At 24.4% G+C, this 60948-nt stretch overlaps 1 protein-coding gene across 1 annotated transcript; it reads right to left on the reverse strand.

Annotated features, from left to right (window-relative positions):
- Nucleotides 1–28788: 28788 nt before the first annotated feature.
- On the reverse strand, nt 28789–41333 carry LOC145833770 (eukaryotic translation initiation factor 3 subunit I-like). Its single transcript, XM_082940947.1, has 9 exons — nt 41272–41333; nt 39448–39575; nt 38329–38456; nt 36990–37133; nt 35282–35421; nt 32061–32171; nt 30851–30940; nt 29611–29777; nt 28789–29089 (listed from the first exon to the last, which is right to left on the reverse strand). The coding sequence occupies exons 1-9, from the start codon at nt 41272–41274 to the stop codon at nt 29008–29010; spliced, it is 993 nt and encodes a 330-aa protein (XP_082797073.1). The 5' UTR covers nt 41275–41333; the 3' UTR covers nt 28789–29007.
- Nucleotides 41334–60948: the final 19615 nt, after the last annotated feature.

The following is a 60948-nucleotide window of genomic DNA, read 5'->3' on the forward strand; positions in this document are numbered from 1 at the left end:
CTTAATTTTAAATAAATTAAAATAAATTTATGGTAGAATAAACATTCTCAACATACTTTTTTAAAAACTTAAGATTTTTTTTAATTCATTTAAAATGTATAAAATGTTAAACTGTTTGCTTTAATTATTGATAGATTTTAAATCTAAAAGCATTTCAAATTATAACTTTACCTTTTATTGTAGATTTTAATATATATTTTATGATTGTTTAATGTTAGACACTGTAAATCAAAAAAAAATTGTTTAAGAAAATATTTATTGTCGAAAGTTTAATAGTCTCATTTTCATAAACATTTACGTTTTAAAAATTAATTTAAACTGTAAATTTTTTGTTGAGTTTTAGATCAATTTAATTGTGATTAAAGTTAGGTACGCAACTTAATGACCGAGAGGTTTTTTTGTGTACTTAAGTCCTTGTACCTAACATTTTCGAGCAAATTTTCGTTTTTTTTTTTGTTTGTTAAATAAACTTTAATTTAATTGGCCAGTCTTTATACAATTTGTGTACATCAAACTTAAGAAATTTAAATTCTGTCCACACTAGACTACAAAAAGTATAAATGATTATAAAACTATTTATTATATTCATGATTTAAGTGTCTTAATATACAAAAAATATGTTAAGATGTAGGTAAGTTAAATTATAGTATGCTTTTAATAATAGATAAAAACAAAACAAATGTCTTTTTGAAAATACTTTTCATTTACAAAATTTTCAGTGCATAGTAAAATAATTTATAAGTAAACTAATTGGCACAACTGCACACCGTAAAAATTATTTTTTTTTGTAGCACAGTAAATCAACTGTACAGTGATTGCTTAAAATTGCAACTGAAGTATTTTGAGTACAATATTATTTCAAGTTAATCTGCAATATTTCTTAAACTTTCGCATTTGTTCAGTTAACTTCAATGTTTTAAACCTTTTTTTAATACTTTTACTAAGATATTATAATGACTAAGTTTAACTAACTAGCATTTGATTTATTTCTTCTAACACATATATTTTTCTTGACTTTACAAAAACGTCAAAACTATTTATTTTTTATCAATAAAGATATGCTTACATTGTTATATTATAGTAAGCTAGCTAAGTAAACTTTTTAAATTTAGATAAAATCTTAGTTTAATTATTTATATATTTTTTTTATTTAAAAACCTTTATAAAGTTTAATAATTTAAATACTTGGTAATAAAAAGTTTGTAATAAAAAACAAATTAGCTTCTGAAGCAGATTATAAAGTAATTTATTTGTTTTTTTAAACCGTTTTTCGTCACTATAGTGTTCTTCAATATTTACAGCGCTAAAGAGTCACAACTTTTGTGATTAGAGTTCGTTAAATTTAAATAAATTTACAATTTATTACAAAAATACGGAAAGTATAGATCAGGGGTCGGCAAACTGCAGCCCGCGGTCAAAATGCGGCCTACAAGGAATTTTTTAGCTATTGTTTTTTATTTTAACATAAAAAAAGTTTTGGAACAAAAATTTACATTTAGGCTCTTAGTTTAATATTCACTCTTAACTAGTGCTACTTTAATGCTTATTTTGTGATGTTTTTGTTTAAAATATTAATTTTGTAATAATACTTAAGTTTTTTTCGAATAATTGCGGCCTTGAAAACTATTTTTTAGATAGTTCGGCCCTCGAGTAACTTTTTCCAAAATTAAGCCTGCTAATTACAAAAGGCTGCCGACCTTTAGTATAATTAAAGGTTATTCTGATTTGCTGAATCAGCTAACTTTACAAATACATTTTTCTATTTATATCCTTGTCCCTAACTTACTATACCTGAGTTTTATTTTTAATTATTTAAATCTTGACTTAAAAAAATTAATATTAAAAATAACATAAAAAAAATCTCTTTCTTCACTTAGCAAATTATGGATTTAAAAAAATTAAGATTTCAAATTGAGCTAAAAATACATTTGAAGTTCATAGTGACGTCATGTAGTAATTTCCAACAGAAAAAATTACTCGACGATGCATATAAAGCTGTTTGCTATCTACAGTAGTACGTACAAAAACTTTATAATTTTTTTTTAATTTGAAGCTGATAAGCATCGGCTAAACTAAAACTCATTATTTTAATAAAACAAATTAATTTTTTACCATATATTGCTAATGTTAATCCTTACTAATTAAAGTTTGACAGTAGATATATTTTAATTGAAAAATTTTATTTTTAGTTTCTAAAGTAACAGCATAGCTTGATAGTCTATCTTTATGGATATGTACTTTTTTCTACCTTCAATTTTTTAATGACTTAAAAGTTCATATGTTTTAAAATATTTAAACCAGTACCACAAATGAGCTAGATTTAACTTTTAGTAGTATAAAAATAGTTCAAGAATTGTGAAAAAGTGCTAAAAAGTTCACTAAAACTCTAAAATGTATTTATGCATTAATCAAAAATGATTCAAGTTTTATACGAATTCATATAAGAAATAAGTCACATCTTTCGAGACCATTTATTGATCTATTGCTTTATATTAAAATTAGGTGTATATTAGTTGTCTAATCGCCATACAAACATGCAAGAATGACGTTTTAAATCGAAACAAAAATGTTTACGTATTTGCTATAATTGTTATGCTTGTGAGAGTTCTTAAACTATGACAACCTTGGTTAGCATTACATACAACTAGTTTCTTTTTCTAAAAATCAACTGTGTATTGGTTAGTTAAGACTTTAATTTTTATATCTGAGTACAACACTAACTTATATTAATTAGTAATACTGCTATAACTTGAAAACTTTTGGGTAACATCAATTTTTCAAATTCAAAAGTTTTTTAAATACTCCTAATAGATATATTGTATTTACAAATCTTAAATATCTAGCATTAAAATAATTTTTTATAACACAATATACTTTTATTAGCGTTAAAAAACGTTGGAAACATTTATGTTACAGCAATAACATGTATATTTACCTTATTATGTTTAAAAAACTAGTTGTGGCTTACATTAAGTATTAAAGTCTTTTTGTTTATTTTAACTAACAAATATGCTCATTTATACATTTATATAACGAAAAACTTAAGTTTTATTTCACTTCAAACTAGCTAACAACTTTATACAAAGCTCTAAATCTCAAATTATTAGAAATTTTGCAGATAACTACAAATTTGTATCTTAACTGACTATGAAACATTGTTCAATCCTTTAAATAGAATAGAGTTTTAGTAGTATTTTACGTCACCTATGACGCTAAAGAATAACTAATTATGTGTTCAGAGTTCAATTTCTAGCTTTAGTTAATCATTAATTGTTAAAAATAAAAACAAATATAATAAAAATTTGTACTTTTTTTGAAAATTAGAAAACAAAAGTCAAAGTTTAATATATCAAAAATATCTTTTTTGTAGAGATATAAATACAAAACAAATAAAATTAACTTTTGTAACACAGCGTTTTTCCTCTAATACAGAAGAAAACATTTTCAAAGTGTAATGCTAGGTAGTGAGCAAAAATTTTTTGTAACTGTTTTTCTTTGAATATACATAACATTTACTAAGTTAGACTAAATAATTAAATAGCAATTGTCTTTTAAAAATAACTAGTTATCCACAGTAACCATTCATGATTAAAAAACTGAAAAATATTTAAAAGTTTACTATAATTGCTTTGCATATAGTAACTAAAAATAAAGTGGTATTAATAAACCTAATAATTAGTTGTTACACGCATTAGAATACAAAAAAAAAATTCGTTGAATAGTTTTTATTGTTGTCAAAAATGTTTTCTAACAAATCTATTAAAACTTTTATAAGATGTTTCGAAATTTGAATAATTTAAAAGCTAGTATGATCTTGAACTACTTTAAGTAGAAAAATTTAACATCAAAGTTTTTAGTTAAAATACTTCTTAAAATCTTTAATAGTATTTGTTGTAATAGAAAACTTTTTTATTCAAAAATAAAAATAATAAAAACACATTATGTTTTGTTTTAGTTAACTTAGGAATATAATCATTTATACACGCATAAAATAGTATTCTAATATTAAAAAATAACACTTGAAGTTATTGCCAATCAATAATTAACTTCTTGAAAGTTTATCACCTTAAATACTTTGTCTTTATTTTTTTTAGGTAAATAGAATACAGTATCTGATACAGATTACAAAGTCATTTCTTTTTATTTTGTAAATATAGACCTTTTTTGTTGTTATAGTAATTTACGTCACTTTTAGCACTAAGAAGTATTTTTTTGATCAAGTTCGGCCATTACCACAAGTCAACAATGAATAATTAAAATTTATTTATTTTACATCTTGAATTATACTTTTTAAATTAAAAATTTAAATTCCGAATTAAAAATATTAAAACGACAGTATTGTTTTAATGTGAAAATAACTTTTTTTCGAACACAAATTTTTTGTTCTTTAATTTGTAATAAAAGATATAAATGCCGTAATAATTTTCTTTATTGTTTTTACTTGACTATCGATAAAATTTAACGAGCTCAACTAAATGTTTTAGAAGTACTTATTTATCTAAAATATAAATAGAGTCTCCCACAGCTATTCATTCTTTCTTATAACCATAATTTTAAGTTGTTTTAGTAGTTTACTTTTTTGTTTAAAGTATATTGTAACAAAAATTGATATGAAATTTGATTAAATAAAAATACTTATTGAAACACTATTTATTGTAAATTTGAAGTATTTACTAAAAAAAATCTTTGAAAACTTGTTTATGTTGTTCATAAATTTGATTTTTTTTTTTGAAATACAAAAACAAAATATGAGAAAATAGATTTAATAATTTTAATACTATACTGTAAATGCTTTGTATTATAACTTTTTATCCTAATTTTTCTCAACTAATAATTATAATGATGACATAAAATGTAATACAATTTAATTTGAAGTTTAAATACGTATCAAACTTTGCCTTTCAAACAAATAAACTTTTTTTAAGATAAACGAATAAATTAAAAGTGTTTTGATCTATAATTTATTAATAAATTAAAACCAAAAAGTAACCTTAGTTTAGTACTTAATAGTATAAAAAACCCTCCTCAGTCGTTAATTGCCTAAGTCTTCTGTTTATTCTGTCGTATATCGTATCACGAGTAGCATTCGATTTTAATTTATAACGCGTACTTTTAAAGCAATTGTAATCACCTTATGGAAGAGTTAATAGTTCTAGGCTGTATAATAAAGACTCTGAACTTTGTTTTATAGCTTTTTATTTCTATTTAAAGTAACAGGCTTACTTTTTCCAATTTCATATTTTTTCTTATAACTTTTTGCTACTATGTTGTCTTTTTCAGGTTTTTTCGATAAGAGGTTGTTAAACTGTTTTGCTACTTTAGTTGATTTAAAATTTAATTCTTTGCATATTTTTTGTTTTTACTTGGTTTAGTTTCCTCACCTTTTTCTGAAGTATTTATTTAATTTTGCTTATATCACTAAAAACTATTGGTGATAACTTATAGTTTGTAATTTTAGTTTTAATTGTGTCTTTTGTACCTGACATAATTCGTTTTCCTTCAGAAGTATTGTTCAAACATATTTTATTTCCAATCTTGTTCGTTACATCATTAGTGACTGAGTCTGACTTTGTGTTTGCTATATGTGTCAACAGGGGATCTAGATATACAATAAGTGATAGCAAAAATAAATAACAAAAGTATTAAAATTAGTTAAAAAACTAACAAAAAAAACTGAAATAAAAAGACTCCGTGCGAAAATTTGCCCTCGTGCAATTTTATCCCCTCGTGCAATTTTTACGCTCGCGCAAATTTGACAGTTACCCAGTTTATATTGCTGTGTTCCCGCTAGGACGTTATCACGCGTAATTTTAGATGTTTTAATTTTTTGCAGATTCGTAACTTTTTTGAGCTATCTACGTCCCTGGTTCATATTAATTGTTAGACGAAATTGAAAAATTACATTATAATTTAAATATGCAGTATTTATTGAAAATATTTTATTTAATGTTCTGTAACGTAGACAGCACTTCTTTTATAGTATGTGTAATTTCTGTATAAACTTAAAAACATTTAGAAATAGATATATCTTGTTTAATGTTTAACGTAACAAATGCTAGCAAAACTTCAAGTATATAGAGTGCTTTTGTAATAACCTATTGTTAATTGACTGTTTTTTTAGTTTGGCATATCACTACAATAATTGTTTTTTTATTGAATAAACTATAGTTTTGTTCATGTGTATTTAGTTTTATTTTAGTTTTTGTTTTCAGACTGTTTTTTTTTTGCTAAATGTCTATGATGCAAGAAAAAGACAACTCAATTCCTATTCGAGTACCAAAAGTTTTGTACGAAAACAGATATTGTAACCAAGAAGGCTTCAGTATTTTGGTTTGTGGAGGAAAAGACAGGAATCAAAAAGCAACAAAAAAAGTTTTAGAATTGAAAATACCTAGTTTTAAAGTTAACAAATTTCCATCAATGGTTAAATCGCATCACTTAATAAATTTAGCTACTATCAAATCTGATATATTTGCTGTTGGAAATAGTGTAGAACTAATTGAAGGTTTAGATGATTCAGTTGTATTTCTTGGAATTTATTCAGATAAAAATAAAACATGGACTCATCAGTATATAAAGACTGAGGAAAAATCGTGCTATTGTGTTGGCTCATTCATGAGTAAACTGTATTTGATTGGAGGATATATCGAAATCAGTGATACAAGTATTAGTTCTTGTTATACCTATGATATAAACAGTAATACATGGAATGAAATAGCAAATTTGAATTTAGCAAGAGAATGTGCTGAATTTACAGTCTTTGAAAGCAAAATTGTTGTTACTGGAGGTGAAAATAATTGGTCTCCATTGAAATCAGTAGAAGCATATGATTTTTATGAAAACAAATGGAGTTATTTACCTGATATGATTGAAGAAAGAATTGATCATTCTGCAGTTAGTATGGGTAACAAAATGTTTGTTATTGGTGGATACAAAATTACAAATTGTGAAGTATTTGACAAATGTTCGAGAAAGTTCACAAAATTTTGTTCAAAAATTAGTCCTGCATTAAAAAAATGGTATTTCAATGCATTCAGCATTGGCAATAATATTGTGGTGTTTCAAGATTTTGAAGAAAGTCTTACAGAAGCAATTGTTTACTTATATGCGGTTGAAAAAGAAAAGTGGTTCAATATTCAGTGTGATTTTACTAAAAACAAATTTGATTCAAGATATGTGAAGTACTACACCTAACTGTTAGAAAACAGTTCGTGTAATACAGAAACAAAAAATTTATCAAGCTAACTACACTTTGAGTTATACTTTTAAACTATTTCAATATTCAGTTACAAGTTTTTGTTTTGATAGGTTTGCTTCGCTTTTGTTTATTAAACTTTGTTAAAAAATAATCAGTTTTTTGTTTTCCAAAGAATAATAACAAGCAAAACAACTAAGTTTTTCAAAGATTTTCTGAAAACTAACTTTGAAGTAAAATATTTTTAATCTTAATTCATTTAAACCAAGTGAGTTTATTCCTAATGGATAAATACTTTAATCTTTGCTTTACAGCCTGAAACACTAAAAAATGATAAAAGTTATGAACATCCTATAGAAAGAAAATGAACTACCTAAAAAATGATACAACTAAACTCGTGTCATAAGATCAGTTGTTAAACAAAGTTATAAAATTTTAACTAGAAAAAATTATTAAACTTAAATTTTTTGATTAGAAAATTTTAGCTGAAAACTACTTAGTGAGTTGATAATTCTTTTGAGGGCTACGTTTAGCTCGCATTACAAAAATTACTATATCTTGGGTTTATTAACTTGAAGCACAGCGGTTTTTACCAAGTTTGCTAGGTAATTTATGCAGAAATAATAATTAAATATTTACACTTGTATTTGTTAAAATACGTAACTTAGGTGTATAATTTTAACCAAACTATTTTTATTTTGTTTATATCTTTTAGTTATAGATAACATTATTATAAAAGTTATATTTTATTTTTGTAAATCGTGCAGTCGAATTAATGTAACGATGTCAATTTTGTTTTACGGTAACAGTTAAAGTTTAATGTTTTAATTATTTCTAATTATTTTTATTTATAATAACTGCATACGTACATTTTTTTGTCTAATTATTTCAGTCATGAAGTGGAGTTTTGTAAATTAATATTAGTCTTGTTTTATATTATTTTTAATATTGTAAATTCAACTAACAGCGGGGGTCGGCAAATTGAGGCCCTAAAAGCTTCTTAGAAAATTCAGAATATAATTGAAGAAAACTTAATGACTAATATAAATTCTAAGTATAAATTTATTTATAATTTAAACGCATGTACTTGTGGGTGCCGTCTTTAATATATTTATAATCTCAAAAAACATTTGAGCGGGATTTAAAATTTTCATAGCGATTAAAAGCACAAGATTGTTTAAATTTTTTAAAATTACGTCACGATTAAAAAAAGCTACATTAAATTCAATTCAATTCTAAGCTTACTTTATTCATTACATTTTTGCTTAAGCAATGTTTACTCTGTAAATTAACTAAAAGAAAAAAGAAAGCTGCATACAGCTTTTATTATTATTAATATTATTGTTATATTGATTTTAAAACTTAGCTAAAATTTAAACTTCACCTAAAACTCATTCTTAATATTAAAATTTAATTTGTTTAGTTTCTTAAGTAAAAATATTTTGAGTAAAAATTTGGTTCTTTTTCTAATTTAATTGTTTAAATGCTGTTTTCCATGACTGTCACATATCTTTTAAAGATTTATTTAAGCACTGACGAGGTCTTTGACCGAAACTTAGTTTGTAAAATAAAATTTTTGAAAGAATAAATCCATAAGAAATATTTAAATTTATTGGTTAATTGATTAACTGAAATATGTCTTATAAAATACTACCTTTTTTTCCTTTTCATTTTATTATTTCTTGTAAATCTTTAATTAAAATTCTGTTATGAAGCAGTATCAAATTAATATTCTTAATGCTTTCTCATGTGACAATATTTATCAAACATTTATTTTAATTAGAAATGATACCTGTAATCAAGTCAAAATTCAAATTAGCATATTCAGTTTTTAGTTTTAAAACTCAAGTCGTTTAAAAACTATGTAAATTCTTAAAGCATTTTTTTATCACAATTAATTAGGTCAAAATCTTAGTCAATTTTTTCTTGACAGTAAAAACCTATATATAGATATATATCTAAATAGAAAATATTGCGGTTAAATAAACTTAAAAACTTTCCACGGAGCTCACTTAAAGGGATTTTTAAATAATTTGGGAATTAATAAAAAGAGCACAGCCAATAGTAGATGGTAATAACCCTGTTTGTAGGCTGTGCGTAAAACAATCAACGGCCGTTGTGTATTCGTTGAAAAAAGAGGGTTGCTTAAATAAGAAAAGTGAATTTATATCGTCTTGTCGACATATGAAAAAGCTTCTTTTAAAGTTCAATAAAATTAAAATAATTTCATAGTCACTTAATTCTAGTTTTGTGAATTTTAGTTGTTAGTTCGGATTGAAGATTAAATATTGCACTAAATATTTGTACCATACAACTTTTAATAATTACGTCATAGTGTTTTTTGTATCATTGTTTAGCAAAGTACAATTTATTTCAGACCGTACCAGCTAAAGATTAAAAACTTTGTTTTTAAATGAAACGTATTAAATGAAATGATTTTTTTGAAATGGACTTTTCTAATTAAATTATACATAAGATGTAACGTTAAAAGGCGTAAATCTGTTCTTAAATTTACTTGAGAGCAGTGAAACGCCGTTAGTCGGAATAAAGTTTTGACACAAAAACATATGTGGTAAATTATATATGTACATATATATATATATATATATATATAAAACAATTAGGAATTATTTTTGCCTTTAAATTTAAAGTACCAGGAACCTAGGTATGCTGATGATCATTATTAGTTAATATTTAAACCTGAAATTTGGTATTTTTTGGGTGACGTCGTTAACTTAATAATAATTAATAACTTTATAAAAATTGAACTCATGTAAACTTTTTTTTGTTGACTTATTCGAATATGCAATTAACATTAATAAATTGTTAGTTTTACCATTATTTTTTGCGCTATTAAAACTAAAATTCTATATTTATTTTTGTAAAATTAGTCATTTTTATCGAAACCACCCTATTATAAAAAATGTTTCATAAAATTCACGTTTTCATCTAGTTGCATAATATGACCTTGAAATTGTTACTTAATTTTAAAGTGTTTACAGTAAATATATTGTTACGTTTAATCTGACCCATGAACTAACCTACGCTATGAATTTTTGAGTTCATAGAAAATTCTAATTGATTTTAGTTTTATGAGAGTTTACCATTTACCTAAAACTATTTGTTGCTTACGTATTTTGTATTATCAGCTTTTAAAACAGTTTACAAATTGTAGTTGTACCGGTATAGGTATTTTTGCTAAATGGTAGTTAAGATATTGTAAAATATTTTAGTTTATACTAGGCTAGAATGTTTTAAAGTTATTTGTTTTTAGGTATTAAATATTTTGTTTGTAAAAGCTTTATTTTAAATCGTGAAAGGTACGCTTTGAAATAAGTTAATCGATAAAAATTAATTTTATTCTAAATTTATGATAGCCTAAATAGCTTCTTTGGTTTTAACAGTTTTATGTTTTTCAAACTTTGTCTTTTAAAAATGTTTTAAGGATTTAATTAATAAAAAAATTATTCACTTGAAGCAAAGTTAAATTCTAGAGTTAAATACATTGTTCTAAAATAAATATTTCTTGTTTACCGTGTTTTTTTTTAATTAGTATTACATAACAGTTGAAAATTTTAACAAGTTTAGCATTTTCGATAGACGTGCACTTACGCTTAAGTAGCAAAATAAGCGAACAAGCTTTACTTGCGTTAATATTTTTTGTTTTGGTAGCATTTTTTTCAGTTTTTTATTAAAGTACTACAGTTTTCTTTACTTGTAACATTTATATTATATATAACTTCTAGCATAACATGTTTTGTTGAGTTTTAGTTCAAAGCGTACGAATATAATTTTAATATGTTTTTTAAACTTGGTAACAGTATCATGAGAAAGCTTTTATTTTTTTCTTAACAATTAACCAAAGTAACAATAAATTATGTTTTTTAGTTTTTTTAAGTAAAGTTAACTATAATTTAAGTTAATGATATAAACAAAACAAACAAAAAAATCTTAAGTGTGGAAAAAAAGTTAATAGTTTTAAATATCTTTTTTTTTTTTAAGATGAAAACTTTTCACATAAAAATATTTGTTATAGATTGAATCTTAAAACTCGTTAACAAAACTGTTTAAAGTTGTCATATTCAAAATTACATAAGATTCTTGTATGTAGACAGTCATTAAAACATTTAAAACTGTTATGTCAGCTCGATAACAAAATTTTAGTGATGTAGATTTGAAAAACATCCACATGGTTTATATTTAGTAAACGTATTAAAATCAACCACTAGTTTGAATTCATCTTAAAAGTTGCTGATTTGAAACAGTAACACTTTTTGTAAACTCAAGTCACTTCACTAAAAACAACCTGTATTGCCTGTGCGAATCTAAAAATAATGTTTTGTTTCAACTGATCGAAAATAATAATACGTCAGTAATTTTTGTTTATTATTATTATTACGTCAGTATTATACGCCGCTTGTTTGAATTCGCATTAAAATTCTTGGCACTTTATAGACAAAGTAGAGCATCATACACTTGATAAAAATCGAACATACCTTCAATAAAAATATTTTTTCGTACATTTGTTTGTAACATATGTAAACTAGCGTTTATTTTATAACATCAAACAATAACTTTAAACAGTTAACTTACAAAGTATCGATACAAAGATGAAGCTATTAATTTACAAGAAACTTTTGAAAGTAATTATTGCTTGATTAAGTGTAACACTTAACAAGTTTTCGAAAAATATTAGTAAAATTGTTTAAAACAAATATTTCTAAATAACTAATTTACAACTTCAAATTTTTACTTTTAGTTTAAGTTTTTTTTTCTGCCATAACTAATAGAAAAAAAATATTAAACATTAAAAAATCAAGAAAAACAAAAACTAGTAATTTATTTTGTAAACTATTTTATATTGTCTATCAAAAAAACAATTACAAAACAATATGCTGTTTTAATTTAAAACTGACTTAAATTCAAAAGATAAAGGTTAATCAAATCTAAAAACTTATAGATTATATTTTTCTATTGATGTAGTAAATTAAAGAAGAAATAATAATTTATTAAACAAGTTTTTCACATAAAACGTATATTGAATACAACTTTTATTCCAAAACGTGTTTTGTATATTAATCATAGTTTAAATTTTACCTGGAAATACGTACTTGACAGTTTTTTAGCAAGTTTAAATAAATAAAGCTGCTAAATACGGTTTTTAAACCGGTTATACCTTATTTGTACAGTGTATTGAGATAGGTTATAAGTTTAAATTTTGTTAAAACTTAATACACACTAATACAAAATGTATAAGTTTATTCAAAACTTTCCCCGAAATTAAGCTCTACTTACAATTTTAAAGAGATACTTTATACATTTTTAACGAAAATCATTCTATATTAGTTTCTTTAGTTTTTTAAACATTTGTTATTTCTAGTCTTATTTGAAAGATCAAAGTATAGTTCAAATAATTCTTAGTTCAAAGCAGTAATAATTTACTATCTAACATTTTTTGGTTTTACTAACACATATTACAAATATGTTCTAAATCAGTGTATCAAACAGAACAGCAATAAATCATTTTAATTGGTTTAAGACATATAATATCTTTGTTACGTATGAACCTTTGAAATATAAGTTTTGAAAGTATTAACTTTGCAATAATTTTTTAGTTATGGTTAGGGAAAACTGCTTTTAATCAACATACAAAGTCATGTTTTAAATTTCTGTTTAACACAACCGTTTGTATGAATGTAAAGTTGCAGTTAAATTTAAAAGTAAACTAAAACCAAGTATTGAATTATTATTTTTAAGCAATCTTAATAATTTATTCGATAAATTTCAACTTGATTTTAGTTACATATTTTTATGTTATAATTAAATAAAAAACGTCTGTAGCTGCTCCTATAATACTAAGTATTAAACTACGCATTTTAATATACTTATAGGTTTTAAGGTAACAATTTAATAAAACTTCATTAACTAAATAAACAAGCATTTTGGTTTAAAATAGCATTAAAAAGTTTCACAAAAATTAAATAGACTTTTATATTGAGTGAACAGTAAAATATTATTAAGATATTCAAAATATTTTTGTTTTTAAACCTTCTAAAAACAGTACACTTTTATTATTTCTACCTACTAAATGTCGTTAAGGAATCATATATCTTTGAATTACATGAAAACGTATTTTTAACTGTTAAAGACCCTCATCTTTTCAGAATCACCTAACAAAATGTTTAAAACAATTCTACTTCCCATTTTGTTCGTTTCCAGTCTAATTTCGATAGGTCAGGCCTCAGGGCTTTGTAGGAAGTTCAACGGCATTGTTAAAAGAAACAATTGCGATTGCACTGATTATCTGGTAAACGTCAGAAACATCTTGGACTTTTCTAAAGCAGATTATGAAGATTATTGCTACCAAAGTTTTCCGTACGTTTAAATTTTGTAATTGTTTTTTAAATTTTAGTTTCAATTTATTTCTGTTTAAAATCAGTTATAAGTTTCATTATTATTTACTTAAGGTGATTTTAAATTATTTCTTTAAATTTAAGTTGTTCATTTTGTTTTATTATATTAAATTTTAAAAACTACAAATGTATATTAACAAGGTTACCATTACTGAACAAAGTAAACGTTAATGTTTCAACCTAGCTTGAAATTAAAACTTACTTATATTTTTTATAAGTTTTTATAGTCGAATAACAGTCTAAAATATAATTACTTATATTATTAATTACTTTAGTATATTACAAAATTATACTTTGAAATTAAGTATTTAGAAAACAACTGTTTTTTATTTGTGTTTTTTAGTCTAATATTTTATCTAGTTAATTTGATTTACGAATAATAGTAATACTCATGTATTTTAAGATTATACTTCTACTTTACAGTTAATTTATGTTAGTCTTGCTAAAACTTAAAGCTAAAAAACCTTTAAATAAAACAAAATTTTGTTTTGTTTTAAACACTTCAAGGTTTTACACAAAATATTTTAAGCTAATAAGTTAAATGATTTTTTTATTTTACTAAAACATACAAAAAAATAAATTTTGGTATAAGTTTTAATTTACAAAAAGTTTAAAGACAACTGAGACTTTTAAGAAAACGTTTTCTACAAATTTTAAATATAGAAAAAAAAAATTAAACATAAAAAAAAAACTCTCAACTTTCTCTTTGTTATGCTGTAGTTATAAATTGTATTTTAAACTTAAAAACAAAAAATATGAACGATACATAAGTGAAAAAAGTAATAAACTCATTTTTTTGTTGTTTATTCTGACTTTTTTTCTCAAAAGAACATTTTTATCGATGTATTAATATGGTTTACTTTTAATGTTGCAACAGTTTAGTTTTTTATTGAATTTCACAACACGAAGTTTTTTTATGGTATTCGTTTCATGCTATGATCTTGAAAACAATCTTTGTTAAATGCATTATCTATGCTAAAACAGTAAATAGAAAGTAGAAATAGAAACAGCTAATAAAACAGAAAAGCTGATACAAAAAACTTACAAAAACAAAAGACTTTAATTGCAACTTTAAATTTTCTTTGTTCAAGTTTTAAACCAAATTACTTTACCTGTAAGTATATGTGTTCAAACTTTGTATTTTTTCCAAATATTTTTTTATTTTTGTGAAAATACATCTGAAAACAAATTTTCAAAATACAATGTTTTGCATAAAACGCAAAACAGTATATTATTCTAATACAAGATATTTTTTATAGTTCATAAAATGTTTCTTCCTAAGAAAATTATAGGTTGGAAACTTTTTCAAATTATTTTTTTTTGCTTGTGTTTTTAACTTTAGTTTTAAAATTGTTGTTTAAGTATACATAAAAACTATCACTTATAAAAAAAATAATGTTAATTTTTTAACTTTCTGTAATATATTTATAGTTATTTTATGCTTTTAATAGCTAACTACTACCTATAAAAATATTTAAATCAGGTTCAATTTAACTTCAAGCAAATGTCACTATTTTTTGTTCTTTTTTACATTCAAGTTTGACTTTATAAAAGTTATTTTTATTAGTTGTTTTATTTATATTATTTGTTTCAGAGGATACAATTACAGTATTTATGACGTAACAGCAGAAAGATGTGAATTTCAAGTTGATTCGGAACCTTCTCCATACTACTGTAATAAATCTGTTGGATTGAAAGGTGTGAAATATTTTATAAATTTTAAACATAAAATTTTATATTCTTAAACTCCTAGATTAAATTTATTTTCTTTTCATTTTCGTAATGGTTTTGGAACGGTTTTATTATTTCTAAAAATACATACATTAACCACTTAAAGTTAGTACTTAAGCTTAAATCATAAAGAGTATTTATTTTCTTATATTAAAGTTTTGTACACTTGATATAAATTATTAAAAAAAATATGTAATATTGAAATTTCTTAAGTCATTAATTTTTGTTTTACAGAAACTGTCGTAAAATAAAATATCTTATTATGATATAAACTTAATTAAACTTAAAGCTTTTTCTTGGTATAAACTCACGTATAAGGTTTTTGATATTATTATTACATACTATAACAGTTCATACTTTAGTTTTACTTAATGAAAACTTATCTACTGCAATATACAATTTCGTGTTTCGCAATTTTTAAATCATTAGTATAACACAAAACTTACGTCTCGACGGTTGAGGTTTTTTATTTAAATTTTACTTGTCATTGTGTATTTTTACTGTAATAACATATATTTAATAAAAAACACAACAAACAATAAGGCAAAAAAATTGTGTATAATTTTAAAAGTTAGACAACACACTTTTGAAATTTGGTCAGAAATAAAATTTATAAGTACTTGAGTAAAACGCATAAAGTAAAAAATTATTATGCTTAATTCATAATTTATTCTCAGTTTTTTTAAACAGTGCACAAGAAAGTGTTGAATTCTTTATATAGAAACAGTAAAATAAAAACTAACAATTTTTTGTTACTCTCCAACTATTCTCAATTTATTTATAACTATATTAATCATATTTTTTACAACAGTGCACAAGAAAATAGTAAAGTGTTGGCGTAGGAACCATTACCTCGGTCAAAATGGTGTTTACATGGTCAAAAATGGTGTCTGCACTTTGTTCTGCGCAAATGGTTTTTACGGGTCCAAATGTGGCGACAGAAGATACTGAAGTTTTTTAAATACTTTGGTACTGAAAGTATCCAAAAGATACTGAAAGCTTCCCAAAATGAAGCATGTTACAATTTATCAGTTTTTTTTGGATTATAGTTTTTATTTACTGAAAAACAGAGTTTAAAAATATTTTTTGTTTGGTTTTTTCAAAATAGAGCCGTTGTCAATGTAGCTGCCTCAAAAGTCTACTTTATTTTTGTAAAAACTTTAAAATAATTTTAGAAGCTTTTCTAGAAAATGTTAAATATGAATTTGCGATGTAGAAAATTTGTCATGCTTCGTTATTTAGTTTAACTTATTCAAAATTGCTTTTTTATTTTTAGCATAAAATGCACATTTAGAAAATTACTAATTGAATTACGTTCAAGCTTGTTTTATTCAAATACTTTTATCACATCATAAAGTAACAACAGTTTTTGAAGATTTTTTTACAACTGCAAATAATATTTTAATTAAAGTATTATTTTTATATCGTTTTATTCAGGATTATTTTGGTAGACTTTAAAATATAGTTTGACTTTAATAAAGTTTATTTGAAATTTAGTTTATTTAAGTTCGCTTAAGGCATTTTAGATTACTTAAGTAATCTATGTGAATTTAACAATCAAAAGGTTTTATTTACAAGGATGTAGATATTTTTGTATATACTATACTTTATGTAACTATCATATGTATTTCAAAAAAAATGTGAAATTTAGTATTAAACAAGTTTATAATTAACTTTAGAAGCTATCACTTACATTAGATAAATTTAAGTAAGAGAAATGTGGTTTAAAAAAAGTGTGTTTTTATTTTGTATTGTTTTACATGTGAAAATTGTTATTTTAAAAATAATATTTTTAATCTTTTTATTCAGTAACCAAGGAAATAAGTAATCAAATCAAGTTATTTTTGATCTTAAATGATAGAGTTTTTTAAATTATATATTGATTGCACAGCTGAAAGCACCATTATCAATATTTTATTTTAAATAAAATTTATGGCATGGTTCAATTTAAAAATGTTAAAATTTACAGTGTATTGATTACAATTGTTCGAAACAATTTAATTTTTGCTAATTTAGAAGTTAAAGTTTAATAGTTTCCTAAACACAAACTCAAGAATACATATTTGGGGGAACGGGTCTAAATTGCACGAGGTTACCAGTTTGCGCAAGGGGACAAAAGTGCACGATAACAAAATTGCACGAATGCACAAAATTGCACAAAGCCAAATTTGCACGAATGCACAAAATTGCACCAGGGATCAAAATTGCACAAACATGATATTCTGCACCAAAAGTCAATTTTGCACGAGAATAAAAAAAATATAGATCAAAAATTAAAGTATAAAATAAACAGAAAAGAAAAAAAAACTAAAAATTTGTTTAATTAAAAAAAAAAGTTACTAACCGAGAGTAAGGGTTAAAGGTAAAAGTAATAGTAAAATTAAAAACAAAACAAGAAATAAGAAAAACTAAAAAAAAATATATTAATTAAAATTAGTGAAAAAAAAAGTATAAAAAAAAACAAACAAATAAAGCTACCGACCGAGGGTAAGGGTTAGAGGTAACAGTGATAGTAAAAAAAACTTTAAAAAAATTAATAAAATAATTAAAAAAAATAAAACTAAAATAAAAAAATTTAACCTGTGCAAAATTGTCTTCGTGCAAAATCGTCTGCTCGTGCAAAAGTGACTCCGTGCAAAAGTCACCCCTCGTACAAAAGTATTTTCTTGCAATTTTTTGAACTAGTGCAATTTTGTACGCTCGTGCAATTTAGACAGCTACTCCTTATTAGGTATTTTGTCAGACTAATCTAAATACTAATTGCTTGCCTAAGTCTTTTTGCTATGTGATTAAAATTATTATTATAAAACTTATTTTTTGCTTAAAATTCTTTGTTACTCTATATATTTTTTAACCGCAGCAAAGTGCTTTAAACAGAACAAGCTAACTAAAAAGTTTTAAATGCTATAAATTTTACTTAAAAACAAAAACATTCATTATAACTGCTAGTTCGATTAAAGTCTGTGTAAACACAAATAATTTTCATTATTTATAACTTTAAAATAATAATAGGAAAGATAATTGTAAAACAAAATAAAACAGCTTACTAAGGTAAAATGCTTTGTTGAGGAAGTTTTAGTATAATGAGGCTTTAGATAAATAAATCGACAATATTTTTTGACTAAAATGCTCTACGATTTTAATACTTAAGTCAAACTTTTGTTATTAATTTTTCTTTAATTTTTTTCTAGATAAGTAATACAAACTTTAACAATAAGGTTATCTTTTGTTTTGAACGATAAAGCACAAGTACTGGAATATAGATTTTACCTTAACCGGTGAGCATTGTTTCAAAATTATTTTACAAGATTTTATTGTGCAAAGCTGTTGAATCAAACTGTGTGTATGTGTTTTAAGCCTTAGCGCTTTTATAATTTTAATTTTGTGTATAACACTCCTAACAATTGTTGTACTTATTAAACTTTAATTTAAATTCTTTTATTTTACTGTGAATCATGCATCTTACTTTGTAACTTTCAAACAAGCAACTTATTAGGTTTAAGTTTAAAGTAGTAAAATGTTATCGAAACTTAACTTAAACATAGTGTTTAAACATTTAATTCTTAAACTTCGAAAAAAATATAGTACTTTTTTATTGCACGCTGTATTTAAAAAAGAGATTTTTACGTAACTTTTTTTGAATTGAAAAACACTTAATTAATATAGTTGTATTTTATTGAACGACAAAAAAGCGCTTTAAGTATTAAGTCGTAGGACCTGGTGCACGAAGAACCTTACGGTTATCGAGTCGCTCACCACGGATACATTTATTTTAGAGTTTTGTCCAGGACAAACACATTTAATACTTGTTCAGGACGGATACCTTTAATAGTGTGGTTTTTCTACTAGTTCACTAACTTTTTGTTTTAAAGTATTTGTGCTTTAAAATATTAAAGTTTAATTTTGTATTGTTTAAGTATTTTAAAATTCACTAACCTTATTATAAAATTTCATATTTTTTACAGATTATTAAAATTTCCTTTTTAAGTATTATCTAATAATTTGTAGAGTATTTTTATGAAAGCAATTATTTTGCGAACTAGTTAAGTTTTATTTTATACTTTGTGTTTGATCTATTTAAAATTTATATTCTTTATAAGTTTTAATATAATTAAATCATTGTTGTTTTTAAAAATTTGTCTGTGTTGAATGTTAAGTAAAATGTTGTAAAGTTTTTTAGTTTGGCAACATAATTTTAAGTACATACTAAGTTTTTTATTTAAGATAAACTTTATAAATTAAAAGTTTTTTTTTTTACTAATTTTGTTAAGCTTACTAAAACAAACTTAACACTTAACGTGTAATTTTATAAAGTTTATATTAATTTAAATATATATTGTTTATTAAACGATAAAAAAGCGCTCAAAAGGTTTGGTCTAAAGACCTGGTGTACAAAGGAACCTTTCGGTTATCGAGTCGTACACCACATAGTTGTAAAGTTTCTTACGAGGTATGATACATAGTTTTTTATCATTTAAATATTTAAATCTTTAGCAATAAAACAGTCAGTTAAACGAAACACAATTTCAAGTAATAAATTCAATTTCAATTTCAAGTAATAAATTTAATTTCAAGTAAAATAAGTATAAAAAGTTATTATTCAGCGTATTATTTAACATTAACAGTTATATCAATCTGATACACTGAATTGTGACTAGTCAGTTTTCAATTTAATAGACATCAAACTCTCAGTTTGTTTTTGATGAAATGATACCATAACTGATACTTTCCCAGAAAAATTATCAAATTATACGAATACTGCGTAACCAAACTATTAATTTTGAACATAATGAACTTAGAAATTAAAAGTAAGTTCAAAAGTTTCAAATTAAATATGTAAATCAAATCAATTATCTCTTTTTTTTTTATTGAAACTAAAGATTTAATTTTTTAAACTTTAAAGTACAATTTGTTAAAAGTAAAACGCTTAGTACTTGTTCGGATTATTATTTTTTGTTTACTTAAAAACTGTGATTTAAAATTCAACAGATTAAATTTTTGTGAAGTAATTGACATTTTTTATAAACCAGCTAAATAAACTCTTTTTACAAATATTCTAAAAAAATGAAAAGCATACAGTTAAAAAAAGGTTTTTGGAGGATTCTAAAACATGAAAATAGATAAAAATGTAAGTAGTTTTATTGGGAACGGGTATAAATTGCACGAAGACAAAAATGCACGAGTTTACTAAATTGCACGAGAACAAAATTGCACCAAGGCGGATTTGCACAAAGCCAAAATTGCACCTAGGCACAAAGTGGAACAAAATTGCACGAAAACAGTTTTGCACGTGAGTAAAAAATACAAAAAGAAATAAAAATACAAAGAAAAAGAAAAAAACAACTAAATAACAATTTTTTTTTTAAGTAGAAAAAAAGCTACAGATTGAGGGTAAGGGTTAGGGATAACAGTGGTAGTAAAAAAAACTAATAAACAAACAAAATTAATCAATAATATAAAATAATAATCCGTGCAAAATTGTCTTCGTGCAAAATCGTCTGCTCGTAGAAAAGTGTCTTCGCGCAAAAATGACCCTTCGTGCAATTTTATCCCCTTGTGCAAAAGTAACTTCGTGCAATTTTGTGCAATTTTGTGCACTTGTGCAACCTTGTCCCCTCGTGCAGTTTTGTACGCTCGTACAATTTAGACAGCTACCCAGTTTTATTATACAAAAAACTTTTTTAGAAAAAAAGAACATTTTGAACAAAATAACAAAGACAAAAATTTAGTACTAATAACTAAACTTTTAGTGATTAATGTGTTTACTTAACATTTACTATTTTTTATCTTTATAACTTTTGCTTAAAATACATGTTTAACACTATTAGCAAAAATTATTAGTACCTATTTTTGTCTTTGTTATTTATATATCATCGTTATTATTTATCATTTTTTGCAGTTTTATTTTGTCAGATGAACTGATTTTCCAGTAAACATCGTTACTAAAGTAGAATTTTTTTAAATTGTTGCATTTTCTAATATTTACATGTCCAACTAATCTTTTCACAAACTTAATCACTAATCCGGCAAACTCTATAAACAAGCATAAAAACTTTTCTAATTAAAATTACTTGTGCGTTTACTTTAAAAACTAGTTTATTGCTAGAATTTTTTGAGAATTTACCCATATTTACTTGTTGAAGTCTTTTTTTAATGCTTTTTTACCTGTTTTAACACATGGTGTTCTTTTAAATCGCTTCAGTATTTATTTTATTTTTGTAATATTCAAAAGTAGCAGTAATTCTTAAGAAATTAATGTACTTATAAATTCAAGCTGTGGTTTTATATTAGAAGTTGGCAAATTTTTAGTAAGTTCAAAGACAAGTTTTTTAAGAGTCCTGATTATAGTTTATTTAAAAGATCTTTTTTCCCTGATTTAAATTTATGTCTACATTTTGATTATTTGCTATGCACACTAGTTCTAGAATTTCAGATTTCAAATATAGTTTCTACTGTATGATAAGTTATGCAACTTCTATTAAATTAAATTGTTCAGTTTTATACTGTGTTAATGAATATTATTATAAAACACTTCATTATTTTATAACGGTAACAACATTTAAATACAGTTTATTTATATCTAAGATTTAAAAAAAGACTTACTTTTTTACTCATAAAAGCTTTACTTTCACATAGAAATAATTACAAAAGAACAAAAACTTTTCATTAAAGTCATTAATCTTTGTTTTATAAAACAAACTAAAACTAAACTAAAATAAAACCTGTAAAGTTAAAAATAGCGATTTTATTATCAAATTTACTGTGTTAATAAGCTTTTTTACAAAATATTTATAAATTTAAGTTAAGATATTTGATTAGAAATTTTCCTCTTTAAAACTTTCTTATATTATACCTGGAAATAATGACTTTGCAAGTTACATTTTTATAGTGTAGTTTATTTTTAAAAACTCGGAAAAATCTAGACAACTATAAACTATAGTATACTCATTTTTATCAATTAGAATGTTAACCACTACCACTAATTTTTTGAAGTACTTAATCTTTTTAACAAAAACATTAAACTTTAAAGTTTTTTTTTTGTAACTTTTACAAGAATTTATAAATCAACTTATGAATAGCTTAGGAAAAATATACATTTTTACACAAAATTTTGAATTTTAAACTTTGCAAGTTATATGATTTATCGCAGGCAGATATTTGTACATCACAAATAAATTTCGAATGTAAATCATTTCAGTTGTAGTTTTAGTTTCTAATCTTGATCACAGACCCAAAAAGTTTAGTGTACTTCCCTTATTTATTATTTCCCTTAAATTATTATTTTATCATTTCCCTTAAAATGTACCTAAGACATTTTTTTGATGTTCAACTTAACTTTTTAAATATCTAATGTAGTTTTTGAAATTTTATTTCGCTGGCCGCAGTTTTACCCATAATGGCTACAATTTGCCAATACTTGATTTATAAGTATAATTTAAATTTATAAAAACTAATAATAAAAATTTGGTTTGTTAAAGAGTTGTTAATAGTTAAACAACAAACTGTAAACTATAAAACCGATAGAACAAAATAGAAATAAATAAATAGAATAAACAGCCATTTTTGCTACAGCTGGTTACAATTATTTTGCAATCAAACTAGCTTACTTCTGTCTAGAAAGTGTCAAACTTGATAAATCAAAAACATTATCTAACAATAATTTTTTGTTTAATCATACCTTATGTAAACTTTCCCAAGAAAGCTGCAATAGTGTAAAATTAGTAATTCTGTAACGATTACAATGGAAATTAAGTTTAAAAGCTTCAAATTTAGTAAAGTTATATAGTTTATTTTTCAGGTAAGTGTTAAATTTAAGAAGTTGCTTATACTATATTTATACATTTGTCTAGAAAACCTTGAAGTTTTATACACTTATAGATGTTGAATTAACTTTGATATATACTTTGTAATGTAAAACTTCTGTAAACTTACTTAAACTAGTTTGTACGAAATTGTAGTACTAATATAGTTTTTGTTAAGCAACAGTTATAATTTTAATTTAAAAAATTTTTAGTTATAAAAAAATTACAACAAGAAACTTTTTCAAAAGCTTTTAAGAATAAAATCCTAAATAGATAACATTTAAACGTATAAAAAACTATTTAGAAAATAAGTATATGTATATATTTTTACCTTTTTTTATTTAAAGTTAAATATTTCTTTAACTTATACAAACAAAGCAAAATGTATTTAAACAAAAATAAGATATATTTTATTCGTTTTGGACTTCGAAAGTTGTTATACAAATAGAAATAATTAAGACTTAATTAAAATGACTACTCTTTGAGTAATTCATGTATGAAAACTTAATATATTTAAAACGTTTTGCTTCATATCCTAATTTAGGTTTATATTTTGTTAAATTATCGTACAAACAATATTATATATTGTCTTACAACCAACATTTTGGAGGTTTTATTTATAAAGACATGATTTTTTAATTAAGTTGTTTTGAATATTATTATGAGCTGTTTTTTTATTTTAACTTGAAAGTAATTTCTTTTAAGTATGTAGATGTATTAAACCAGACGCTAGTCTTATTAAATTATCTTCACTCATTTCAATAGTCAATTTAGAATAAGATTTTTGTATTTAATCAAACAGATAAAAGTTTACTAAACTAGCTTGTAAAAGTTTTCAAAGAGTAAAAACATTTTTTTTTAATATGTTTAAACATAGTCAAAAATTTTTTACCAATAAGCTTTATAATAGCTTGCTAAAGGTTGAAGTCTAATTTTATGAGTTTACAACTGAAACTTCTATTGTTTAACGAAAGACAAAAAATAAAGGCTCAAAAATATTGGTCTTAAAACCTGGTGCATAAAAATATCTTTCGGTTGTCGAGTCGTACACCACTGATACAGTTTAATGTTTTTTCCAGAACAAGATTTTATTTACAAAAAAAACAAGTCTTTTAACTTTTACCATAATAAGCATATTTTTTTAATGTCCTAGTATGTTTTAAAACCAAATAGACAAAACTAAAGAAGATTTTTAAAATTAAGGTTTAATTATTAATAGTCAAAAGATAAAAAAGTTACTGAAGATTGTACTAAGATTAATTATATCTATTTTTAATTATTAAGATAACTATATTTTTCAAAAACGACAATAAATTTTCTGAGTCTAGCATAGTAAAAGTTACTCCAAAAAAATTGTAAGCCTCTATCTTAAAATCACTAATTTTTAAATTTTTAAAAACTAGAACAGTACATGAATAATTACAAAAAAATATACAAACTTAGTCATAATCTATATTTGAAAATTTATTAACCGAATATACATTTGTAAATACTCATTGAGAAGAAAAAAACTTGACTTTTTCTTGTACTAAGTACTACATTTCTTTTTTTTTTTTCTGAATCTCTAAAACTTTCTGAGCAAAAAATGAAGAAACATTGACTTTAAGAAAACAAGAAAAACTAATAAAATATTTTTCACATGTTCATACAGTTCAACCTAAAGAACTATGTTTCTTGGTAATGAGACATATTTTAGTTTGTTTACCATTTATTGCTTTTGCTAACAAAAAGAATTTTTTAAATGAAGAAAAATATTTTTATGTAAATTTTACGCTTTTAGTTAGCTGTATTTATTTTAGAAAATTTTACTACAATTAGATAAAAATAGTTAACTGGGGTTTTCAAATTTAGCTCTTGTGCTTAATGAGTATTTTAGTAGCTATAACTGCTGATTTAAGTACTGATAAAAATATGAAACAGCTTTTTTTTTAGCTTAAACTGTCTTTATTTACTTGATACTGAATCTGCCTGCATCTAAACAAATTCAATATCCTTCGTCTAAATAATAAGTACTTTAAGATGAAACTAAAATTGGAATAGCTAAGTAAGTTTTTAATAAAAATTTCAAAGAAAACGTTGGCGAGAGTCTATCAGGCTAAAGCCTGGACTTTCGTGAGACAAGCTCATGTTAACATAAAGGTTTAGTCGAAGTTTTATGATAAAACTTATATTATAAATAAAAACTTCAAAGCAAAAAATTAACAAATTTGCTTAGTCGTTGGTTTATTAAGTACATCATCATTGTAAAAACTTTTTTCACATGAAGGAGTTCAGAATTTTTTTAAAAATAAATAAACGAAACGGATATACTTTAAATTAGTTCTTTTAAATGCTTTTGATGTAGGCAGAAAAAAAATAAATAACCAAACCAAGATAAGTTTTGTATACAAAAGCTTTTTCTTATACACATATTTTGATTAACCTATGACTGCGCTTTCAATTAATAAAAACATTAAGATTTGTTTTATTAAAACCTGGTAGGCTGCTCTAGAACCAAGATACTTTCTTTTATAATTTGGTGTTTTGTTCTTTAACTTAGTTTTTGTAAAATTAGAATGTATAACTCAATGCAATCAGATTATCTGAGTAAACAACAGTCTTTTTTTTACAAAAACATTTTTGCATATATTTTGATCAACTTAAGACTGCACTTTTAATCAATAAAAATAATAAGATTGTTGTCAAAGTTTACTAAAACCTATAATACAGAGGCTACTTTGGAACAAAAAAAAAACAAATTTGATATTTTACGCTTTAAACTAAGTTTTAATATGACTTAAACGTAAAATTAATTACAATCAGGTGTTTCAGTAAAAAAATTAAGGATGTTTTTAATTACTTAACCATATTAAGCTGTACAAAAACGTTTAGATTTGGTGAATTTATTGCATACTCTGTTATTTTATACCAACATAAAATTTACTGATTTAAAAACTGATTTTCTTTTAATTTGAAGATCAAGCACATTTTGTAAATGATTGTTGCTCCTGGTAGGCAAAAAGCTCAAAGTCAATCTTTTGTTTACAGAAAAAACTTTTCAGATGTAAATATTTGTAGTGTGCACGCTTGAAAAATTCTCTCCATTTTTAGAAGTGAAAGTATCACAAATTAAAACTTCTGCACGGCATAATTGTTGTATACAAAAGACTGTTCACCAAATTACTTATTTATTAACAAGATTTAAGCTTTCAACATTTGTTACTACAAAGTTGAGATACTATTTGGCTACAAGTACAAACATAATTTAATTGTAATTCTGCGGACTGTCATTTATAGCAGTGATCTTCAAAGTGTGCACCAGTACACACTTGTCTACACGAAATATATTTTGGGGTGCATGAATCGTAACTTGAAAAATTGTATTAATTGTTGAAGCGTGTACTAGATATTCTAGAGTTGGTGATGAAGGGCTAAAAAAAGTTTAAGACAGTTTTTAATGGTAGGTTTGAAACTTATACAAGATATTATGGAAAAATTTAAAATTTATGGGGCCACAAGCCGTAAAAGCGGGAGCCCACAAGGCCATACTTTGAAACTTACACTTGATATCCTGAAGTTGATAATGAAAAGCAAAAAAAGGGAGTTTTTGAGAAAATTTGTTGAAGGGTGAAAAAAGTTTAGGAAACCCTGCACTATATACAGGGTTGCCACTCCTTTTTTTAAATTTTTTTTCAGGTTTTTCAAATTTCTTCCAGGTTGTTAAAAGTACACATTTTTGGGTCTGTTTTTAGATTTAAGTTAATTTCTATATAAAAAACTGTGTTATGTAGTATAGAAACATTGAAAAGATACTGTAAAGTTTCTTTAAATGTGTTTTTTAATAAAAAGAAAAATTGTAATGACAAAAAATCTTAAATTTATAAGATAGATTTTTTGTGTTAAACCGAAATTTTACTAATGAAAATGCTATTATTATTAAAATTTCTAGGTTTTTCCAGACTTTTTGATCAAAATTCTAGGTTTTTTCAAAATTTCTCAAATTCCAGGTTATTTTTGCTTAGATTGCCAAATTTCAGGTTTTTCAAGGTTTCCAGGTAAAGTGGCAACCCTGTATATATTACGATATATTTAAAACTTATACCAGATATTCGCACATTGGGGCACACAGAATTTTAATTTTGTATTTTAGGGTGCACAGATTTTGCTTAGCTCGTTGACCAGTGATTTAGAGCTAAACGCTTTCAAAAGAGAATTATGAATTTGTCGGCCATGCCTGGACTGACTTCAACAAGTTCTTTTTTACGAAAGTTTTCTTGTTGTCCTCGACTGGACGTTAAAATGGATCCGTGGTGTGCGACTCGATAACCGTAAGGTTCTTCGTGCACCAAGTCCTGGGACCAAACACTTTGAGCGTTCAATAAACTATTAAGCTATATTGTCAACTTAAATGAGGCGTTTGATTTGCAAGTTTGAAAATCTAAATACATTGTTGGAAGACCTTAGATTGATCACAGTTGCTTCAAACAAGTTAATTAAGCTCATTCACACTCTACAAGATTTTTAAATAAAATTAACTGTTTTTAACAGAAAAGGCTGGGCTAAAATTATTTTTAAGTATTCATAACCTAAATTATGATTATTTGATTATAATGATTATTTTTGGTTAACTGTTTGGAGTTCATGAGAAAAAATCGTGCATTTTGATTAATATATTGCAACTAATTTTAGTTACTGTACTTAAATGTATGTTAATTTATTTATTTGTTGTTTAAATTACGTTAGTTATTTAAATTCACATGGATATTTTTTTCAAATTTTATGTTTTTATAATATAGATTTTACAATACTGCTATATGTACTGTCTAGTTGTGGGTTAACTTAGATGGTAGTAATGAATTAGCACATACTTTCTTACTAAGAGCATGTTTATATCAAATTACCTGAGGCCGAAAACTCCTATTAATTCCTGACTTTGTCTTAAATATTTCGTTTTTTCTGACTTTTTATTAACCCTTATTAACTGTCATTAAGAGAAAAAACAGTTTTACCAAAATAATGTTTGAATATTGACTGTAAACTTTTAATTATAAAGAAGAACGCTATCATTTATACACAAACTGTTTTTTTTACAAACTCTTAAACCGATATTCTGGTAAGAGAATTAATGATTAAACTGCATGTGATGCGACCAAACTAACAACTTTTATGAAGGGCTTTGAGGAACAGTTTTCGACATCACTTTTAGGACACCGTACACAACCAAGTCACTTATCAAAATATTAAATCTTAGGTATAAAATAACAAAAGTTTGGTTAGACAAATGCTTTCATTAAGTCTGCATAGAAATTATTTTGTAAATGTCCCTGAAAAGCTTAAATGTTTAAACTAGTGTTCAATACGATTTAACGTAATCAAGAGACTTATGCTGATGATGTGTTTATTTTTATTAAAACGCATTGAATTATATAATTAATCCTTAGTAATCTAACTAATAATAAAAAACACGTTTTAATTTCATTTTATAATTTTAAAAGTTAAAAAACATATTTTAATTTCAAGTTATTATGTTTTTCCAGTGTTTGGCTTACTTTTAACTAGCTAGAGGAAACCTAATTGGTTAGCTTTCAAATAACTTTCAGTATCTATACTTTACAACATTACATATAAATGACAAACTTAAATATTTTTTTGGAAAACATACAAACTCTTCAACTTCACCTATAATTTATTCACAACAAAAAAATATATTTATTATAAATAACTTATATATAAAAACCCGAATAGAAAAGAAATTGTCCTAAGCGCACAAAAAATAAAACCTCCTACTAAGTAATCTCTTAAGGGGGGTAGTAGTGATATTCTTTATATACTCGAGACATTTGCGTTGGAAATTAATTAATTTTGCGTTGGAAATTAATTAATTTAGTTAACACTCCATCTGGAATTTGAAGTATTCATTGTCGAATTTGTGCATTCTGATGAAACCGTCTTCACCACCGCTGGAAAATCTGTTTAAATGATTAATAATTAACAATAACTTGAGTTTTATTAAATAAGTTTCTACACATCATTATACATTTTTATGGATCTTAGTAATGCTGGAAAATCAGAGGAAATAATTTCCAACTTTGTAGTAACAATTCCATAGTAAATATATTATTTTTTAGTTTAAATTAGATATATATCCTTACAGAGGAATTTAAGATGTTATAATCACAATCTATACTTGGGTTAAAAAAAAAGAGTAGTTGTAACCCTAAAATTCATGAAAAAATATTATCACAAATACCTAATTTATATCCCTTACTCAGTTTTTCCTACATTTACCTTAAACAAAATTTTCTTAAAATGATTCGAAAAATATTTTTTACTTTTTTAGAACTCTATATCCATAAAAAGTTATAAAGTTTCCTAAAATAAAATAGAATTATTTTAAAATATCTTTTTAAAATTGTCTTTTATATAAAAAAATCCACTAAAACAAAGAAAAGCCAACCCTATAAAAATCCCCTAAAATTAAAACATTAACCCTTGTCCGTTGGGGTGGAACTGAATTGAGTTGATTGGACCGAAATGTCCCTTGACCCTGGCGAATTCGTCCTCGAAGACCATGTGGAAGAACCTGGCGTCGAATTTTCCGTCTTTTGAGGAGGTTGTGGTCACGTCCCTGGCTTCCTGACCTCCTCCGAGGACTACCTGTTTGGGGGAAATTACCGAGTGAAAGAATTAGCAAGACTACTTTAGCGCACCAGCTAGGTTTGTTTGAAGGTAACTTTCTGACAAAAACTGAATTGTAAGTAACAAAGTACATGTTGCTTTACAGTTTAAGATTATAAAATCTATTACAAACAAACAATCAGCTCATATTTAATTTTAAGTTTCAACTAGTTCGACCTTCCCATATATGCAACACATAAAAGAGGAAAATGAGTTATTTTTGATTATCTCACAAAATACATTATTGTTGTAAATTTTTTTAGACAAAATTTAAATTAGGTAACTTCAAAAGACTTTTTAAATAAAAAATAAACAGATTATTAATTTTTAGAGATCATGTAGGAGCTATTTGAACAATAATAATTCTAATTTTAAGTTAAATTTAGAGAAGTTTTCCTTTACAAGAGTTTAGAAAAAATATAATTATGTTTTTTGTAAAATAGTTCTTTAGACCTTCGAAAAAAACTGGTTTGGAAAAGCTATTATTTTAATAACTGAAATTAGCAAAATACTAAAAATTGCTTGTATACGCGAAATAAAGATTTTGTATAAATCTTTGTTCAAAAAGCGTATTAGTGAAATTAAAATATCTAACATAGTTAGTAGCCAAAATTCATATTAAGTAAACTATTAAGGTAGATATTTTATATTTAAACGTTGACAGGTTTTTTTTTAATGAACAAAAAATTTAAAAAAATATACTTTATATTTTTCTTAATTCGTAAATACGTAATACAAAAAACACTGCAGAAGAAACACAGTATTGCAAAATGTAAAATATTTAGAAATTTTAACTGTATAATTGATTATACTTATACTATTAACCCAAAAACAAAATGTAAACATTTTTATTTTATTTTTTCAGCCATGCAAAAAATTTTTGATTTTTCTTTTCTTCTATAAAATCAAACTCTTATATGTTAAATTGATAAAAACTAATAAAAGTTACTTGAAGCAATCCGAAAAAGGTTATTGATGTTTTATATTCTTTTCAAAGTAAATAAAAAAGTAAAATTAATTATATTTAAAAACTTGGTAAAATTTTAACTTACGTATTTGTGAGTGGGTGACAAAGCAGCAGAATTGACAGGCCTTTCAGTTTTGTAACATTTCAATTCTCCCAAAGTAAGTGGGTTAGAAAGCTGTAAAAAAATATTAATATTTCAGTTTCATAACACTAGAGTTCGCCCAAAGTAAGTGGGTTAGAAAGCTGTAAAAAAATATTAATATTTCAGTTTTGTAACACTTAGGTTCTCCCAAAGTAAGTGGGTTTGAAAGCTGTAAAAAAAATTAATATTTCAGTTTTGTAACACTTAAGTTCGCCCAAAGTGAGTGGGTTTGAAAGCTGTAAAAAATATGAAATTTCAGTTTTGAATTTCAAGTTTGCCCTATGTTTAAGGGTTTGAAAGCTGTAAATTTAAATTAATTTCACTTTTAATATTTCAGTTTTGAACGTTTAATTCATTATTGTACAAAAAATTTAAATGTAACAGCTCTTGTAACTATCTTAACAGTTAAATCCTAAAAGGAAATAATAGCAGTTTTAAATATCATAAATATTTTACAATAAATTTCACCGTAGAATTTTTTTCCTTAATAATACTAATTAACATTTTGACCTATAATAAACTATAAGTAATTAACTAGATAACATCAACAATAAAAAGCAAATATGTATTAACCTTAGCATACTTATCCTTGGAGGAGGTAATACAACATCAACCAAATAATCAATTACATATTTACCTTAGAATACTTGTCTCTTATATATTGAAAAACTAGTAAACATCAATATTCACTTTGAATTTATATATATATTTATTAAAAATATAAATTCTCACCTTAGCATACTTATCCTTTGAGCAAGCAATATAATAGATTAACAAAATGCAAACATGTATCAACCTTAGCATACTTATCCTTTGAGGAAGCGATATAATAGATTAATAAAAAACAAATATGTACTAACCTTAGCATACTTATCTCTTATAAATTAAAAACTAGTAAACAACTTTACTCACTTTCAAAAATTAAAAATCTAATAAAAAACAAAAATATATATATATATACCTTAGCATACTTATCCTTGGAGGAAGAAATATTATAGATTAGTAAAAAGTAAATATGTTTTAACCTTAGCATACTTATCCTTGGAGGAAGCAATATAATAGATTAATAAAAAGCAAATATGTATCAACCTTAGCATACTTATCCTTTGAGCAAGTAATATAATATATTAATAAAAAACAAATATGTATTAACCTTAGCATACTTATCCTTGGAGGAAGTGATCAACTTCATTCCGTCTTTGCTCAACTCCATGTGAGTGATCTGTCCTTGGTGGAGGCGCTGCCTGTGAAGAAGGGAACCGGCCTGGAGAAAAAGTTCTAATTTATAAAAAATGTGTAAATGTAATCAATATAATTATAAAATTAATCCTTGATGGAGGTATGGTCTGTTAAGAAGGGTACCTACCTTAAGAAAGAATTTTTTACTGAAAAACATTTATAATACATGTGTAATTGATATACTACAAAATAATTAATAGAGTTATAGCCAGTACAAAGATGTTTGAATAAAAAATATATATAATAGATAAACAACACTTGAAAAAGTCGCCATTTGTATGTATAAAGAGTAGAATAGTTGAATTTCAAATATTTGAAACAATTTTATGAGTTTCAAAAAACTTCAGCAAAATAGTGATACCTTAAACAACTTTGTTAGTATGAGTAAATAAAAAAAGAAAATCCTATCTAAAATAGAAAATGATATAATTGTATTATAAAAAAATATTCTCAAGTTCATAAAAAACCTATTTACAGTTTACTTTTATGTGAGTATTAGAAAGGCTACTAATTTAAATTTCTATTTTTTACTGTTTATAAAAGTTGCTACATTTATATTAGAACATAAAACAAATATTTATAAAAAACCCAGAAAAATTGTTTACAAATTCTATTTGAACATGTGTCATTGAATGTACTGCTTGTGAAATGTTTAAAATACTTTTATATTAATATTAAAACTATATACTCAAAAAATTATCAGTTTTTTATTTTATATTGAATTATGAAGTACAGAGAGTAAATTATTAAACAATAATACAATTATAACTTAACTTATATAATTAATTAACTTTTAATATAAATTAAAAGTAAATAAAATTGAAATAAGTTTTAACAATACTTCAAAAAACATTTAAAACTAACTTTTTTTCAACAATAAGTATTATGAAACAATAAATACTTTATTTATTTTATTTAAGAAAAGTTACAGAATATGTAACATAAATTTTATTTTTTATTTAATTTAAAACAGTCATTTGAAACTGACGATTTAGTTTTGGATATTAAAAGCATGGGGGGTCCGACATTTCTTTTTACTAAAAATTACATTGGATCTATATGAAAACTTGAAGTACAAACTATAAGCCAGTTTTTCTAGAATTAAAAAGTTTTATTTAACTTTTGAGATAATATAATTTTTCTAAAAATTTTCCGATACAAACATATGGACTGCAAATTTTTAAGGGTCAATTTTCTCGGAATTTTAAAAAATCACTAAAAATCTATCTTCTCCTTCATGTTTTGAGCTAGACACTTAACTTTCAAGAAACGTTCCTTTTATAATTTAACGACTTTGAATGTTGGAGTTTTAAAAATATTAAAAACTAAATACTTTAGATAATAAGACAAAAAAAAAGGTGGTTTTTCTTTAGAAAAATTATGTTTTTAAAATTAAAAAAATTCATGCGTTTAATCTTTTTAAAATTTAATAATACAACTATCTGATAAAATTTAAAGAAGATTGCTTAAAAAATGAAGGAGATAGAATTTTTAGTGAAATGGTCATTTTCATGTTTTTACTTTGCGCCTTACATTAAGAACCTATTGTGGTCACCGACTTTGATCGCTCATATCTCAAAAATTACTTTGAATATTTTCAAATGGTTAAAAATGTCTGATAGCTCAGGTAAAACTTTATAAAATAAGATCAACTTGTAAAAATTAAGGTGGACCCCCACTCTCTATACCCTTAAGTAACAGAAAATTAAATTGTCTTCCTCATAAATATCAAAATAGCTACTTGTTTATTATTACTATGAAAACTTATAACATATTTTAACATAAAGCATGGAAACTTATTTTTTAAATATAAAAACTTTCATAGCAATTATAGGGTTTGCTTAAAATTTGTAAATTTTAAGGTTCACTCCTCAGTACACCTTAAACTGAGGTTACAACTTAGTACATCTAGTAATTAACAAAAAATAGCAACTAATGATTACAAGGTATACAATAGTTATTCAAAATTTACAAAAATAAATCACACTAACAGTATATCACTGACAGAGAGTACCATTATCGTGACCAATGATCAAATAATCAAAATAACAAAAATATAATAATTATACAAAAATGTAAACATACAACTAAATATGCAATTAGCAATAGTTTTAATATATAAATCAAACTAACAGTGTCCCAGTGACAGAGAGTACCGTCATCGTGGCCAGTGATCAAATTAAACAAAAATAGTTTAAATATAATAAAATATGTAAATAACTAATATTTTAATCCTCAAATTCACACTAACAGTGTCCCACTGACAGAGAGTATCATCATCGTGACCAGTGATCAAATGAAATAAAATAAAAAAAAGATATAATAACTATACAAGAAACTAATTAAGGCCATAGGGGGGTAGAAGTCATTTTTTTGACCAAAAATAACATATAGACTTATATTATAGTAAATTTCACAATATTTCAGATGTTTTTTTTAGATTTTAAAAATATTAAGTAACTTTTTTTTATGACCGGTTATATAAAGTGTTGTCTTTATAAAGGGTATATAAAGGGTAACTTTAAAGCCGTTTTTCTCGAGTTTTTAAAAACGGGTTTTAAAATCTATCTTCTCCTTCATTTTTCAAGCAATCTTCTTCAAATTTTCAGGAAATGTTCCTTACATTATGAGATAAAAACGTTATTTGTGAATTTTAATAATTTTAAAAATAAAAATTTTATGACAAAAATTAAAAAAAAAAGTTACTTTTTATCAAAAAAAAATTTTTTTTAAAAAAAAAGGTATTTTTACTTGAAATTTTTTAAAGTCACAAATAACGTTTTTTTGTTATTGTATAAAGAATAGACTGTGAAAGTTTGAAGAAGATTGCTTAAAAAATGAAGGAGGAGATAGATTTTGAATGCATTAGTCTTTTTTTGCCGTTTTAGTTTTTCCTTCCCCATAAGGAACCTGTTATGCGGCCCGACTTTGGCCGGTCATATCTCAAAAACTAATTCGAATTTTTAAAAACGGTAAAAAGCAACTTGAAGCTTAGTAAAAACTCTATAAAATAAGATCAACTTGTAAAAAACATGGCCTACCCCCCTATGGCCTTAAAATAGACAAACAACTAACAACGATTAATGTTAAACAAATAACTAAATGAGCGATAATTAATCATTAAACAAAACTAACAGTGTCCCACTGACAGAGAGTACCGTCATCGTGACCAGTGATCAAATGTTGGTCCAAATTGCTCCACAATACACACATCGGTTTGGACAATGCTCCGTGCTTTTCCCTGGTGATCTCAAGATCCAAAATTGCTTCCATGTCTAAAATATAAATATCTTTATTTTTATGTAAGATGCTATTTTTCTAGTTATTTCGAGATCCAAAATTGCTCCATATCTAAATAAGTATAACATATTGTATTTTTATATAAAATAATGTTCTTTGGTTATCTCAAGGACCAATACAATGTTTACATACCTAAAAAATGTAAAGGTTTTCAAAATTTCCTCCAGATTTTTAAAAGTACATATTTTTGGGTTTGTCTTTAGTTTAAAGTTAAGTTGTTAAGAGTCTAAAGCTACTTTTTTTAGTTTTCTTTTTTGTTTGATGATGATGACAAAAATTTATACCTATAAGATAGATTTTTTGAGTCAAATTGAAATTTTATTACTTAATCTGTTCAAATTGTTAAAAATTCTAAGTTTTTCGAGTTTTTTTTTTTTTCAAACCGTAGCAGCCAAAAAAAATTAGTTTAAATAACCAAAATATTTTAACAAGTATAAAAATATAAATTGTTTTAATGGGTTCAGACCTTAAAATTTAGTGTTTTTTAGACACATTCCATTCAACGACAAAAACATTAATAACTTTTAAGTGCATAAAGGCTAACAATATTTTTTGTTATATACGTTTGCCTTCTACACGCATCACGTCTTGACAAATCAAATCCAAAAATTTATGAATTTAATGAAATCTATAACTAAAAAGGTTCATTTATAACAACTTAAAAGCAAAAACAAACTCGCAGCAAGCATCTATTTTAAGGTCATGTTAGCAAGTATGATTCTTGGATTTATTAAATAGTTAGAAACACCGTAAAAACTGAATAAGTAAAAAGTGACACATTTAAATTGGCAAAAACATTATCAAATTAAACTGCTAAACAGTCCAAACTAAAATAAATACACCACAAAAACTTTTTAACAAACCAGGGTCGTATCTGATATATAGTGCTTATATAATTTTATTGCATGTCATTTATTTAAAACACTATTCTTTGGGTATTTCCAATACTGCTTCCATTTCTGATTGAAACTATTATTTTATTAGAGGTTTCAGTATATTTGGTAGGATAGTCAAAAGACTAGTTATTATTCAGTGTTCACTAGGTTCTACAAAACAAGATTTTTAAAAACTTATCAACTCCATACGAAGTCATTAACAATCAAAGAAATTTGTACAAAGCTTGTTTTAGATAGCTGTGCTCATCTGGTATATAAATACAAGGAAACACCTAAAATAGAACTAGAAATATAACATACACAGAAACAATTTAAAAACCCAACAACTGAGCAAAGTCGTACCAGGGTTGCCAAATATTTTTGGCAAATTTTCTCCAGGTTTTCCAAATTTCTTCCAGGTTTTTAAAAGTACATATTTTAGGGTCTATTTTTAGTTTAAAGTTAGATTTTCTGAGTCTAATTGAAATTTTACTAACTGCCATCTTAAAATTGTTTAAAACTCCAAGTTTTCCCAGGTTTTTAATCTAAATTGTCAAATTGCAGGTTTGAAGGTTTTTTAACGACCTTGTTAAATATAAAAACTACAAAAACTTAATTACTTATCAAGGACATACAAATAGAAACAGCATACAAACTCAAATACTAACCAGGGTCCTTCCTGATGTCCCTGATGGTGATCCTGGGGTTGTGACCCATCTGGGCGTCGGAGCAGTAAGCGATCATGTTGCCACAGTAACTGAAGTCGACCGACCTCACGGAAGCCTTGGTCATGTACGTTGACTGGCAAACACCTGCGATAATAGAAACATTATAAAAAGTTAATTGTAAATCAAGGACGTATGTTAGAAGATAATGGAGAATTATACAAGCTCCATTGGATATTAGGAATGTGTATAATATATTGATCAATTTGATTATCTATTGTAAAAGTAATAATTTGTTCATGTTAATTGACTGACACAAAATACAACAACTTTAAATTTTATTATACAGAGATAACATTACTTAAAACTGTGTAAAAACTAAATTGAAATACACTTTAGACGCATATCCATTTTGACTTTTTTTCAAGGGTAAATAATGTTAGCTGTAAATATTGACCACTTTACGATAAATAACGATGCAAATACTAAAACAAATAAATACAAATTTATTTTGGCTACAAAAAAAAATCTTAAATCTTTGTTTCAGAATTTACTGAGCCACCAAAAAACTACATTTAAAGTGCTAATCATTGAGTAAAAAACGTATTTTTTATAAATCAATAGTTGCATTGTCAACTAATTCATTATTTTAAGCTTGGCTTGATTAAGTGCTGTTCATTGAGTAAAAAACGTATTTAAGATATAAAATAATTCAATCAAGCCAAGCTTAAAATAATGAATTAGTTGACAATGTAACTATTCATATATAAAAAATGTTTTTTAAAACACTATCTTAAAACACAATCTTAAGATTAATTAGTATAAAGTTAGGGTAAAATATACAGAGGATTGAATTTAATAGTTTTACATCATTATTTACAAATTAATTGTTAGGTTAAGAAGACAAAAACAATCATTGTTTTTCTAGCATTATATAAAAAGTAGTACAAATAATATAGCTCATTTAAATTTTTGTTTCGTTTGAAAAATTAATTACTTTTGAAAACATAAACAATTACATCGTCTAAAGTACCACAAGTAAATTTAATTTAACTATTACATTACAATATTACCAAAAACTCTATCTACGGAAAAAAATAAGCTGATTCAAAATCTTTTAGTCAAAAGGTAATAAAGTAACAAAATGGCCTTCATAAAACCAAGTAATCATACCTATCTCAACATCCCACTATATAGCTTAACATTTATTCACAAAAAAAATGTTAACTTAAGTTGACATATCATTGTATTCCAGCTTTAAAGAAAGTAGCACAATTAATAAAATTGATTTTTTTTTAATCTCAGGTTATAAAATTAACTTCTTTAATAAAAACAATCAAACCTGTCTCAACATCCCACAGTTTAGCTGACATGTCAGCGGATCCGGTGAACAACTTCTTGGAGTCCCAGTTCACATCGAGCGACCAGACCGTACCTTTGTGGCGGTTCTGGCCAGTGTATGTTCCCAATCTGTAATAAGAAAACTAAATTAATATTTTACAAGTGCTGGTGTTACTAAAAAGTTGTTTAGAAGTCTAGGTTTTTTTAGTTATTTTTGTTTAAAATTCCAGGTTTTATTCAAAATTTCTCAATTTCTAGGTTTTTACAGGTTTTTTTAGCAAAAATTGCTTAAATCCAGGATTTTCCATGATTCCAGGTTTTTTGGCAACCCTGCATTTTACAATACTTAATTCAATTTGATGTGTTACTGTTGTAATAGTCTTTATTTGTAATAATTCTGACCAGTGTATTTTCTTTATCTTAATAATAAATTTTTTAATCATTGTAAAAAAAAATATGTGAGGAAAATTAAATGTACTTTTATATCTTAACATAATAAATATATGCATTTAAATCTATATTTTTTTGTTAGACTACCTAAAAGTTTATAACAATTGTAACTAATTATTATGCTGTAAACAATGAATTATTAGCTTGTGCCTACTATATAAGTACTTTATATAGGTAAACTAAAATTTAACCAATTAAGCTATTACCTATCCAAATTTGATAAAAACATTATATCAGATTATAAACATGTTTTAAACTTAAAAAAAGGAATTGAAAGTTTACTTTTATACGTGTCAAAGACATTCATCCACAAAAAATACTTAAAATCTTTACTTTAAAATGATATCAGAAAACAAATAAGATTTTATCTGTAGGTGCAAGAAAAGTAAGACAAATGAAAAAACACTTCGTTTTTAAAGATTAAAATGTTTAAGCAAAAACCTAAAAAAGTATTTTAAAGCTTAGCATTAAAATGCAATCTGAAAACATTGAAAAACATGAAAAAATCTTTTACTTTTAACTACTGTCAGCTTAATAAGTTGATAGTAAGAATACAAAAAAAAATATTATATAAATTATTATATATCATATATATTTAATAAAAATTTTAAAACTATAACAAATTTTTGACAAAAATTTATTTACAAATAATTATAACCAAAACACCCACCTCTCGCCATTGTCAGAGTACCAGACGCAGGGAGAGTGATCTTTGGAGCATGAGAAGAGAAGGTCTCCCTGGGTGTTGTACTTGATCTGCGTGATTGAACGCTCGTGCCCTTGCAATACTATTGGTTTCTGTGATGAAAAAACACTGAATAATTGGTTGTAAAATTTTGTAATACAATATATATGTAAGATCATTGCTTTATTCTGATAATATTGATGAATATTGAAAACCTATAAGTTAAAGAACACTTGTGGCCATGTAATAATAATATATTGCAATACTTATGATTTCTGTATGAAGTATAACATTTTAACAATCTTATATACAACACTGTTGGTTTCTGATGAATAATAATAGTATAAACAAACAAAATCATATTTAATGATAATTTTGAATGAGTTTTCCAAACACTAAACAGAATGTAACTCATTCAACTGTATTAAAAACATAACTCTATTAGAAATATTTGACAGAAAAAATTATTTCTGTTAGCTAAAACAGTTTTTGTATATTGAAACATACACTGCATTATTGAAAACATAATAAATAGTTGAAAATTACTGTGAATTTAAGGTAATTTACTTTTATATATAATGATATATCAACTAAGACCAAAAAATTTTGGACATTTAAATATATTTCACAAAGTATTTTTTGATCATTAGCTTTAATTCATTATAAAAACTTTTTTGTAAAACTATTTTGATAAACTCAACTAAAAAGTTAAATAAATTATTATTTGTTAAAAATATTTCATGTAATTTCAATATAACTGTAACAAATTCTGGTATAAAATAAAAAAAAAATTTTTATTGTTGATTAGAGCAAAACATTAAGTAAAATTAACAGTAAAATTTAAGTTGCTAAAATATATTTTTTAGGTTTTAAGAAACAAAATCGTACAAAAGTTACAGAGGTAAATTAAGAATTTAGTCCTATAAAAATAATGACTATTTTTTTTCTTATTTTTATACTCATGGGTTTAAATTAAGTATTCAAAACTAACATAAACTACGTTTGATAATTTGATTTAAACTTCCAAAAAGTATCATATTAGTTAACAAATTTTTAAATTTTGGTATAAACATGCATATAAATTTAAAAAATTCAAACATTAATTTTAACTTTTTTCAAATATATTTAATCAAACTCTCATTCAAAAAAATGTTTAGTCTTTAAGTTGATATCAAAAAAAAATTTAACTATCAAGTAATATTAGTTAATAAATTTATTAATCATTTCCTAGCACAACTATAATGTGATAAAATTTATTTAACTACATATTACTTCTTTTTTTTAATGTATTTTAAAACAAAAAGCTAAATGTTACTATAACAAAATAAATTTGTTTTTAAATTTAAATAATAAATATAACTTTATAAGATTATTTTTTGTTTAAGTCTACTTTGAATAGTTAAGAAAAAATATTCAGTCATAAGTATAAATTAATTAACTACTAAAAAATATTAATGAATTTTTTTTCATAAATTACATACCATCTTTAGAAAAACAAATTTTAAATTTCACAGCCTGACTCAGCTTTTTTACATACATGATGTTAAAATGTATATATATATAATCACTATTATTTTTAAGGCATTAGTTGGATTAATAAGAAAATTCTAAACAGTTTACCATCTTAAAAGTAATTTAAATATTCATCAACTAATTAGTTTACTTAAAGTATATTTTACAATGGAAAATCGGACAATGATGGCTAAATTTAATAGTTTAACAATAACTATATGTATTAAAAACTATTAAATACTAACTCTTAAAACTCAAAAATTTATGTAATAAATTTTCAAAATATTAGATACTCACCATTCTATTAGTTTGTTGATGTAAGAACCTTTGTTGTAGAAAAACTTTTAAGTGGTTATTTAATAGCTGCAAAGATGTTTGTATTAGATTTTGTTAGCTAATTAAAACTGCCAAAGACTATGGTGATTCATATATTCAAATAAATACATAAGTTGTGTTTGAAAAGCCGATCAGATATTTATCATTACAAGCTTACAGATGTAAGTTTTTAACAGACACTTTTATTAAATTTTAAAAATATAATTAAACTTCTAAACTTGTTGTAATTAAGTAAACATGTTCTTTACTAGTAAGTTTATAACAAAAACTACATAAAAAAATAAAATAAAACTACTTATATATTGATAAGTGTTTACATTTAAATCTTAAAATTTAAAATTGAAAACTAAATTATAAATTAGTGAGAAACTATAACAATAATTGTTTATAAATGCTACACAATACAGGATTAAGTTTGAATTCTACAGTGTTAGTTTATTATTATTTCTTTATTTTCATGTAGTACAAAAAAAATGATGTACTCTACTAGGTATTTTTAAGCCAATATCATAACCATATGCACTTTTCAAAAAATATATATACCAACAGATATATTTCAGCAAAATAACTTATATGATGACAATTTTTTAGCCTGTTAAACCTTGATTAGTACCTTTAATAAGTATGCAGTTTTTTTTTTTGTATCTTCTTAAAAACTGGTAGATAGATCTTAATAAACAGTAATTAATTTTTTTAGAAAAATTTAAAGGAAAAGTAAAAGTTATAAAAATTTAGAACCACAAAACTTTATACTGAATACTAGATTTTAAACAAAATATTAAAAACACAGTCTGACTAATTCATGAATTTTAAAAGTAAGTATATAAGTGAAATACTAAAGAAATAAGATATGGGTGCAGGACTATTCAAATTTGGACAACTCAAGTTATTAAAAAAAAACTGAAACCGTCACAAATAAAAATACATGTGTAGGTCATAACAATATCTACAAGCCATTTTTTTCTTATTTCAGAACATTGAATATTTTTTGAGATACAAGTAGAATAAAGTAAAAATCATAGTTATTTTTAGTAATTTTGAAATACCCTAAAAGATATTTAAAATTTTGCAAAAAACAAAAAGTGGCTTGTAGATTTTAATAAGATCTATATGTGTATTTTTTTTATTTATACTACTTTTTGAGATATAGTGTTTCAAATATTTTTTAAGCATTTGAATTGTTGGAATTTAAGTTGTCCAAATTTAAATTGTAACATACCCTAAAATATATTGAATCACTGTTTATACAACTTGGTATAATTTTTAAATTTTTAATCTTTATATTAATTGTTTTGTACTTTTTTTTAATTTTAGCAAATTTCAGATATCTAAAGAGTACAATTGCTCTGATGAAACATGTAAAACGGTGAAATATTAGTAAACAATATTGTTCTGATGAAACGTGTTAAATGTTGAAATTTTAGTAAACAATACGAACATTTAAAACCTTTAAAAAAATTAAAATGAAACTTCAAACAAACTTTAAAATATCTAAAAAATCAAGTTTTTAAACAGAATTGGTTGTAAAATATAAACATATTGAAAATGGAACAACTACATCTCATTCAAGATCTAGAAAAAAAACTGGATTTCGAATTAAAAAAATTTGAACTATTCTCAGATTTTTTATAATTTTAAAACTGTCCTGAGTGATCTTGAGTTTGCTGGCAGGGTTGCCAAAAGTTTTAGAAATTTTTTCTAGGTTTTTTAAAAACACAATTTTTTTGTCGACCTTTTGTATAATTTAAGTTTAAGGTAAAAACCTGTCTTAAATAAACAAAAAATATTGAAAATATACTGTAATGCTACTTTACATGTCATGTGTTTAATAAAAAATAAAATTTTCAATGAGAATTTTTTTTGTGTATTTTAGATTTTTTGTAATTATCAAAATTTCATTTTTATGTATGTATAAATTGTTAAAAATTCAAGGTTTTTAATTAGTTTTTGTTCAGAATTCTGGGTTTTTTGAAATTTTTTTTTCGAATTCCAGGTTTTTCTGGGTTTGCTTAAATTGTGAAACTCCTGGTTTTTCCAGGATTCCAGGTTTTTTGGCAACCATGATACAGCAAAAACAACTAAATTTTATATTTATCTGCAACTTTTTAACAATAAAATAATTTATATTATTATTTTCCAACACATTTATTTTTTTGAACTTTTTGAAAAACATTAAAAACTTTTTTTAAACTGACTATATCTCAAAAGTAAGCAGAAATTTTTTTTAAGTATGTAATAGTTTTTACTTTCAATTTTAAAAAAGGAACTAGTGTTATTAACTAAGCTATTGTAATTGTTTTTTTATTACTTACATTTTTTTATTACTTTTGAGATGTAAGAGATCAAAGTTTGTTTATACATAAATAACTCAGCTGTCAGCTTTTTTTATTTTAAAGTTGTATTTTTTTTTTACATTTTTTTTTTAATTATAATTGAATGGTACAATTTTGTTTTGGTTATTTTAAACTAATGTTTTCCTTTACATTTAAGATTTAAAATCTTAAACGCTATTTTGTCAGGCCAAAATAAATAAGTGTGTGCACTAAGTTTTTTTTTTAATATACGTTGACTAATGGGTTTCAATTTTGAACAGTCCTAAATAATGTAAATTGATGTGATCTCTGGACCATACCAGGTCCATTAACCATATTATGAGCCTTTTATTATGTTTTTCAATATAAACTGTTGTTCTCGAACTTTAATTTGTCTTCTTTAAATACGATAACTATTGATAACCATTGAGAACTTTTCCTTTTTTACTCTATTTAATAACTTAACTAGAAAACAGTTATAAAACATATTAAAGAAGCAACTGAATTTATTCTTTTGTAAAGTATTTTGTAAATTACTACTGCTACTTTTGTTAAAATTAAAAACAATTAAGTCTTCATAAACTTATTGAACTTTTTAATTGTTATTGCAAATTGTTGGTTAAAACATATGCAACTAGACAAATTTTAATAAATATTAAAAAGTATACTAGTTTGATATTAAAAGGGTAATTAAAAAGTAGTTATTTTTTTACAATACTACTAATAAACTTCATGATTCTATTTGAATAAGACAGGTGTAATTGTAATAAATTAGCATGTCTATGCAAAAAACTACCCTGAAGAGTTTGAATTAATTGATTTTGGAAGAGAAGGTTGACCTTTGAAAAGGTCTGGGGGTTTTTTAGAGGACAAAAGGGAACTAAAGGAGGAGTTTGCAATCCAGAAGAAGAGAGTTGTTGAGCTAGAAAATTTAGTGAAATTTTTTAGTGGTGGCTTTGACAAATTGGATAAGGAAAACAAAATTTTTAAACTCAAGTAGCATTGCTAAAAGCAGATAATTTTAAACTATCTGAAATTGCTGATAAAGTTAAGGAAGGTGGAAAGTTAATCCAAAGAGTTAACAAGATGAACAACTTTTTAAGAAGGTCAAATGCTAAAATTCAAGGGATACAGGTATCAATGAGAATCTAGAAAGTTTGGTGAAGAACACATTGAAAATAGTTGACCAGCGTATTCATAGAAAGAATATTGATTTATTTAGAAGGATGAAACCAACTGGAAAGGCTAAAGACAAGAAGAAGGTATTTAATTCTATTTTGGTTAAAATTGACTTATTTGAGCAGAAGGTTTTAAGATCATAAAAAAAGAATAAGTTGGCAAATTCTAATCTTAAAACCATAGACAAAAATATTGAGAAGGTGTAAATCAATGAGAATCTTACACCATTTAGCCAGGATGTTTTTTACCACCCAACAAGGTTACAAAAGGTTGATGGCTGGAAATTCTCTTGGTTGTCTTGTGGGGTTGTACTGATGAGGGACAAGCAAGGTCTTAGTTTGTTGTGTAGAAGATTTTTAAAAGTGTTAAATTTAAGTATTAATAAAAATTTTTCACTTTGTTTAACTTTTACTGAGATTTTATTTTGTATTTTAAATGAGCTTTAATAAAACAAATTTAGTTAAAACTACTTTTTCTTGAAATTTGTAAAGTTTGTAAAAATGATTTTGATCCTCCAAATTTTGATTCTTTATATTTTTATGGGTGTAAAATATGGATATATTTAAAATGTTCTGGGCTATTTGTACAATACTTTTCTAAAAATTCTATTCTTATAACAATGATTTAATTTATTGTAAATATTGTACAAATAATTTTGAATTTGACATAGTTGTTAGGAGTGAAGTTAAATTCTTAAGATAAATGTGTGTATTGTGAGAATGTTATAAATGGATGCATTGCAAATGTGTTAGTATATCAAACTAGAGTTTTACTAAAATATGTAACAATGTTTGACCTTTTTTTTGTGAAAATAGTGGTTTGAATATTCTGTTTGTTAAAGATTCAATTTAGTTTGTTAAGACTCAGAAAACTGTTTAACTTCTTTTTTATTTTATATTGTTTTAATTCTTTTTTTTTTATTTAAACATTTTATTTAATAAAAATGTCATTTTGAATGTACAACTAGTAAAAATGTTCTGTAACAAGATTTTATTGTGATCCATGTGAAAAGCCTTTTTTCTCATTTCAGAATGTTGATAATCTTGACTATGACTAAAAAACCTATTAGGATGAGTATTAACAGAAGAAATGCTGACCAATATTTAGATTTAAGTTTTGTGAATTTTGGCAAGAGAATAACATTAGTGTTGTTTACGTTAATATAAGAAACAAAAATGCAAATCTACAAAAATTGAGGAATTTTAGAGTTTAATGAAAATCTACCTGATATAATTTGTGTTTGTGAAATTTGAGCTTGTCTCACAGCAAACAAAAGTCCGGACTTCTGTTCTGCAGACTTTTGCCAATGTTTTTTGTTAGTGAAACTTGGTTGACTAGTCTGGGACCTTTAATAAGTGAGCTGTATAGGTATGATTTTGTAAATAAGTAGTAATTAATCTGGTGATGTTGTATTTTTGTTAAAGCTTGACACTCTTATGAAGTTGTAGAAGATGTGTCTTGTGTACAGTAGGATGTAGATGATTTGTAAATTAATAATAAAATTAATAATAATAGATCTATTATAGTTTGTAATGTGTACAGACACCCAATCTATTAGACAACAAATTAAATTTGAAAGCACATTTAAAGTACTACCTTAAATATAAGCTTTTGAGAAGTTGTTTTATGATGTTAAAGTTGAGATATTATTTCAATGCAACTAATTTACAAATGGTGTTTCAGTTTGTTATATCCACATATCCAGTTTTGTAAAGCATGGGGTGTTGCTGCTTGTTGTCATTTGAAGCCAAAAAAGAATTAAGATATGTATGTCAAGTGCCTACAGTGACTCAAACAAACTAATTGTTTATGAAAACCGGTGTTCTGAAATTAAACGAGGTGCTTAAATTGCAAGTTGGTAAGTTGATGTAAATAATTTGAGAATATTTGAGGTTGACCACAGTTGTTTTAATCAAGTAAGTATGGTTCATACACACAATACAAGACATTCAAAAAATAATAATTTTGTAGTTGAAAGACCTAGAACAGGGTTTGGCCAAAGTAATTAATACATAAGTAGCTTAATAAGTATTAATTAGTTGAAAAGTACTTTGGTCCAAAGTTGTGGTATAATGTTCCACATATAATGTTCTACAAACTTTTAAAAACATAAAAAAGGATCAGTTTAAATACAATTACAAAAAAAAATTGTTAAGCCAGTATACTGAGTAAGAATGCTTTGATTGAGTAATTACTATTACATGCAGATATTGCTTAAATGCTTTTAGTTGAAACTTGTTAACTATCTATCATATTATATGTATGGTCAGTTTTGTGTGTGCTTATTCTAAAATATGGTTATCTAGTTTTGGTCTGTTGATAAGGAAAAATATTTATATGGGTATGTATGATTTTTTCTTAGAAGTTTTTTTTACAAGTAACATTTCAATTAAATAATTGCTTAATAGGTTTTAAGATAGTTATGCAATATTAATGTATATAATACTAGATTAAAGTATTTTTTTCAACAAGTGATAGTGAGTTTGCTCAGATGGCAGTGATCAAATGATTGCAATATTGGTGTGGTACCAGTGAACACTTGCTTGAGGATTTAAACTACATGATTTTCCTACACTTAATAGTTTTTAATGCTGAGATTTTAAATTTGTGAGTGTCACCAAATATTTTTTATTCGATTTATAAATAGTTTTTATTTTAGTTCATGTTTGGATAACAGAAGTTGAATATTAATGGGACAGGTAAAATTACACATGATGTAACACACTCACTTTTGCCCAGAAAAAGTTTATTGTTGCAAGGGGTAGAGTGTGAGACTGGGTTTTTTACCATAAAAAAAAATATATATATGGTTTTAATTTTAGAAAGTTGGTTTAGAAATACATGAGGTTTTTTTATAAAATCAAGATAAAATAACTAAAATTAAAATTTTTGATTGAAAATTTTGAAAAATTATTGTAGTAATAATTTTGTACTAGCCAATTCATATTTTGTTTATACTTTCCTTCATTAATTAATTAAATAACATTCCCAGAATCTTTTAAAATTTGCCAAAACATTCCTATTATTGTCATGTTTAGATGAAAAATGTTTTTAAAGTTCAACATTCAAAATGCTACAACTACAAATCTGACTGTTTTCGAGAGACAGCAGAACCACTGTAATATAATTTGCAAATAAAAATGTAAGGAACTATAAAGAAAATAAAAGCAATTTTCAGTATAGCCTATTGATGTTAAGTTTTTTTCTAATCATTTTTTATATCAACAGTTATTTTCGATTTTAAAATAACCAAAGAGGAGTGCTAGAGTTTACTGAAAGTAAGATATAATTAATTAATAAGACTAAAGAATTTTATATTTGTAATAAATACTAAATAATAGAGTATTTAATCTTGGCGACACGCTTAACGCAACAGTAGCAACTATGCCTTGATGTATTCTAAGTTCTAACTGTTAGCAACAGTTGTTTTCCAACATAAATATTTATTTTATTTTTTTAAACTTCGTTGTCTGTAAAATAGAGTTAAGGAAAAAATCAAGTTGATTAAAAATAAATCCACAAATATTGCAACTAATGAGTATCGAAAATAAAATAATTATAAACCCTCAGTTTATCAGCGAGGGGTAGAATAAAAATGTTAATTAACACTTAAGGATAACCAGAAAGATAACAAGGTAAAGAGAATATATATATGTTTGTTTTAAAAATTACCAACTTGTTATTTACTTATAGTTTTTAGATTATGTCATTTTCTAATAATGAGTAAACAAAAAAAAAAGAGTAAAATAATGATAGTTCGGTTGTTTAACACAACGTAATAAAACGTTTGTTTACATAATAAAGTTGAAAACCTAAAGAGTCTATCTATACGTCGCAAAAATCCAAGACAAGGATTTTTAATACACTAATTTGTTTCGTTTGTTTTTTGACCTTTTACTGCCTAAGTCTTTCAGTTTTGTATAACTAATTTTAAAACCGCATGGCTTATTTCGACGAATGAAAAGTTTAACATGAGCACATATTAAGTCAAAAAACTATAATCAATGCTGTTAGATATATTAGAAAATAACAACTTTTAACTAACTTTTTATCATTTTTACAGTCATTAATTAAGACAAAAAAAATTAAAACTTATAATACAGCTTAAACCTAGTAAGTAAAATTTTTTTTAAATTTACTAACTTTGAATTGGAGAGTATCTTTTTTGAATTTATTGCTCATTAATTTTAAAATCTGTTATAAACCTTTTGTTTTTATTTAATGCTAGCAATAATAAGTGCGTACAGATTTGATTCATATTTAAGTCAGAAACAGATACTAAGCAGATTTGAGAATAAAGTGAAGATTTTTTTTTTTTTGGCTTCCAATGTTTAAAAGTTTTGCATTAGTCTTTTTGTAACTAAATCTTATATAAAAGGTTATAATTTAATTAAATTCTACTTTAATCAAGATCAAGAAAAATATTAAAAAATAGCTGAGAATTTCCAATTAGACTTAATATGTCCTGGACAAGATGTTAAAATGTGACCAAGTGGTGTACCAGGTCCTAGGACCAAGTATTTTGATATTTTTTAATTGTTTAATAAACTGTAATATTAAGACTAATTAACTAACGGTAGTTTTTTATAATAAAATTCACTTTATATTAATTGTAAAGAGTCTTTATTTGCAACAGTCTTCATAATTATTTTTTTATTGAGGCATAACAGCATATTAAGACAAGTGTTAATTATAAATTAAACAAATTAATTGTTTTTTTTAGTCTGTTGAAAAAAAATTAACATAATTTATACATACTAAAAAACTTACGATTATCACCTCAAAAGTTTATTGAGGGATTTGCAAAAAAATATAATGGTTCACATGCAATTATTTAAACCAAACGAAAAATAGTGTATTCAGGTATTTCGGTATAAAAATTTAAAGTATAACTTATTTTTTGTAAATTTTTCTGCATAAAATAAAATTCAATATTACTATCGAAAGTAAATTTGTAAAAGCTAATTTAACGTCAAATTACTATGGTAAAGTAATTTTGTTATTAAGCTATACAAAAAGCTTATAATCCTTGACACAATTTTAACTCCACGTATATTAAATTATCTTCAACAAATTTGATTGTATGAATGGAAAGATACAAAAATTCAACAAAAAGGTCGCAATAATGTTGGCTATAAAGCTGAAAGCTTTTGCGTTTTTTTGAACAACTATGTTATATATTTTGTCTTCATTTTCTAGGAATATTTAAAAGTCTTTCTCTTTAGCCTTAAAATTTTAGCACCAACATGTTTTTAATCTTAGCATAAGTAAATTAATAAATAGAACTTTAATTTTAAGTATTTTTTTAAGTTGACATAATTTTGCATAATAATTTTTTTCTCTTCGAATGATTGTTGAAACGAATTAAAACATTCTTGTTTGTAAAAATATTGTCAAAATTTTGAAACTCTTATGTTCTACAACCTTCATGTATCAACTACTAAGATAAAATATTATTATTTTATTGTTTATTTACACTTGTTTACGCAAATTATAGCTTAACCGAACTAAAAAGTGCAGAGCTAGCAATGAAATCAAACAACTCGATTTTTAAAAATGCACTGTTATATTTTTACATGTGATAAGCTTACTTTTAGAGTCCTCGTGTCTAAACTTCTACTATTTTCTAAATAAAAAACAAATTTACTTAATAATAATGATAAACAATGTAGAAAAAGAAAAATATGCGAATAGTGTGCAACTAATTATTAAAATACAACTTAACCACAAACTTGTACAATGATAATAATTTTAAGCCATGTTTTACAAGATTAGCATATATACAATAATAATATCGAATAATATTTGTGAAGCATTATAATAAGTTTTACTTACTATTAAAAGTTTTCAACTAACATTGTTGTAAAGCTTATAAAATAAACTTAATCGGATTAAAGTTAAACTCATCGTATTAACTAAGTGCTACCTTATCTTATTGTTCTTAAAGCTTTATCTTTTTATTTAAGTAAGTCTACAAACTACTTCTTCTTCATTAAAACTTTAAGATATTAAATACTTATGATTTTAACTTAACTCAATTATATAACACGATATGATTATAACGTAGAAAGAAGCACGTTTACTAAACTATCTTAAGTATTTTTTGGAAAGTTGTTTAGTAAGCAAAGTTTTTTTCAAGATTAAATAGTTAGTTAGATAAATTTGAAGAACAACTATTTGAAACGAGTATTTCAGTTAAAAGTCATCATAGTGGTAGCTTTTTGTTTTATTTCTGTTTAACTTTTTTAATATTTTTTATGAACAATAAGTGCTTTTGTTACTCAGATGATAAAAAATTAAATTAAAAAACTAAACCTATTGAATTTTTTTTTTGAACAACCAAAGTTTCAGTCAAAGATCTCGTTAGATCATGATTGTTAAATATTGTATTTTTCTATTTTATATAAGTGCAACCGAGGTCTTTGATCGAAGTTTGCCAATTTAAGTCTTGAAAGAATAAAAAATAAAAACAAAAAATATAAAAGTTACAAGTTAGTAAACTGAGTAGCGAGCGACCATTAATTCAATTTTAATAAAAAAAACTTAAAAGATATAAAACTACTTTATACCTTTAAATGCATATGCACTTGAAAATATAACACTTCCTTTGTTAATTTCCGGTGTCATTTAAAAAGATTACCTAATTAAAGTTAATCACAAACGTTTTCAATAACTTTAAAAAAAATATTATGCGATTTACCTATATAATAGAATTATTTAAAATAAATATTACAAAATAAGAAAATAAATTTATATACATATTTTTTGTTACAAATGGTATTATATAACTTAGTTAGATATAAAAGATTTCTGTAAAACGAGTCGAAGTTTGTAAAATAACGCAACGTCGCATTTTTTTATTATAAACTTTAAAAATTAAAACTACGATTTTGAATATTAACTAAACAAGCCCCTCTGGGTAAAATAATGCTACTTTACATGTTTGTTTTGAAAAGCTAAATACTTTAAATATTCAATAGTGTGAATGGTTGTATTTTACTATACTTAAGAAAATTAATTAGTAATTTTTAAAGTTTAAGTCTGACAGCTTTTATATAAGTAAGTATAAATATTGTATAACTAAATTAAGCAGTAAAAATGTGACAAAAGAACAATACCACTGAACTTTTAAGCTAAAAACTAGTATCAATAGTTTAATACATTAAAAAAATTATTCAGATAAAAAAGTTTATCAGTGTGCTATTTATGAAAACAATTCAAAAGTTTTAATACAAACAAATAATGCTATATATAAAACTATCAAATAAGTTACAAAAGGTCGACATAACCTTGACCATGACTCTAATTAAATCTAAAGACCTATATTTTATTAAATATGATTACTTTTTGATTAATTTATATTTTTGTTTGAAACAAAAAAAAGTCTAGATACTCTCAAAAGTAAACTTAACTGCAGTAAACTGTTTTTAATAAATATCTTTAGTATAATTACAAAATATCTCTACGAACTATAGCACAAAAAATACAGATATTTAAACTCATTTCAAGCACTTTTTTAAACACGAGTTGTCTTCAGAAATAGTATATTAGTTTTTGTTTTTTTAAGTAGTATTTTTAGTTATATAAAGGTTTTCCCTAAAAATAAAACTATAAAGTTTAACAATATTTTCTTTAGAGTTTATAATGTTTAAAAAAACTTAAAACTCTTTATAACATAATTTGATAATATGCAATGTTCTTTCTTCTCTTCATTAGGAGATTTGTAATGTAAGTAAGACCCATTTATACATAACTTGTGTAATAGTAAATTAAAGAATAATATTCAAGTTCATTGTGTTAAACACAAACTAAATACAAACTAAAAGTTGTTTCAATTTTGATCTTTAGCAATTAAAATAGGTATTAAGCTCTGAAAAGGTTTAAAAAGGCTGACAGTTTTTACTTTATTTTTTCCAATTAAACGCCAGTAAAAATAGGTAGTTCATAGTTGTAATTGTACGAAATTTCCGCTAAGTAAACGGTATCTCATTTACAACCAAAAAAAACAGTCGTAACAATAAAATAACGACTGTTTTTTCAGTTACAATCAATAAAATAACGTTTGTTTTTTGGGTTGTAAATGAGATACCGTTTACTAAGCGGAAATTTCGTACAACTACGACTAGAAACTACATATTTTTACTGGCGTTTAATGGGGAAAAAATGTAGTCAAAACTTTCAGCCTTTTTAAACCTTTTAAGACCTTAATACCTGTTTTAATTGCTCAAGATCGCAATCTAAACAACTTTGTATTTATCCTCACATAGACAATTCTTAAACATGACTCAAAAATTTAAGTTTCTTTAAAGATTAGACACATACAGGCTCAAAAGTTTACAGTAAGAATTCAATAAAAAAGCTATTTTCAGAAAGATCGAGAAAACCTAATGAAAATTTTTGCTTGTTTTGGAATTTTGATTACATCTAAAACTATTTTTCAAGATATCATTTTTAGATTATGAATTAAAGTGTAGGCTATTATATTTGTGTTTGTATTTTTTGCAAACTTTATAAAAGTCGCATATTTACAGTTTTAATCGCAAAACCTTTTTGTTAGGACGACTAATGTTAAATTACATTGGCATATTCAATTTAGTTGAGAATGAAAATTAAATAATTTAAATAAAACTACAAACAAGAATGGTTATCTGTATTGTTTTTGCTCTGAAAACTATTTTTTCACCATTTGGTTATCTAAAGTAAACATCTAAACAACAAAAATTTGTAGAACAAGTATATGACTCTTTTAAGTATTATAAATTTTTAAGAAAGTAGTATATGTAATTTTCCAATTAAAACCAAAAACAAAGAATATTTCATTACCACATAAAACATTTATACCTTAAACTTTTGAAAACCCGAAGAAACTTCAAACAAGTTTTGGTATATTGAGTTATATTAACTATTTTAAGCAGAGTTATTTTTTTATCTAAAGTAGCGAATTTTAATTGTTTTTACAACTTTAACGTAAACTACATTGATAAGTATAACCATTACTAACAATAAATAATTTATAATGTTTAATACTCCCTTAAAGTTTCACTACATTACGTTAAGGCGTATTGTCTCAGAAAAATAAAGTTTATTTTATGCCTTTTTAAAATCTAAGTGTATGAATGTCCTTAGATTTTCATAAATTTGCGATATTGCAGCAATAACAGATGAAAGAAAGTATACGAGTTTAATTTTTAATTGTGTCACAAAATTAGGTAATAAAAGTTAAATAAAGACAATCTAGTTCAAAGAAGCCATAAAACTAACAACTGCTAGATTAAAAACTTACAATTATTGCAACTATCGTAAAAACGTTGTCTATTGCGCGAAAATTTTGCTTAGTTTTTATCATTGAGGAGGGAAAAGTAAGTACGTACGTTAAAAAAAAGAGAGAGAAAGATAAAGGTTGTTGTACAATAGTAACAATCTTGTATTCTTTATTACTGTTTATTTCTTTATAAACAAAACAAGCATTTGAAGTCAGATTGATTTTTTATTAGTATATTCAAAAAGACACTCAATAAAGTAAAACTAAATGAATTTTATGCTGTTTTTTATTATAAATAACAAAGCAATAAATATAAACAAAAATTTTTAACTTATAAACTTTTAGTGATAATTATGAATTAGTATATAAGTTGAAAATTGTCTCTATATTTATTGCTTTGTAACTAATAATAAAAACAGAGTGAAATATATCTAGTTTTACTACAAATTTTGAAATTTTTTGTTCATGGTAGTGTAAGTATAAACGAACATTTTTAAAGTTTTGTTGATAGTTTTAGATGTATTAGTATGTTGAAGTTTTTTTAATTGTTTCCTTGACTTGAAACAATTACTAGTTGTATCTAAAGACAATTTTCCACTTTATCACAAAATAAAATTGAGCTGCAATATAGTTTATTAAGCGACTAAAAATAGTGCTTGAAATACTTGATCCAAGGACTTGGTGCAGAAGCAAACCTTTTGTTCATCGAGTCGTACATCATTTGGGTCCGTTTTAACGTTTTGTCCTGGACCATTTTAAACCAAACTTAATAAATTAGTTTTAAAAACTTTAAGTTATTATTATTTGATTTTAAAGCTAAAAGGTATCTTTATTTACTTGATAAATTCCAAATGTTTTTAATTATTTTTGAGTGCTTTGAAATGCTAATTTACTTTCACAATAACCTATAAAACTGTTTTAATTTATTTTTTTCTCATGAAATACCTGTATCTTAAACTTTATAAATTAAAAACTTTTATATAATCTACTTAATAATCAAATAATCTTTTTTGTTTAAAAATATTTTAAACCCAATATGAGTTATTTAAATAGTACGCGTTTGAATTGTTTAAAATTTGTTGTACTTCAAATATAAATTTAAGTATACTTTTAAAATTTGAAGACTGATTAGTTGTATATTTAAATTATTTATATTTGTAAGTTTAACCGTTTAATAGTATTAAATTATTTTTGGGAATAAAAAAAGTATGTTATGTGTTTAGTTATTATTTATAAAAACTTTATACAGACTTAGTTTTTTAATGTTCTTTAACTCGAAGACACTATCATCAGAAATATAAATCATTATCAAACAAACTCCTTAGAGTATTTTTATTTATAAGTAATCTGTTGTTAATCTTTTTTACCTTAGCAAACAGACATGAGATGAAAATTAGCGATATATATATGTAGCTTTGTAATTAAAATTCGTGAATTATATTGTAATTTATTAAGAACGATTGAAAAAAGCTCATTTTTATATATATGTAGAAAAGTTATTGCTTTAAATTTTTAATTAAAAACTAGTACAAATCTAGTTTTGAGCGAAAAATTTACAATAAAAAATATGTTCTACCAACAGTTGTTAAATGATCACTATAATATAAATAATTTGATACCAGTGTTGTCTTTCATTTAGCACAAGATAAAAACACAGTAGAGTAATTTCAATCTGCACGTTTCAATCTTTGCCCTGCTCATTGACGCGTAAAATTCAGTTTATAACCTTGACCCGTGTTTATATTACCCACAAACGGGTAAAAACATAAAAAACTTTAAAATTTTATAACATTCTTTATCAAATAGTCCATTTCTATTTTAAGTGTGAGCATAAAGTTTACATGTCTTCAAACCATATCTTTTTACAAAACTAATTAGTCTTTTTTATATAATGTAAACTTTTGGTTTTTGTTTACTCATACATTCGTAATTCTTTTTTAATACAATTGTTTGAATGCTGATCAAAAATAGTGTCCTGGGAGGTAAAATCCGTGGTGTACGACTTGATAACCAAAACGTTCTAATGCACCAGGTCCTAGGAGCAAAATTTTTTAGCGTTTTTTATCGTTCAGTACATAATATATGACCTAACTATCATAAAAATATTTCTAGGACATAATTGGAATCAGACTGAAGTAAATTAAAAGACGAGCAAATGACTAATATGACTTAAAACTACAGTGAAAAATAATCAGACTTTCTAATAGCGGAACGGAAGGTGAGATAAATTACTAAACTAAATATAAACTAATTAGCTTGTTTTTGTAATTAAAATTGACACTTCCTTTCAACTATGAATCAAATTTATTAATTATAAGTAAGTTAAAAATTTATTTTTTGTAATTTAATGACTGATTTAAAAAAAAGTGTATTTTGTCTAAGTTTTAGTTTTTATACTAGAAAGTCTTAGAACGTAAAAAAGAATTAAAGTTTTTAAGATTATTTCCTGTTATTATTATATTTATCTGAAGTAGTAGTCATTTATATTAGTATGTAAGTACTATTTTATGTACTTAATATAAAATAATACTACTGCACTCGATGCTATATATAGTTTAATAAATGTTAAATTAATTTTATAACTTTGCTGTTAAAGCTTAACGTGCATCAACTATAATTTGTTCGTAGGTATTACAACTAAAACAGTGTGAAAGAAACATATTGGATAAACCTACTAAAAAATATTTGTAAGTTGATTATTATTTTTCAGTTTGTTACATTTAAATCATGATTGTTTAACATATCTTTAAATTATCTCTTTATAGAAAATAAATATTTTTAGTTATACTATTTCATCACAATTACTAAGCGATCGAGATATTTATTTAAACGAGTAAACGCTTATATCCAATTAAATCGCTAACTACAATATTAAAAAAGTCTTCTTATTTTTGACCGGAAATGAGAAAATAAAATGCCGTTAAAAACATTTCATTGTTGAAGTCGATTAAACGCTACTTTCCTTTTATGTTAAGTTAATGAGCTTGTTTTTATAAACTTATTTTTTTGTGTGTTTGCTTAATTTTTGGAAAAATTAACTAAATGAATTTGCATGATAGTAATTCTTAAAATAGTAATTTAAACATTATATTAGTTTATTGTCTAAGAGTTGAAAATGCTGTTGTCAACGATTAAAGATCGTATTGCATGTTTTAAAGTTTTAATGATAAATTATTTGTATATTAGGTTAAAAAATTTAATTTTTATTTTTCGATTGAATTTAAACAACTATTAGCGAGATTATTTTAATAAGAAAAAGTAAAGACTTAGAAAGGAATTATTTAATTGGTGTTGACTTTTCTCATCAAATTATTTAATGTGGTAGATAATCTTTATTTTTAAAACTAATTATTTAATTTGTTTCAAGCGTATTAAAATTTAAAAAATGAATAAAAACAGCTGATAATTTATTTTTAAAAGTTTATGTTGTAAAGCTTAAAATTTAAACGTATTTATTAAGTAAAACTTTTAAGTTGAACTACAAAATATACTCAATAATCGATTTTTTTAGAAAAGATTAAACATTTACATTTATTTAATAGTTTTTAAAACTTAAAAAAACTTTAAAGCAATTTTTTGTTTGTATTTTATATCATTAATTTACATTATTTTTTTTTTGCAAGTTCAAGTTGACTCAGTAATTAACAAATTGCTAAGTTCTACTGTGTTAATGTAATACTTTGAATTAAAAGAAACAACTTTAAGCATTAACTTTTATAATTTTTTAATATTTCTTGTTTGAGTAGTTTAACTAAACTTAAGATGCTTAGTTTTTAAATATTAAAATTAGTAAACAGATATTTGAGTATCTGAAGTTTTAGTTTTAGTCTCTTTTTTCGAAAATAGGGACCTGGTTTAGAGATTAAAAAGTTGGAACTTCAGTATATCTGAATTTCCAAAATGTCTTTTTTGCCTCTTGGTTCCATTGGTTACATCAGTCCAAATCCTGTTATAAAATTCCTTTCAAAACTAAATAACCAACTGTCAGGTAAGCAACAGAAACTCTGATAATTTCTGAAATGTCTGGTTTTTTGGTTTATTTTGAAATAAATCAAACTAATGCTCTCAGACCTGGAATATTATTGTTGTTATGATAACAATTAGTTTAATGCTGTAATTGTTATGTAAGAATAGTATACATTTTAGGTATTGTAGTATTAGAAATTGAAGTCATTCAGATTACATTGTTATTCTGGAACTGATAGTTATTCTAATGTTTATTAGTTCTGTTCTAATTCTATTCTAATATTTAGTTGTTCTAATAATGATAGTTATTCTAATTCCAGTTTAATTGTTGTTTTATACTCTTTAGTTTATATTATTGCATTTTAATTGTTGGTGGTAAAAATGTTGTTGTCATTTGTAGTAATGTTCATCTAATAGTTATGTTGCAGTTCTACAACTGATGATCTCCTATATGCCACTAAAGGAGTAAAAATTGTTTTGTTAACAATAAACTGTAAAATAAATAATAGATATGAATTTACTAGAAGCTTTTTAAGTTGAGAACTTTGAATTATTTGATTTGAAGCAATTGCAATACAAATAATTAAAAAAAGTTTTCAAAATTTTAAAATGATAGTTTTGTATAAATCTTGACAGAAATTTATTTTTACTAGTTTCAAGATATTTTAAAAGCAGTTTGTTCAAGAATATGATAAAAAAGTAGTAACAACCCTGATGAAACTTAAAAAGTAACAACCCTAATGGTGCCATACCAATAATTTATTATATAATTGTATATAACTCAAACCATTTAGATTAATACTTAACATAAAGATTTAAAAAATCTATACCAGTAAGTTTTAATTTGGGTGTTTCTAGATTGTCTAAATATTTAAGCAACCTAAAATTCAAATTTTGAAGGGTTTTAAATTGGTTTTATCATTGTATACTGGGTTGCTACTTTACCTGGAATCCTGGGAAAACCTGGAATTTGACAATTTAGCCAAAAAAAAATCCGGAATTTGTAAAATTTTGAAAAAAAAAAAACTGGAAGTTTGGGTAATTTCCTAGGATGATTTCGCACCAATATCAAAAATATTTTACACTTTCTAATTTTACATTCTGATAAGACAAGTATAAAATTGAAATATAGGGAAAACAATACTCAAATTTGGACAATAAACTTTTGTTTAATAGTTTTTATCAGTTGTTTTTTTGATATTATCACTGTTACCCTTAACCCTTCCTCCTGATTGGTAGCTTTTTTTTTATTAATATATTTTTAATTTTCTTTTTTATAATATTTTCTTATTAGTTTATTATTTTACTATCACTGCTACCCCTAACCCTTATTCTCGCTCGGTAGTTTGTTTTGACTTTTAATTAATTTACCTTTCAGTTTTATTTTTTATAAATAACTTCTATTAGTTAATTTTATATTTATAATCACTGCTACCCCTAACCCTTACCCTTGATCGGTAGCTTTTTTTAATCAAAATTTAAACAACACCTTAAGGTCTTAATGATTAAGGTATAGTTTAGATATAGAGCTTTTCAACTCTATACTTGCCTTATCAGAATGTAAAATTAGAAAGTGTAAAATATTTTTGCTTTGATATTAGTGCAAAATCATCCTAGGAAATTACCGAAGTTTGTACAAAGATTACTAAAAATCCTGGAAAAATCTGGAATTTTAATAGTTTTCACATGTTCAGAGTAACATTTCGATTTAACTCAAATAATCTATCATATAAAAAAAATTTTTTGCTATCATCAAAAATGTTTTTTTATTAAAAAACATATTTGAAGTAGCTTTATAGTGTCTTTTTAGTGTATTTTTACTATTTAACACAAATTCTTAACTTAAAATTAACTTAAAACCAAAAATAGACCCAAAAATGTATACTTTTAAAAACCTGGAAGATACTTCAAAAACCTGGAAAAACTTTGAAAAAACGCGTGGCAACCCTGTTCATATCACTTAAAGCACACACCTCTTTTATACATGACTATTTCTGAAAACCAATTGAGTTAATAATTTAAATCAGTTGCACTTGTGCAATGGCTTATATTAAGTTTGAAATTACTGCTATTGTCATTAAAGATTGAAACCAAAGTTAAATTAAAAGTTTCAAATCAAGTTATGTGAAAGTGGGGAAAATGTGGATAAATTTTATACAGAACTCAGGGTTGCCGCACATTCAGGTTACTCAGATAACTCAAGCTAGTTTGATATTTTTTGAAAAATTAGGACAGTTTTTATGGAAATAAGATAATTTTTTAAACTAATTTATCAATAGTTTTTATGATTTTTTAGATTTTTAGGTAAATAGCATAATTAGCACATTTTTCTTTTCAAATTTTAGCCAATAATTTAATTTTGATCATAAACTCAAGCCAACTAAGTCTAGTTTGATATATTTAAGCTTAGTTTTTGGTTACTTGGGCTGGCTTTTTGTCTTAACAGTTGGCAACCTTAATTTTGACAGTCCTGAAATTTCCAATTTTTTTTTTGTTTTTTTTATAATAAAAGGTTCTTAATTTTTAGTCAATATATCAAATAATTTGTGTTGAATTTTAGATAAAAAAGAGTGTACAGCATATTATTTTATCTCCCCAATAATTAATCTGTCATGTTTATTTTAAGCCATACTTTTTTCTTGTTACAGGTTTGCCAAAAACTTGGAATGCTGGAAAAGCCTGGAAAAATCTGAAATTTGACAATTAAGGCAAAAAGTCCTGGCTTTTCAAACAGAAATCAATAAAAAAGTTGGAAAATTTTTTACAAATCTATCTTATATAATTATTTTGTATCACTTAGAATTTTATTTTGAAACACATTTAAATTAACATTTTTACCTTAAATTTAATTTGTATTAAAAGTTGACAAAAGTACTTATACTTACAAAAACCTGGAAGAAATTCAAAAAACATGTAAAG

The sequence above is a fragment of the Thalia democratica genome, chromosome 4, assembly GCF_965202585.1.
Source record: "Thalia democratica chromosome 4, ktThaDemo2.hap1.1, whole genome shotgun sequence".
Classification (NCBI taxonomy): Eukaryota; Metazoa; Chordata; class Thaliacea; order Salpida; family Salpidae; genus Thalia; species Thalia democratica.

Bases quoted from the DNA above. Each gene is read 5' to 3' on its own strand.
- LOC145833770 (XM_082940947.1), bottom strand. The intron at 38,457-39,447 runs GTGGGTGTTTTG...TTCTTATTACAG, and splicing joins TACTCTGACAATGGCGAGAG to ATTGGGAACATACACTGGCC. The intron at 29,090-29,610 runs GTTAATGTTTTA...TCATTTAAACAG, and splicing joins TTCCACCCCAACGGACAAGG to ATTTTCCAGCGGTGGTGAAG.